At 31.8% G+C, this 72,089-nt stretch overlaps 2 protein-coding genes and 2 long non-coding RNA genes across 11 annotated transcripts; 3 read left to right on the top strand and 1 right to left on the bottom strand.

The window, feature by feature from the left end:
- Positions 1-24,061: 24,061 nt before the first annotated feature.
- On the bottom strand, positions 24,062-25,017 carry LOC112285857 (uncharacterized). Its single transcript, XR_002970843.3, has 2 exons — positions 24,928-25,017; positions 24,062-24,558 (listed from the first exon to the last, which is right to left on the bottom strand). It is a non-coding gene; the product is annotated as an uncharacterized LOC112285857 (long non-coding RNA).
- A 2,188-nt stretch (positions 25,018-27,205) lies between these two features.
- LOC112285856 (uncharacterized) lies at positions 27,206-31,534 on the top strand. 7 transcript variants are annotated; one of them, XM_090252336.1, is made up of 7 exons: positions 27,207-27,768; positions 28,350-28,480; positions 28,656-28,725; positions 29,003-29,452; positions 30,203-30,446; positions 30,695-30,758; positions 30,933-31,534. In XM_090252336.1, the coding sequence occupies exons 4-7, from the start codon at positions 29,031-29,033 to the stop codon at positions 30,965-30,967; spliced, it is 765 nt and encodes a 254-aa protein (XP_090108462.1). In that variant the 5' UTR covers positions 27,207-27,768; positions 28,350-28,480; positions 28,656-28,725; positions 29,003-29,030; the 3' UTR covers positions 30,968-31,534. The 7 variants fall into 7 exon arrangements, with proteins under 7 accessions (XP_024382920.1, XP_090108462.1, XP_073392067.1 ...); XM_024527152.3 differs by lacking the exon at positions 28,656-28,725 and having other exon boundaries at positions 27,206-27,768; positions 28,350-28,423; XM_073535966.2 differs by lacking the exon at positions 28,656-28,725 and having other exon boundaries at positions 27,240-27,768; positions 30,941-31,534.
- A 1,831-nt stretch (positions 31,535-33,365) lies between these two features.
- Positions 33,366-37,601, top strand: LOC141045681 (uncharacterized). Of its 2 annotated transcripts, XR_012217996.2 has the most exons (5): positions 33,366-34,601; positions 35,176-35,800; positions 36,351-36,660; positions 36,846-36,940; positions 37,240-37,597. It is a non-coding gene; the product is annotated as an uncharacterized LOC141045681 (long non-coding RNA). The 2 variants fall into 2 exon arrangements; XR_012217994.2 differs by lacking the exon at positions 33,366-34,601 and having other exon boundaries at positions 35,664-35,800; positions 36,849-36,940; positions 37,240-37,601.
- Positions 37,602-59,329: 21,728 nt separating this feature from the next.
- On the top strand, positions 59,330-62,976 carry LOC112285307 (C-terminal binding protein AN). The gene is made up of 4 exons (XM_024526004.3): positions 59,330-60,997; positions 61,418-61,580; positions 61,774-61,904; positions 62,021-62,976. Exons 1-4 carry the CDS (start codon positions 60,353-60,355, stop codon positions 62,369-62,371), a joined length of 1,290 nt encoding a protein of 429 aa, XP_024381772.1. The 5' UTR covers positions 59,330-60,352; the 3' UTR covers positions 62,372-62,976.
- The last annotated feature ends 9,113 nt before the right edge of the window (positions 62,977-72,089 follow it).

Here is a 72,089-nt window from a genome sequence, read left to right as displayed (position 1 = left end):
AAGGCTTGTCAACAACAACAAGTTGGTTTGCAAGTGCTTTTACCTTATTCATATGAGCCATGAGATCTTCACCTTCTTCTATCTTCATGGTGAAGAATTTTTGCCTTGACCATAGCACATTGGAGAGATTCCTACTTTCATAGACATTGCAAAGAGTCTTCCATGCATCTGCTGCCCCTTTGCAAGAAATGACATGAGCAAAGTTGCTTTCATCTAAATTGGTGGCAATTAGGCCAAAATCCTTCTTCTCTCGTCTTTTGAAGTCTTTTTGCTCCTTGATGCTTGCCTCTACCCCAGGTGCAAGTTCCTCCTCATCTACTATCTCCCAAAGATCCAATGATGCCAAAAGTAGCTCCATTTTGGCCTTCCAGTGGTGAAAGTTGTCACCTCTAAACTTTTCAACAACTCTTAAGCTATCACCCTCAAAAGACGCCATCTCAAGCTACAAGTAGGTCCAAAAAACTCTTGATTTGGAGTTGTAATGCAAAAGATATGACTACTTAAAGATTGCTGAACTACAAACCCAAAATTCGCTGTTATGCAACTTTTTGCATATTTTGAGTCCAAATTACGGCTAAATGGTGGAAAATGGTTTGTAATGTGATTTTATGACTTTCAAACGTCTCTCTAACGTCACTTCACTCAAAATGACTCACTTTCTCATAAAACTCTCAAATACTAGTGCTCCTTCAGCAAAGACACTATCAAGGTCTTGCACTAAGCTCATACACTCACAAATCCAGGAGCAATGACTTCAACAATTCACTAGCAATACTCTACCATAAAATCTCAACCACCAAAAATAAGCAACAAAGAAATAATGCAAGAACAACTTACTTGGTAAGAGAATGTGGGCCCATAAATTGTTGAAACATAGAAAGCATACTCCACACAAGTAAGTTAGGACCAGCAAGGTTGCACTTTAACAAATAGAGTGTGGTATGAGATAATTCTTCCCACGCCAACCCTTTCCTTATAGACTAGTACCAAGGTACCAAGTGCTACAATCCATATGGGATATCTCCTAGGACCAGCCCTCCCCTTGTACTCTAGTGCACTATAGACCAGCACCTTACCTTATGGGATATCCCTAACAACACTTGTACTCTATTGACCATTAGCAACTACTTAAAGAGTTCTTTTCTCAACAAATACAACCCTCAAATAGATTGGATTTTTCAAACTCTTACTTTCTCTAAAAGTATAACTAACAGTATACTTAATCAAGTAGAGAGTCATAAGTCCAGTTCAATTAAACCTGTATTTATAGGTGCAAAAGCTTTCTTGCATGCTCCTATGAAAGAATCACCATATATTATTTATGCCACACCTATTTCTACTGGTGGAAAGACTTCAAGTGGCACTCCAAGCCAATATCAAGAATTTTAAGCTGTATTCCAAAAAAAGAATGCGGATACACTTCCGAAACATTGTCCCTATGATTGCTCAATTGACCTTTAAGAAGGAAAACAACCGCCATTCGGACCAATCTACAGTTTATCACAAAATGAGTTGACTGAACTCAAGGAATATATTGAAGAAAATCTAGCCAAGAATTTCATACGCCATTCTAAATCTCCGACAAGAGCTCCAATTCTATTTATGAAGAAAAACAAAGGATCATTGTGAATGTGTATTGATTATCAAGGACTCAATAAGATTACCATCAAGAACTGGTATCCACTACCTTTAATATCTGGACTTTTTAATTAGTTGAATCAAGCTAATATCTTTACAAAAATAGATCTTTAGGGAGCATACAATCTAGTATGCATCAAAGAAGGAGATGAATGGAAGACTGCGTTTTAAACTAGGTATGGACATTTTGAATACAATGTCATGCCTTTTGGACTTACAAATGCACCAGCAGCTTTTCAACATCTAATAAATGATGTTTTTCGAGAGTTTTTGGACGATTTTGTGGTTTGTTATCTAGAAACCATCTTGATCTATTCTAAGAATCTAGAAGAACATGAACTTCATGTTCGTCATGTGTTACAAAAATTAAGAGATGGAGGACTCTATGCCAAGATAAAAAAAGTGTGTATTCTACACTACTCAAGTCGATTTCTTAGGTTACATCATTTCAAATGATGGACTTATAATGGATCCTAAGAAAGTTCAAACTATTATATATTGGAAGATCTCAAAAATGATAAGAGATGTCCAATGCTTTTTGGGATTTGCCACCTACTATCGGATCTTCATCAAGGACTTCTCTCGAGTTGCAGCTCCATTTACACATTTGACTTGTAAACACAAACTCTAATGGAATCAAGAAGTGGAAGTTGCTTTTGAATCTTTGAAGACAACGTTTGTTTCTGCACCAATCTTGTATCGTGTTGATTTTTCCAAAGCATTCTTTATGGAAACAGCTGCATCATACTTTGCTCTGGGTGCGATTTTATCACAAATGGTAATAGATGATAAACTTCATCCAGTAGCCTATCATTCAAGAAAATTCTCAACAACAGAAATCAATTATGAGATCCACGACAAAGAACTTCTTACAATTGTGGATTCTTTTCAAGAATGGCATCATTATCTAGAAGGCGCTTCCAGTCCAATCATCGTATATACAGATCACAAGAACCTCAAGTATTTCATGTCAACATGAATATTAAATTGTCGTCAAGCTCGTTGGAGCATGTCTTTATTAAGATCCGAGTTCATCATCACTTATCGGCTGAAAAAACAACAAGGTTTATTTGATGCCTTGTCTAGACGTTCTTATCTTGCACCAAAAGGTGGAGATGCAACTTTTGAGCAACAAAGAAAGGTTCTCTTTAAGCTGGAGTAATTTCATCTTTGAGCAATAAAATCAACATTGACTGTTGATTTAACTTTTCTTAAGCAAGTCCAATTAAGTATGTCTTCAAACCCTCTTGTTCAGGATATTAAGAATAATTCTTCTAAATCTCATGATCCTTCTAAATTTGAATTCAAGAACAACTTACTTTATTTCGAAGGACACCTATATGTTCCAAAAGGAAAAGCACATTTACATATTCTTTAAGCTCGTCATGACTTTCTAGTAGCATGACATTTTGGATATAATAAGACTTTAGAGCTGATATCTAGGGATTTTTGGTGGCCTCAAATGTGGAAGGTAGTCAAAGATTTTGTACAATCATGTGATGTTTGCTCAAGATCAAAAACTCTTCGTCATCGATCTTTTGGACTTCTTTAGCCATTACCCATTCTAGAACAATTGTTATCTTCTGTTTCTATAGACTTCATCATAGAACTTTCAATCTCAGGTTCTTATGACTCTATATTTGTGATAGTAGAGCATTTAACCAAGATGGCATATTTTGTACCATGTACAAAATCTATCACAAGTGAAGAAATAGCTAAGCTCTTTCTTGACAATATCTATCGCTATCATGGATTATCCAAGGATATTACATCAGATAGAAGAACTCAATTTGTATCAAGATTTTGGCGGACTCTTTTCAAGATTCTAAAAGTGGATACAAAACTATCTTCGACATTCCATCCTCAAACTAATGGACAAACGTAGCGTGTTAATCAAGTTTTGGAGCAATATTTAAGATGTACCATTAACTACCAACAAGATGATTGGACAACTCTTTTGCCATTGGCAGAGTTTGCTTAAAATAACACGGTACATTCTTCTATAAAACAAATACCTTTTTTTGCTAATTATGGTTATCATCCACGATTTGATACTTTTGACTTTTCAAAAGTTGATAATCTTATTGCGAAAGATTTGGCGATTCATTTATCAAAGCTACATGCAACAATGAAGGCGTAGTTAAAAGAAGCTCAAGAACAACAAAAGGTCAATGTAGATGTCTATCAAAAGGAACAACCACCATTCTTCTTGGGTGATAAGATATGGCTACTTCGTCATAAAATCAAGACCACTCATCTTTGTGACAAATTGGACTATCGAAGGCTGGGACCATTTTCTATTTCTACACAAATCAATCCAGTTGCATATCATTTACATCTACCAGAGTCAATGAAAATCCATCTAGTATTCTACATGTCTCTTCTTGAACCATATAAGATAGTGGATATACCAAAAAGATGACAAGCTCCACCTCCTCCTATAAAAGTAGACAATAATGAAGAATTTGAAATAGAAGAAGTCTTAAATTCAAGGCGGCGCCAAAATAAATTGAAATATCTTGTCCATTGGCGCGGATATGATATTAGTGAATGCACATGGGAGCCAATAAAGAATCTTGCAAATAGAACAAAGGTGGTGGAGGCTTTTCATCGACGACATCCATCAAAATCAAGATGAAAACCTTCTTTATAAAAGAAACAACATTTAGGCAAGATAACATTCTACTTTCAATCCTTGTTCATAGCTTCTTTGTAGTTGTGACGCTCAGGAGATGGAGAACCAAAAACTAGTGGATTAGACTCAAGAGCCTTCATTTGTTAACCTACTGGACGAGATATTACGATTGTCACAACCTTCAAGATGATGCAATCGAGATGAGGATCTTCAAGAACGACATGTTCTTCTTCGAATAGATGGCGAGATATAACGTGTTTGGTATCATGATTTGAGAAAGGACTCCCGATGTTTGGTGATTTTGCTAGAGGTAGGAACAACTCCTGATGATGTTCCAAATGTTCTATTCGAAGGAAGTTATGAAGGCCTCAACAATGATCAAATAATTGGGTGGTCTTCCCGCCCTGGTATGGGACACTACCAATGGTTGAGAGGTCCTATCAATCATCTTCGAAGAGAACAAAGATCAGAGTATGTGGCGAATATAATTTGTCGTATCATAGATTTCTTCAATGTATGATGACTGCTCCTCATGGAACTCATCCCTAGAAAGGGGGGTAATGTCATGGACATATTCATGTCAGCTAGTAATTACATATACAAATAGATGGAAGTAAGTAAAAATAGGTAAAAGTAAGTTAATTCTATAGTATTTAATATGGAAGCTTTCTAGAAGCTTCATAGATGTTGCTTTGACTTCAAAGGTGTCTTTAATTGATTTTTTGGATTAGAAACGTAGTCAACAAGTTGGCCATGTGCCACACATGTTAGCTTGAAGATCAAGCTAACTTTGTGGGCTACACGAAGAAAAAATTGCCTTGTAAGTCAAAGCATATGTCCTACAAAGTCAACACATATTGGAGGTCCTATAGAACATCGCCACGTAGCCTTTAGTTAGATAGTATATATAGGGACAAGAGTGAAGCCTTCTTCACTCTTGTCAACTCCTTTCTTGCTTTCAGTCTAGTTTCAAGGGTCTCTAGTTTTCTTGTCTTTTAGCAATAGCCATTCCAGTTTCTCTTTCAATATACGTTCTTATTTATTTATATTTTGTTACCTTTCTTTGAGTGAAGGCTCACTTGTCTGAATTTTTTTTTCATCGAGTTCTTTTCCTTGACACATATAAAGACAAACTTGAATAGAGCAAAGAAGTTGAAGCATCTTTGGAAGCCTTCAAGTCAACATTTATTTTTGTATCAATTTTATATTGTCTTGATTTTTTCAATACATTCTTAATAGAAAAAAATCCATCATACTTTGCTATGCTTTTATTATTATTATTATGAATAAAAATAAATGATAAACTCTACTTGATAGCTTTCCATTCTATGAAATTTTTAGCATCAAAAATCAACTATGACATTTACAGCAAAGAACTTCTTATAATTGTAGATACATTTCAAGAATAGTGTCATTATTTGAAAGGCGCTTTTAGTCCAATCACAATATACAAGGATTACAAGAAACTCAAGTATTTCATATTGGTACATCTTTTAAATTGTCACCAAATCCATTAAATCATGTCTTTATCAACATTCAATTTTAAGATCACTTATTGATTCAAAAAACATCAAGGTTTTTTAGACATCTTTTTTAGATATTCTCATCTTATATCTAAAAATGGTGATATAGCTTTTAATCAATAAAGAATATTTCTCTTATAGTCCAAGCATTTTCATCTTTGAGCAATGAAATCAACATTAACTATTGATTTAATTTTTTTCAAGCAAGTTTAATTGAGTATATCCTCTAATCTTCTTATTCATGATATAAAAAATAATTCCTCTAAGTCTCATGAAACTTCTAAATTTGAGTTCAAAAATAATCTATTATATTTCAAAAAAAAAATTATATATTCTAAAAGGCAAAGCATAATTATGTATTTTTCAAGCTTGTCATGATTTTCCAACAATAGGATATTTTGGATACAATAAAACTTTGAAGTTAATATTGAAAAAAATTTGGTGGTTTCAAATATAAAAGATAATCAAAGACTTTGTATAATCATGTGACATTTGTTGAAGATTAAAAAATCCCTATCATCAAATTTATTAACTTTTTTAGTAATTACTTATTTTGAAATAACTACAATCTCCTATTTCTATGGATTTTATCATAAACATCTATTACAAAACAATGTAAAGAATCTAAGAAGAGAATAGGTCCTTTATTAGGTATTTTATAAGATTCTAGTCTTATGGACTTTATTGTAGATAGACAAATTTGTTCTCTAAAATATCATCTTCATTAGCAATTATATTCTTCATTTTTCTTACTAAAAGATTTAAAATATGTTGTATCAATTTGCATAGGTTATGACCTTAATGAATAATTTTCTAAAAACTTAGAAATTTTAATCATAATTTGACTAGTTATTTTTCAACTAAATCTTTGATATTGGCATCTTTCAAAAAAATAATTTTTGATTGTAATAGCTAAAACAATAAATTTTTCTATTGAATTTATTTTTGAAATTATCAATAGTAAGTCTTTAATATTATCTTTTTATCCATATCAAAAAATTTTAATAAAGTTTTTATCATTCTAATCTATGTCATAAAGAAAGTCTTAGAATTTTATAACATGTAAGATTGATAATTGTAATTCTTATTATAAAGTTAAGAGTTTTGTATTTACTATCTTTTTTTATCACTTTTTCTAAATGTAGCCATAAATCCATTTAAATAAGAATTTAGATCATATAGGAATTATAAATCTTTTTCCATTAAAGTTAAAAATAAAAAATATATGCCTATAAATTCAACTTCAATAAATTCATTAAAATATAAAAGAAGACGTAATCTTAAATAAAATTTGACTTATTATAAAAATTTTCAAAATTTTGATCTTGCTCTATCAAACTTCTTTGACATATTAATCTTTGCCTCTTTTATGCTTATAGTAGCAACATTTCTTGGATTTAGATGTGAGATTGATCTACTCACTTCTTTTAATTACACAACCTCTTCATGTTGATATTGGCCTTCATTTTTGAATTCTTCTATACGTACAAAAATAATAAATTTATGGTTGATATTGATAATACATGAAATTTCTATCTTAAGAGTATTGACAAGTTCTTAAAGATTTGCAATTGTTACAAATCTATTCTCACTTCTATCAAATATAGCATGTATAATTTTTCTTTCAATTCTATAATAGACAATTTTATTAAATCTACAAGTCAAATTAGAAGAAAATATTCTACAACTTCTAATATAAAATTAAAAAATTACACAAAAAATGACAGATTACTCTCTTTAAGGAAAGAATCAATATTAAAAATAAAATAAAATAAACTAAATGTTAGCTTAAAGATAAGTATTTTGTACACTTTAAAGTAAAAAAAAGAAAGTAGAATAATCTATTTATTTTTTTAAAAAACAAGAATAGTGAATTACTACTATTTTTAAATTATTAAAAATATAAATTTCAAAGAATCAAAGGGTCAATATAATCTTGTGCCACTAGAAAAGAATACATGATTACTCAAAGATGATATAATATTAAGACTAGAATGGCTATTTCTAAAGACAAGATTGGAGAATCTTGAAACAAGAAAACAAAAAATAAATAAAAAAGTGTTGAAAAAAGTAAAGATGACTTTATTCTTGTCTCCATATATATTTTTTAATTAAGAGCTATGTAGCAACATTCTATAGAACCTCAAATATGTATCCAACTTGAAAAATACATGTCTAATTTGCAAGACAAATTTCTTATGTGCACACCACATGGCCAACTTATACCACAAGTCTCCAATATGTTGGCAAAGTTTTCAACCTATCAATAATCTATAAGCTTTTATAAAGTAAAATCAATATCTATAAAGTTTATAAAAAGCTCTTTTATAAGATATTATCAAATTTATCTACTTTTACTTAATTATTCTTGTATAGATAATTATAAGTATTAATTATATTTTTAATACTTATCTACTTCTTAAAATTTATCTTCACTTGATTTTCATCTACAAAATAAATTTTATAATTATTTTAATAATATTTTAGAATATACTTTGAAATTTTAAAAGAATCAAGACTAGCACCACTATTTTGATTTTAGACAATTCTAAGAGCAAAGTTTTAGTTTAAAGATTGAAAAGTAAATAATTTAATTTTAAATTTGTATAATTATTAAATTAAATTATTCTAAATAAATTCTTTAATTATTATTTTTTAAATAAATATATTTAAAATAATATTTTTGATAAATATAGTAATTTCTTCTATCTTTTTATAAGCTTTTCTTTCTAATTATTAAATATAATTTGATTTTACTTGCTTCCTATAAACATCATAATAATTATATTATTGGTATAATTTTTTGATTTTTTTTTATAATTTTTTAATCTATAATAAATATTTTAATTTCTTTTTAAGAGTAATAATCATATAAAAATTCTTGTAAAGCTTAACAATAATAAATCACCTAGAATATACTTAGCATGATGGAAATAGCTTTAATAATAATAAATATTAAAAATAGCAAAAATTTCTTATTCTTCATTTAAATTAATAGTCATATTCATCTTTGTATATTATCTTGATTGTACGTCTTGTATCAATGTCACAAGGGCAATACAAAAGAGACTCTTAATGCAATCTATATAGGTTATCATCTTTGATATAATGTTCCTTCCTTGTATTTATTTTTTAGACCAATCTTTCTTATTAAAGAATAAAGAAGTAAATAAAATTCACAATCATTCCTTGATTAATTTTATCTACTTTGCAACATGTATATAATTGTTTTATCACTTTGTAATATAGTTAAGTTTGCACCAACAATGGATAAATGATAGCAACAAACTAAATTCTAAACTCAACTTAAACAATGCTATTGAATAGTCTATTTTTTCTATTTATTTAAAAAAATATAATTCTTAAATTTAATAATGCTCAATATGTATATAAAAATTAATATTTTATGATTTCTTATAAATATCATACATATAATTTCTTAATATTTGTACTTTTATACAAGTATCTATAACCTATATTTTTATGTTTTAAATTATTTGTTACAAAACATTATATGTTTATATCTTAAATTTTAAATTTTAAAAATAAATTAAGTCTAATTCAACTATCTATGTTAATTATGAAAATCCTGAAATTCTAACTCTTAAGTATTATAAAGCTTAATTTATAAATAATCAACAAATCAATTATTTCTTATTTCTTATTTTATAGATTTAAAATTAATTTTGTTTTATATATTATTTATATTATTTATATTAAAAATATTCTGCTAATCAAAAAAATCATCCTACTAAACTATTAGAAATGATAAGTGATAAAATTATATTATGTCATTTATAGATAATAGGTATAAAAACAAATTCTTATATTAATTTATAAAATTAAATATTTGATAACAAAACATTATATATATACATAGTGGTTTAAATAAAAATCGATATTATTGATTCTCTAATATGAACTTTAAAACATTAAATTATAATTAAAAAAACAAAAAAACAACAACTATAACAAAAATAAAAATAAATTCACAATTTAATTATATACAACAAAATTCTAATGTAAAATTCATATAATGGTTTCATATTGATTAATATAATTAACATTAATTTGTAGAGATTAAACTAAATTATATTGTTATTTATAATATGAAGCAAAAAAATATTACATCATTATTTATAAATAAAAATAGTTTTTTAACAATAAAATAAATAAGAATTTCCAATACCTCAAAAGTAAATTAAAATTCAACTATGTAGTTTTTTTTTTAAAAAAATAAGAAATTATAATAATAGAAAAAATAAAATTAAAAGATATACAAAGATTTACAAACTAAGCAAAGTAATAATAATAAATAAATAAATAGTATACCATTTAATCGTCCTTAGTATAGAGGTCTAAAAAACTACCAAGAAAGAACAACCAACATCAAATTGTCAATCTCATGCTAATAAATCCAAATCTTTGTGACAAAAATTCCATGCATTTCAGATTATATAAAAGAAACTGAACTCATATTGAAATTTTATAAAAATTGACTTACAGACAAATTCATAAAATATTGATGTCATGCAAACAACAAATGAAAAAATTAGACAAGCATTCCATTACAAAAATAACTCACCATAATTGAGGTTGAAAAGAGATGTATAATCAGATGAACGGAACCACTACAATTTCACTTGCAGATTCAAATAGTAAACAAATAAGCAAAATGCTTTTGACATCTATATATTAAGATCGCTCAAGGAAACAAGTGGTAGCTCTCTTTCATTGCATGGATGGGCCTTTGTTTTCATCAAAAAGGTTCATGTTTTGTGGAGTTCACAACCTGTTTTATAGTTCATTGGAGAGTTCTACAAGGCGTTTTTTGTGGCATTTCACACTGATTTTCTTTTCCTTGGATTTATGTACTTCATACTATAATATAATCATATAAACACTGGAAAGGCAAATACATCAAGGAAGGCTCAACATGTGTTTAAGTTTTGTATTTTGAGTAAGAGCAATGTGTTCTGTGTATTTCAAATATTGGTTTCAAACTTTGGTGTTTTGTCGAATTTATGAATTACTAATTATCATCATTGTGCTTTGCATTTGGAATTTCAAAAAAAAATCATCATGGATTAACAACACAGGTTCATCATGGATCGTGCCCCCGGGAGGTTTCTTTGTTATCCCATCAGAGGCTTACGACAAGGAAGAAGCAGCAACATAGGCTTACAATCTTCTTGCTCAAAAATATTGCTATAATTAACTTTAAGATCACTCATGTTTCTTCAAGGAGGCTGGAGTTCTAATTTTATGATATTTTATGATATTTGCTGAAATATTGTGATAAAATATTGCTCAGATATTGCTGGAATGCTGTGGTGAGTAGCAAAAAACCTAGACCTGGTTTTAGTAAGCAAACCAATGAATACTTTACGATATCAACAATGTTGATGTTGCATTGATTCAATTGTTTTTATGATATAGTGCTTTGTTTTTAAGTTTCTATTTAACTTTTTGAGTTTGTCTGTTTGTTTGTTTATTTATTCTTCTTTTTTTTTTCTTTTTTTTTTTCTTTTTTTTTTTTTAGATTTGATATTTGGATTTGTTGTTGGACTGGTGAAATGTGGGTTGGACTGAAGTTGTGTGCATAAAACTAGATTTTTAAATTTTATTATTTTCAAAAATCATTTATTATTAATAATTTTAAGATAATATTTATTCTAAGATAATATTTTATTTATTTATCATTTCATTATTTATTAAATTTTTATTATTTTTAAATTTCCATTATTTATTATTTTTATTTCTATTTTTCTATTTTTATTTATTTTTTATTTTAAAGAAGTTTTTAGAAACTAGGAATTAGAGCAAGTGTTACCTGCACATTACATGGGATCTGACATACATCTAAAACTGTCGCTGTGCCCAAAGCCACTTTTACACCACCTTTGATTTGTTGATTGCAAGGTCAAACACTCAAATTTGGGCTTTGTCTTTATTACAATTGAGGTCGAGTTTTATTGTGGGTTGGATATTTTGGGCCATCTTACTCCACAGCAACCAAAATTTGAGCAATTATTATTTTTTAGTACTCTAAAGTGTAGGCATGAAGACTAAAAAGGGAAAATGACAACTTTTTATAAACTACCATAAATAGAAGAATTTCGTATTTGACTTTTTTGATCCTGCATTACACGCATTTCACATCCTTTAGCTATTAGATTTCTCTCTTCTATTATAAAAAGCTAGGATATCATTATTAAACATAGGTTTACAGAGGGATTTCAAAATCATTTTATCATTTCAATGGTTCTTATCTTTAGAAATAATTTTTTTATAGTATTTATCTTTAAAATTATATTTATAATTTTTATAGTTTTTATATTATATTTATTATATTACATTTCATATTATATCTTCATTGTAAACAAAATTCTTGAACAACAAAGTTTTATTGGAGTTATAGGAGTATTTTCAACTACAGCAAGAATTGTTGTATGAAATTTAAATTGTAGGAATTTCATTTCTTGCTCTTAAATGAAATTTCTTATATTCAATTTTATGTATATATATATATATATATATATATCTATTTATATATATAAATAAAATAAATAAATAATGATATACTTTTTAATAAAGAAGTAAATATTTATTATTTTATTTATTTATTTTGATTTGTACAATGAAATATTTTGAAAAAATTAAACTTTTTGTTATAGCAAGTTGTTGTAAAAATATGTATAATTGTAATTTGTAAGGATGAATAGAATATTTTTATTAAAGTATTGTGGCATTATAATTTGATTAATTAAGTTGTATGTGCTCATTTTTATTTTACATGTACTATGAAATTTTGCTAAAATAATTGAGTAAGAAAGTTTTATTGAAATTTTATGGAGGTACAATTTTGATACTTACAAGCTTACTTCAATTGTCTGGTAGAACCTATACCATTGTGAATGGTCTAGCTTTAACAATGAATCAAAGAGCAATTGTTCAATGATGATATAAGGAATGTGAGAGAATATAAAGAGAATCTGAGATAATTACAATTGTTGAAACCATATATAATCTAAGAGAATTGAATATTTTGTATCCTCATTGTAATGCATTGCATTGATTTGATGAATATTTAGTCTAGTTGCCAAAGAAATTGCCATTATTTGAACAATGTTGTCGTGAAGGAAAAGTTTCTCTACCATCTCTACTTTCTCCGCTTTTTACTTTTGAGATGCTAATTTGAGGACCAAGATGCAAGATGAAAGGAATTTCAAGAAAATATTTATCAATACAATGTTGCACATGCGTCTTTAGATACAAATATTAATTGATCTCTGCTTTAGAAAAATGCTCCATATAATTTTAAAATAAATAGAGAGTTGCACCATTTAGCAGGAGTGTTGTTACCAAAAGAAAGTATTAACCTAAGTTATGGACAACTTTATATCTATAATGCATCATTTGTACAAGATATAAGAATGAGTTATAATTGTCAATTATTGAGCCAAACTATGAAAAAAAATTAGAGAAGTTTCGACGAAGAATAATCCATTTATTAGATTATATAAATAAATACATGAAATACTATCTCAAGTATAAATTAAAGGAGTAGTAGAAATAAATCTTGCTATTTTTTTACACTTTATGATTGAAAACGATAAAGATTGATATAATCTTTCCACCACTTTTGAAGAAATTGCTATTATATTTCCTAGAGATGGATCAGAGCATAATGCACTTTGTAATATTATTATTTGCCTATATAATAATGGCTATTAAAAAAGATTCATGAGGCTCATCTTGCTTATTTGCTCTTTTATTACATTTTCTTTTTTTCACATGAAATCTTTAGATGGCATCTTGACCTAAGGATGTAAAATATAATGATGGATATTGTTGAAGAAAGAGAAGGTGCTCGACAAGAAGATTAGAGAAGCAACAATCTTACATAAATGGATTATTTTGTTTATCAACTTTTTTTAAGATCTACCGATTATTCTATAAATTTTTTTCAAAGAAAGCTATTACAAGAATTTATGGTTGACGGATAGACAGTAACTAAAGAATCAGGTTTGCAATATCTAAGTTACAATCAAAGAAATCTATCTGCTGATTTACACCAAGGATTAGTGAATGTTGTTATAACACATCAAAGTATTGGGCATGAAGAAGGACAATATGAATAGAATAATTTAGGATGTAGGATCTTACTTCTTTAATCAGATATTGAAAGTACAAAATATATGATAGAAATATTTTAAGATTTTTGTCACAAACATATACATTTACCTCAATAGTTACTTATATAATTAAGTAGAAGTAGATAAATATAGAATAATTTCATAAAGTCTTCTAGAGAAGCTTTCTAGAAGCTTCATAGGCATAGTTTTGACTTTAGATGTGTTTGTAGGTTAGAAACTTGGCCAAAAAGATAACCATGTATTGATAGCTTGTGGAACAAGTTATTTCTATATAGTAGCTTATGGAACAAGCCAATTACGTGGTACATATATAGATAACTTGCCTTGCAAGATAAAACATGTGGCTAACAAAGTCAACACATGTTGGAGGTTCTATAGGACATCGCCACGTAGCTCTTAGTTAGATAATATATTTGGAAGCAAGAGTGAAGCCTTCTTCACTCTTGTCAATGCCTTTCTAGTCTTAGTCTTGTTTCAAGACTTTCTAATCTTCTTATTTTTGGCAATAGCCATTCTAGTTAATATTACATCACCTTTTGGGTGACTTTTTAGTTCTCTTCAATGATAGAAGAGTGTATTGAGGATTTTCTTTCTATGAGATTCATATCCTTGATAGTTTGACAAGAGTGCTAACATATTGTTTTTATCTTGTTTGAGAAGTGAGTAGATTATTCCACTTTTATTGTTGTATTTTGAAGGTTGCAAACTACCCACCTTTAAACAAAAAATCTTATTTTCTAACACTAATCTTTTCCTTAAAGAGAGTGGATTACCTCTCTTTATAGGATTTATTTTTAGAGGTTGCAGATTACCCTCTTCTAATTTAACTTTTGAATTCGTTTGATTTGTCTATGGAAGGAAAGATTATAGATGCTACTCACAATAGAAGTGAGAATAGATTTGCAACTATGGCAGATCTTTATGAGCTTGTCAACATTCTAAGAGATGAAATCTTATGTATTTCCAATAAAAGTCATGGAAGTACTATACCTATGCCTATAGAAGAAGTTCGGAGTTTGTGGCAAGAAGTTGTGCAGTTGAAAGAAGCAAGTAGATGAACATTACAACCAAATTCAGGGAGTTTTGCTTCTACAAGTATGACAAGGACAAGGACTAGTATGCTTGAGAAGTTTGATTGAACAAGATCAAAATTTCAAGGATTTTAGCAACAAATTAAGCTCTATCTAAGGTTGCACCTTTTCTAATATCTTGATGGATTTACCTAAGTCAAATTCATAGGTGCACTACTATCAGAAAGTGCTCTCTCTTGATTTGCACCTTTAATGGAAAAAGATTCACGACTCCTTTATAATTTGAATTCATTCTTAAAAGTGTTTACGACCACATTTGGAGAAAGTGATCGAAAATGAGTAGCAAAGACCAAGCTTTTATCTTTATGACAAGGATCACAATCAACCACTATATATGTTGCCGAATTCCAAAACCTTAATTGCAACGTGGACTAGAACGACAAAGTACTTATCAATCAATTTTGATATAGGTTGAAGGATGGCATCAAAGATTTGTTATTAACAATGTCAAAAGTAGAATCTTTGAAAAAATTTACTACTCAAGTCATTGCATGCAACAATCATTTATTTAATAGGCATCAAGAATAAAGATTTGGTTGGAGAGGAATAAGTCAAGTACTGGCAACAACTCCCAAGTTTTTTGAAATGTATTTGTCAAAATTGGAATCAATGCAAATTGATATGATACATTTTAAATCTTTTACAAAGTAGGAAATGATTCAACGTTGTCAAGAAGAGTTGTGTTAATTTTGTGAGAAGTTAAGCACACTACTCAACATTATTCAAAGAAGCAACACAATTACAAAATGAGGAGCACAATTACCAAAGAAGATAATGTGTCGGAAAACGAGTTTCTCTAGCTACAATAGGGGCCGTGCGGCTGGAATCATGTGCAACACCTAATAAAGGCCCTATCTTTTTTTCAAATCCTTCACCTTATTTTATAATAGAAGTATATTTAGGACCTAATAATCACAAAGTCTTTGCCTTGTTAGAGTCAAGAGTCTTAGCATGTTTTATAGACAAAGATTTTGTCAAAAATCAAAAAATATTTTTAGTGAAGAAAGTTAAATCTGTACATGTAGAAGTCATAAATAGTCATTTGTTGTCTTCTAAAAATATTACCCATGAAACTATTCCTTTAGATGTAGCAATTACAGATCATAACAATGTAATAGTATTTAATATAATAAAATCTCCCTCTAATCCAATTATTTTAGGATTATCATGGCTGAAAAAATATAACCCTCAAATAGATTGGATTTCTTGTAACCTTAACTTTTCTAATAGTATAATCTAAGATCGCATTACTAAAATAGAAGTACATAAGTCCAATACATCTAAACCTTTATTAGTATGTACAAAAGCTTTCATGCATGCTACAAAAGAAGGATCATCTTTTGCTATATATGCGACATCCATTTCTAATGGTAAAACAACATTAAGTGGTATTCCTAAGCAATATCAAGAATTCCAAGACGTTTTTTTAAAAAAAAAAATGTAGATATTCTTCCCAAGCATCGACTTTATGATTGTTCAATTGATCTACAAGAAGGACCTCAACCACCATTCGGACCAATCTATAGCTTATTGCAGAATGAGTTGGCTGCATTAAAGGAGTACATTCATGAGAATTTGGCAAAGAACTTCATATGCAATTCTAAATCTCCAGTCGGAACTCCTATCTTATTTGTGAAGAAGAAAGATGGATCTCTAAGAATGTGTGTGGATTATCGAGGACTCAACAAGATCATCATTAAAAATAGGTATCCTTTGCCTTTGATTTTAGGATTTCTTGATCAACTCAATGAAACAAAGATCTATACCAAAATAAATCTATGATGAGCATACAATTTAGTTTTTATCAAAGAGAGAGATGAATGGAAGACTGCTTTTTGAATTAGGCATGGATATTTTGAATATAATGTCATGCCTTTTGGACTCACAAGTGCACCAGCCACTTTTCAACATCTTATGAATGATGTTTTTCGTGAGTTTTTAGATGATTTTGTTGTTTGCTATTTAGATGACATTCTAATCTACTCTAAGAATATAGAAGAATATGAGCTTCATGTTTGTCGCATGTTACAGAAATTTAGAGATGTAGGATTATATGCCAAATTGAAAAAGTGAGTATTCCATACTACTCAAGTTGACTTTTTAGGGTATATCATTTCTAACGAAGGCCTTATGATGGATCCCAAGAAGGTTCAAACTATCATAGATTGAAAGATTCCAAGAATAGTAGAAAATGTGCAATGCATTTTGAGCTTTGCTAATTACTATCCAATCTTCATCAAGAGTTTTTCTCAAGTTGTAGCTCCACTTATATGTTTGACTTGTAAAAACAAAACTTGAGTGGAATAAAGAAGTAAAAGCATCATTTGATGCTTTAAAGAAGGAATTTATTTTTGCACCAATCTTATATTGGGTTGACTTCTTCAAGGCATTTTTAATGGAAATAAATGCGTCAGATTTTGCTATAGGTGCCGTGTTGTCATAAATGGGAACAGATGACAAATTTCATCCAATAGCTTTCAATTGGAGGAAATTTTCAGCAGTTGAGATTAATTATGAGATCCATGACAAAGAGCTTCTTACAATTGTGGATTCATTTCAAGAATGGCATCATTATTTAGAAGGCACCTCAAGTCCGGTTACCGTATATATAGACCATAAGAAACTCAAGTATTGCATATCAGTACGTATCTTGAATTATTGTCAAGCTCGTTGGAGCATGTCGTTATTTAGATTCAATTTCAAGATCATTTATTGACTCAAAAAAAAAAAAAAAAAAATGTCTATTGGACGCTCTTTCTAGACGTTCTTATCTTACACCAAAAGAAAGAGATGCATCTTTTGATCAACAAAGATCAATTCTCTTGAAGCCCGAGCATTTTCATCTTTGAGCTATAAAATCAACATTGACTGTTGATTTAATATTTATGAAGCAAATTCAATCATGCATGCCATCTGATTTTTTTGTTCAAGATATCAAGGATACTTCCTCTAAGTTCCATAATACTTCCAAGTTTGAATTCAAGAATAATCTATTATATTTCGAAGGATGCCTATATATTCCAGAATGTGAAGCTTGATTATATATTCTTCAAGTTCATTATGACTTTCTAGCAGTAGGACATTTTGGATACAATAGAACTTTGGAATTAATATCCAGAGATTTTTGGTGACCAAAAATGTAGAAGGTAGTCAAAGATTTTGTACAATCTTATGATATTTTCTCAAGATCAAAAACTCCTCATCATTGACCTTATAGACTTCTTCAGTTGTTACCCATTCTAGAATAATCCTTGTCTTCTGTTTATATGGATTTTTTTATGGATCTTCTAATCTCATGTTCTTATGATTTTATATTTGTGATACTAGATCGTTTTACCAAGATGGCATATTTTATACCATGTATAAAATCTATCTCAGGTGAAGAAATAGCTAAGCTTTTCATTGACAATATCTATCACTATCATGGATTGTCAAAGAATATTATATGAGATAGGGATACTCAGTTTGTATCAAGATTTTGGAGAACCCTATTTAAAATTCTAAAGGTGGATATAAAGCTTTCTTCAGCTTTTCATCTTCAAACTGATAGACAAATAGAACAAATAAATCAAGTTTTAAAGCAATATTTGAGATGTACCATCAACTATCATCAAGATGATTGGACAACTCTTTTACCATTGGCAAAATTTGCATACAATAATTTGGTACATTCTTCTACTCAACAAACACCTTTCTTTATCAATTATAGTTATCATCCACGTCTTGATACTTTTGACTTTTCAAAAGTTGATAATCTTATAGTAGAAGATTTAGCAAATTGCTTGTCAGAGCTACATACAACAATGAAGATACAATTAAAAGAAGCTCAAGAACAACAAAAGACCAATACAAATGCTTATTGCAAGGAGCAACCATAATATAATATTAGTGACAAGATATGGTTACTTCATTGTAATATGAAGACTACATGTCCTTGTGAAAAATTAGATTATCGTAGGCTGGGACCTTTTCCTCTTTGTGAACAAATTAATCCTATTGCCTATCGATTATATTTATTAGAGTCTATGAAGATCCACCTTATATTTCACATGTCTCTTTTGGAGCCGTATAAGATAGTGAATATCTTGGCAAGAAGACAAATGCCACCTCTTCCTATAGAAGTGGATAACAACCAAGAGTTTGAGGTAGAAGAAGTCTTAGACTCAAAGTGGCACTGAAATAGGTTGGAATATCTTATTCATTGGCGTGGATATGATATTAGTGAACGGACATAGGAGCCATCAAAGAATCTTGTAAATACAGCAAAAAAAGTTGAAGTCTTTCATCAACGACATCCATCAAAATCAAGATGAAGAATAGCAAACCTTTGCTATAAAAGAAACAAGATCAAAGGAAAATAACATTCTACCTTCTATCTTTCATTGTAACTTCTGTATATTTGTGATGAGATGGAACACCAACAACTAGTAAATTTAATTCAAGAGCTTTCATTTACGGACTTACCAAACAAGATATTGTGATTGTCACAACCTTCAAGATGACAGAATCGAGATGAAGATCCTCAAGAACGACATGTCCTTCTTCAAACAGATGGCGAGATACAACGTATTTGGTATCACGACTTTGGAAGAGAATTCCAATATTTAATGATTTTATTAGAGGTAAGAATAACTCCTAATGGTATTCCAAATATTTTATTTGAAAGAAGTTACAAAGGCCTCAACAATGACCAAATAACAGGGTGGTCTTCTTGCCTTGGTATGGGACACTATAGATGGTTGAGAGGACCTATCAACCATCTTCAAAGAGAGCAAAGATCGGAGTATGTAGCAAATACAATTCACCGCATCTTTGACTTCCTCAACATATGAAGACTGCTCCTTGTGAAACTCGTACCTAAAAAGGGAGGTAATGTTATGGACATATATATTTATCTCAATAGTTACTTATATGATCAAGTAGAAGTAGGTAAATATAGAATAATTTTATAAAGTCTTCTAGAGAAGCTTTTTAGAAGCTTTATAGGCACAATTTTGACTCTAGATGTGTTTGTAGGTTAGAAACTTGGCCAAAAAGCTAACCATGTATTGATAGCTTGTGGAACAAGTTATTTCCATGTAGTAGCTTGTGGAACAAGTCAACTACGTGGCACATATATAGATAACTTACCTTGCAAGATAAGACATGTGGCTAGCAAAGTCAACACATGTTGGAGGTCCTATAGGACATCGCCACATAGCTCTTAGTTAGATAGTATATTTGGAAGCAAGAGTGAAGCCTTTTTCACTCTTGTCAATGCCTTTCTAGTTTTAGTCTTGTTTCAAGACTTTCTAATCTTCTTATTTTTAACAATAGTCATTCTAGTTAATATTACATCACCTTTTGGATGACTTTTTAGTTCTCTTCAGTGATAGAAGAATGTATTGAGGATTCTCTTTCTATGAGATTCATATCCTTGATAATTCTATAGCAATTACAAGGTTTTATCAATATCTTGATATTTTTATGATAGTGACAGCAAATCTAAGATGGTCCAAAATCCAAAATGAATTGCTTCAAGGACAATGAGCAAGTAATTGGCCAGATTTGATTATACTTGTGTTTGAGCTCAAGAGATGTGTAATTATAAAAGATGTAAAGAAAGAAGTTGTCTTTGATCACGTTTTTGTACATATTTATACTATTGAATTTCAAAAGAGATGTCTACTTTATATGCACATCTTGATTTTTTTTGAATAGAGAAACCAAGATTAGATGTGTTAGAGATATGGATTGTATAGTTTGTATAGAGTTTTTAGATAAAGACAACAATTGAGAGTTATTTGAAGTTATTCTACAGTGTATCATCACATGGTCTATATGGAATGTAAAATCCTCAAGCACCTTATATGAAAGACGGTCATTGTATAAAGAAGTATCCAAAGGTATTTATAGAAGAAACAACACTGTATGCCAATAGAAATCTTCAATATTAATGAAAAAATAATAGAAGAATGTTTGAAGTTCAAAGAATGGCTATTCATGATAAAGATGTTCTATTTTGTCTAAAACTATCTTGAAAGTACAATTGTCATATTAATGTTCAAATATATATATATATATATATATATATATATATATTTATTTGTGCCATCAAGTATATTGACAAATACATCTATAAAGGCCATAATTGTACTACAATGTAATTTGAAAACCAACAAGATGAGATCAAATAATATTTGGATGCAAGTTACATTAGAGCTTCAAACATCACTTGGAGACTTTTTTGCATGCAGATCCATGAAGAAATGCCAAATATTATTTTTTTGGTCATTTGTCTTCTAGAAATGCATCAAGTGGTATATGATCCAAATGATGAGATAGCTAGAATTTAAGAATGTGTTGAAAGACAAAGACAATATTAATTTTATTTTTTGAAATGTGTGTAATAATTGCAGTGGCAAGACAATATACATATCAATAATTTCTAAATTATTTTATTTGACATAAGGCTAGAACGATGTGAACATTAAAAAAATATAATTTTTTTATTAAAAGATTATATTTTATAAATCCTACAATGAAAGAAAGATATTATTTGAGGCTTTTATTAATCTACATTAAGGATCCACAATCATTTGAGCATTTAAAGATTATTCATGGAATTTCTCATCCAATATTTAAAAGTGCATGTGCAGCTTTAAGATTGGATATCAATTGAGGATATTATTTGTTAATTTGCTATTATACAAAAATTTGCTAAATCCATTAAATCTATATTAAAGATTTTAGAAAACCATCTTGAATGATCTCAATGCCCATTTTCAAAGAGAATATGGAATTAGCAATCGAATAGAAGAGCAGATTAAAGATTTTGGGCTTTTCTTACTAGATAGGATTTTATAAGATTTTGATAGAACGCTTATACAATTTCTTCCAATGCCATTACCAAGAAACAATTGAAATGCAATAATTAATAAAAAATCAATTTATTATTGAAAAAAGAGCATAGAATATTCAACAATTAGAAGCAAATTTAGAGCAGTATGTTATATAAATAAATCTTGAACAAAAAAAGGCATATGATGATATTATGGCTTTTATAATAGAACAACATGGATTCATGTTTTTTCTAAATGGACCTGCATGAATTGGTAAGATATTTATCTACAATACTTTCATAATTAAAGTTTATTTGATACAAAAGATTTTTATATGTGTTATATAATGAAGAATAGCTACATTATTACTTGAGGGAGGAAGAACCATTCATTCTATGTTCAAGATTCTACTAGATCGTAACAAAGATTTGTTTTATTCAATTATCAAGAATTTTGACCATATTGATTTTTTTTGCCAAACTTTGCTTATTATTTGGGATGAACTTCCAATGCGACATCATTATTGTCTTGATGGAGTTGATTGTTCCTTTAGAAAAATTTGAGATATTGATTGCCTATTTCAGAGAGCAACAATAATTTTTGGTATAAACTTTTGCTAAATTTTGCTAATAATTGTAAAAAGAACTCAAGAAGAAATTATAGTAGCATCTTTTTGATGTTCAATACTTTGGCCTCAAATAAAAATCCATATATTAAAAGAAAATATGAAGTTGAATTCAAGAGTACTTCAAGCAAATATTGAGTTTGCCAATTAGCTTCTTCAAGTATAGAATGCAAACACACATTGTATATATAGATGTTAGTACATTTGAATTTTTTATAGTTGCATTATTATTGACTAATATTTCTATTTGCCACTTGCAAAATTAGAAATAGTACAAATTTATTCCCCAATAATATAGTTAAGCTTCCTAATCACATGATTGTTGATCAAAAATTAATGTCTTTAGTAGATATTTTTTATCTAAGGCTCGTAATAGACAATATAGCAAATGATGCCTTCTTTAGAGATAGAATCATTTTATCCATACCCAATGATGATGTAGAAGATATTAATGAGAAGATTATGACTATATTTTCCAAAAAAGAACAAGAATATTTAAGTGCTGATGAAATTGTTGTTGAAGATGATATTGACAATAATAATATTTATCTAGTTGAATTCATTAAGTCACTTAATTCATCTGGAATATCGAAATCAAGGCTTTGTCTTAAGATTGAAACTTTGGTGATGCTACTAAGAAATATTGCTCCTCGCCAAGGACTTTGCAATGGAATCCAATTGGTAATTACATGACTATGGATCGAGTTCTTGAAGCAAGAATTCTTGAAGAAAAACTTATTGGAAACTTAGTGTTTATTTTGCGGATTATATTAACTTATACAACAAAAGAACTTCTATTTATTCTAAAGAAAAAGTAATTTTCAATCCTTCTTGCATTGCAATAACAATAAATAAATCCCAAAGATAATCAATGAAACATGTTGGTTTGCATCTACAATAAACTATTTTTTTCTATGGTCAATTTTATATATCACTCTTTCAATACATTTCCTCCCATTATATCAAGATTCTTCTTCTTAGAAATGACAATTTAAACTCCACATTGAATATTTTTTTTCTAGAAGTTTTAATTAAATAAATATGAGTAATTTATTTTTTGTATTTCATATTTTAATTTATTTTTTTATTGACTTTAATACATCTTTGAATTTCTAAATATATATTTTTAATGTAATTTAATGTTTTTTTTTTACATTTTTACAAGTAATTCTTTGAACTAAATTATCTACTTTTTTTGTATATTTCTTTACTTATCCTACTTCATACATGAAAGCTCCATTATGTATTTTATTTCTTTCTATTTGTATTGTATTGTATTTGAATTTGAAAAATATTCTTTTGCTCACAAAAATAAAAATAGCTTCATTTGATTCAAACTTTCAGTGACAACTAGACGAGTTCATCTAGTATCAAAGTAAGTTATCACATGATACCTTTAGCACCACAATTCAGATTCTACTATTTGCCTTCTCATTGAAAACCTTACGCATATGAGTAATTCTAACTACGTTGAAACCAATATGACTATCCGATCTGAAATAAAACATACCGATGTGGTTTTAAGTGAATACCAATGCATATAAATAACATGAATTCCATGAAAACATGAAGTGAAAAATCAAAATGTATTAAGAATCTGGACACTGTAAGTGGCTGCAGGGCTCAAGCACCTTGATTGTGTTCCAACCTCTCTTTCCATTTGATGATTGCACACCGAAACTTCAAACTAGATGATTATCAAGTCAATGAGTTAGAGTGTACAAGACACTTTCCCACAAGCTTTGACCCAAAGCAACGACACGCTTTGAGACACCTCTGTCATCACGAAGAACGAGAAGCACCCGCTGAGCCACACAAGCGCTGGTCCTTACTTGCTAGAGATCACAATATGAGTACATTTAGGGTTTAGCATTTGATGTCAAATCGGATCCTAATAAAGGTATTTGATTGTTGACTGCACAGGAATCAACAACGGATGTTATTTCCAGCGATCGATCACCACATGACCTGCAGGAAGAAAATTCTGCAGAGAAGCAGCTGTTCTGTCTGGACTAGATGATTTGCCTTCCCCGGCACTTCCACAAGTTGTCTCATGCCACAACATCCTGCAAAAAACACTTTCTCAAACAAACTTGAGACTCAGAATTTAAGCCTACCTACAGCGTCATCACCAAGAGCAACTGATGTTTAAAAATAAATAAAAATAAAAATCACGAGGGCAATAGAAGCCAATCCGCAAACACATAGCTACCACTTCGAAAGAGAATTCTCCAGGGCGCTAAGGAAAAATATTATCCGCTACTCAGCATCCACTTCCAGTACGAGGAATATTAATCCATCACAGGCTCACGAAACGCTCAATCTGCTAAGCTACCAGTCTCCCACCCGAAACTTCAGACAGCACTCTTGATTAAGCACGGTTCAAACCCTAAAGGGACTCAAACTCTAATCCGAGAAACCATAGAGAATCTCACGTGTCCAGCAGGCCTTGCAATTCGGCAACAAATAAGACAACATCAAATCCAGGGAACACATACGTCGAGAAATTGCAGTCAGAATTACGGCACCAAGGGAGATGGCGAGAGAGAGCAACAACACGAGGAGACTCGTTCACACACGTAGCAGCATCAGCAGTGTGGACCCTGCCCACCTCGACGACGTGGCTGGCTTGTGCCACGCCCTTCGTCCACCTGGACTCCGATCCCCCCTCCGCTCTCGCCACGTTCTAACGTTCTCGTGAGTTCTATCGTTGATGTAATTTCGAAGAAGTTCCATCGATGCAAAAGTATCCGAAGATTCTCAACGGCTCTCAAAGTTCTCCCAACTCCCATGAACTATTTATGTACATTCACTTGTTGGGATCCCCGCTTATGGATATTTTCACACGAACCCTGTTCCAGGCAGAATCTGTCGCCTGGGAACAGGGCCCCGTTGTGGAATTCCTTGCTGTGCAATAATAATACCCTGAGTATTGTACTCCATGGGTGTTCCCAAAAGGATTCACAAACCTCGGTTCCCTCAATGGCTGTAATCCCAATCAACCTCATCACCCTTTAGCTTTCCTCATCGTTGTGATTTTCCTCCTCTTAAAAAATTATTATCTGAAATTAAACTTGTCGCACTCTAAAAACGCATAGTGATGTGGAATATCATTTCATTTTTTATTTTTTTATTTTTAGTATTGGATAGAATCTAGATATTTATTCTTTTGACATTCTGGGTTGATTCATATACTGAGTGGTTTTGTATTACTAGGACAAAGTATCTTAAGTAGAGCCTTCCTTCAACTTGAGTTGGTTTGGCATGCATTGGATGAAGATCTCATAGAGCCCTAGCTTCTAGTAGATTCTGTGTAGAAGTAGCTTCTGGAAACCCTAGGGTCTTGATACTGCCGAGTGTAACATGGAGCAATGGCGTGACTGTTCCTCATGTCAACCCTGATTCTTGAAGTGGAATCGTGAGATTGTAAAGAAATACTGTGTCACTGAATTTTTTTATTTTTAATGGTTTTAAAAAACTATGTGCATAGCAATCTAAATGGATGATGACACGTTACACAAAATATGCTTTGTCAGTTTATAAATAATTGTACGAAAGTAAAATTTTATAGCTTACGAAAATGAGTAATCTATGGTTTTGGGTTGTGGCTTACAATCGATTTAATTTGTTTCTACTTATTTGAAATTAGCTCCACTAACTTTGAAGTGAATGACATTCATCTTAATAAGCATCTAAAAAAATACACAACTAACACTGTAAAAATCTACTCAACGCATTAGACATTTGAGAACTGGTAGTTAAAAGAGCAAAAACAGAACAATACACAAATTTAGAATACAAGTCCAGGAAAGTAAACTACATGACGCAAGATTGGGCTCCTTTGTGTATGACAAATATAAACTCAGGAGAAGGAAAGATAAATAAATAAATAAATAGACATTGAAAGAATAGGATCGATTATTTTTTGGTGTCAAAGATTGAAAATGCTTTCACGTCATAGTGAAACAAAAACCACGTGGCTGAATGCAGGATGGGCTTAGGATGCTGCACTCCAGAAACAAAGCGTATGGAAATATTCCACGCGAGACTCAGAACGGGTGAGGAAAGAATAGTTGCAAAGGGTAAGTAAAATTGTCCAAGCTTCTTCATCTTCTTCCCACTTTGGACACAAAAACGCCGCTTAGACTGCACCGCATCGGTGGAATCGTAAGAAACACACCGGAAGAATGAAGCAGATGGCGTCGCCAAAGTGAAAGTGCAGGCCAGAAGCGTAATGAAGGAGGAAGGTGGGAGGTAGCAATAAAGCGGAGGACAGCGAGCGAGCGAAGGAGGGAGTGAGCGAAGTGGGAGGGGGGACAACAGAGGAGGCATCATCAGTTGCTGCTGGGGGGGTAGAACTGGGTCCAGGCTCCACTACAATCCCGGGAGCAGGCACGAGACGCATAGACTCGAGAGATCGAGGCGAGCGGGATAAGTGGAGACCGGGTTCCACGGCCAACCAGAACTGGAATAATAACATGAGAGGCGGAGAGAGGGGAGAGAGAATCAAAGCTGGAAGGGAAAGGAAAGGTAAAGGAAAAGTAGAGGAACGCGACGCGGGGCACGAAACATGGCACAAGTTTGAAGTGTGGCTAACTTGCAACTGACAACAACCAGCCAAGTTATGATCTGCCCCCCACCCCCTCTCCCCTCCCCCCTGCGAGAGAGTTAATATTAAACTCGTGCAGTAGTCTTAGTACAAGAATTTCTTCCCCTCGCTCTCGCAGTCACTCGCGGGGCTACTGTTCCTCCTCCTCCTCTTGCTCCTGGTTCCTGCTTGTCTCGAGCCCATTCTGGTTCTCGACTGAGTCTCTCTCTCTCTCTCTCTCTCTCTCTCTTACTAGTCTCTCGCACCATTACCACTCACTACCATCTTACGTCTCGCATCTCCGTAGTCAGTGTGTGTTTTTATTTTATTTTCCTGCAGACAGCGGGAGTTCTCTCTCTCTCTCCCTCTCTCTCTCTCTCTTTGCTGCTATTATTATTATTATTATTATTTTTCTCTTTGAAAGGTTGTTGCTGGTGGTGGTGCATGTGAGAGAGTTGGAGTTGGGCATTGAAGGGTAGGGGAGAGGGGGAGCGGGGTGTAGTCAAAGGCATGCTCTCATGCTCCGGCTTCCAAGGAAGGCCGGGGGAGACGGCAAGGAGGAACTTCTTGAAGGGTCGTTGTCAATATTACCATCCGGGACATTCCGAACCACGTCATCAGCACCATCTTCGTCATCGGGGGTGGGGATTGGAGCATGGCCGCTGCTGCTGCCACAGCTGTTGATGCGGTACGTTATGTTTATTCTATTGTTATTGTGCCGCCTTGGTGATCCTGTGAACTTAATATTGCGTCTGTGGAAAATGGGCAATCCTGGCAACGGTACGACTGGATTAGGAGTGTGCTGGCGATTTTGGGGAAGCGTGCGTTCGAGGTTGGCATAATTCTTTTTGGGGGCATGATATTGGTTGGAGAGCCTGTGATTGGCGGGTGGAGCTGTGAGATGTGGGGTATGTGAAATTGAGGGTGAGGAAAAGAATTCATGGAGAGTGGGGACGAGAATGCGGGGTGAGGTGCGGTGTCCGTTTATGTGCCGGATATGGTGAGTGATGTTTTTGTGGAGTAGGAAAGCTTCGTTGGACATGGTAAGGCCCCCGAATGGCCGAGGACTAGCATCTTCGGATGCCGTTTCGCGGTGCAGGTGCTAATAGCTGGAGCATGGAATGCTGGAAATAGGGTCAGTGTATCAATGTTTTTAGGTTAGATATGGTGTTCATGGAAAGCGATGGCGGTACGGAGATGATTATGAAAGTGGGAGCCTGTGTGTGCGTGTGTGTGTGTGGGGGGGGGGTGGGGTTTTGGGGAATGCAGCCAACTGGAACGGGGAGTCGGAGGGCAGTGGTGAGAAGCGAGCGCTTTATGGAGTGGCAACGAGAACTAAGCAGGTCCGTGTCTGCAGTTCGTAAGCCTGGACATACAAGTGCATTGCTTACAACTGAAAGGTAGAGTTTTGTTTTGTTTTGTTTACCTCTTCGGCTCTTCTCCTCCATCATTTAATACCGTCGTTGGTGCTTTTTGGTGTAGTACAGAGGGACGTGGGGTTTGGGGTAGGATGTAGAATGGTCCCCTGCATGTATGTATGTCATGTTCAAAGCGTTTACGTCCGTCGTCGTCCAGGTCGCGTGCTACACACGGCGGGACGATGGCATGCGAGGGTATAGGAGTTGCGGATACCATCCTTTGTAAGGTGGAAGGTTCTCTTTGAGCTCAAACGGGGGTTCATGGACATTGGTATCTTGCTGATTGCTATCATTTCGCGTGGATCGTGTTCACCTTCAACCGGGTCCTCCGTACCGTTGGTTTAACACAGGATCAAGGTTGTTGCTGAACAAGAATTGGTGCGGAACCTTTGATGGCAATGGTTCCAGGTCTAGTGCTAGGGGTTGTTGTGGTGTCGTACATAGTGCATTATTAATGGTTTGTGGGGGTTCATTGCGCTCACCGGAATTTGTGTATATCTGAAGGCAATCCAGCGACGAAGAGATTGTAAAGATGCAGAGGCTCGATGTGTCGGAGGAGATGAGAGAGAGGGAGGGAGAGAAGGAGCAAGCGGGAGCAGAGTCTCATGGAGGGGCAGATGTCACTTCCGCAACTCAACGACAGAGAGGCAAGAAAACGCAACATCAGCGACAGCGATCGGATGTGAAATTGCCTCGGAAGGATGAGGGAGGGGATAAGAAGAGCAGTGTGACGACCCTAAATGAGGTAGCAGCGGGAACAGAGGGCGATGGAGGTAGAATGAGACGATGCAAGCAACAGGTGAACCAGGCACCCGCATCCAGGCGGCCAGTATCCCAGGTGCCTAGTCAGCAGGAGTTTCCTCAGCCCATTTCTCGAAGTAGACAACGACGTGTGCCTAGGTCGTTCACTCCGCCGAAGGAAGATATGGAGAGAGGGCTACGATCCTTGACCAGGTATTGTTGAGGTGCCTTTACTTGGAATCTCTAGGCTATCTATCAGACCGCCTCTCATTCACTGAGGGTATTCGTAGTCGCTGGTAATCTTCATATTCTACGAGGTGCATGGTCTCTGAAGTTATGGTTAGCATTGAAGGGCACGGACTTGGAAATAATGCTTTTAAAATTTTTACGTGCATGCACCACAGCTGGGCACTACTTCGGAGGACTAGTTACAAGGATTTAATTTGTAGGGTACTTTCCGCTGCGTGTATGGTAGAATACTTTTCTACATTTACCAGATGGATCGTATGTGTGGAATCCCTTTGTATTTATGTTTTAGTTTATAGCAAGCGATCGTCTCTGGTATTAGGTTTCAAGTGTTATATTGTGCGGTTGAACTTCCGAAGTTCGTTTTCATGCTGAGTGGGATGATTAGAGGAGATGCTGTAGTCTACTAAATTCCTGAAAGGCAGTTAATGTCATGCGAGGGAGAAGCGACCATGTCGCGTAGCTGATGCAACGAGGCGTTGAAGTCGGGGCAAAGTAGTAGTAGCGGTGTCTCAGTTCGCTTTCCAAGTCCCTATGAGCGTGCAAATTTGGAAGTGCTGCTGTCTGTTCTAACCTGTTCGGTGTTTATAAGATCGAGGCTGGTGTGCCTTTTAGGGTCACTTGGACCGTTGAGTCAGTAGCATGCGGTAGATCTTCAGAATCTTGAGCAATCTTTTCCATGGCTGTGTTCAGAAGTGAGAGCTGTGGTGAGTGCAGGAATCGTGGAAATGAGGCTGTGCCTGCTACGATTATAGCAGCGCCAACCAACAGCAGCAAAGGAGCTACGAAGCGATCGAAGCGAGTGGCCCAGCGTTTGGCCAACGAAGAACCTGCTCCACCTCCTTTGAAATTGCCAAAGCTCCACCTTGTTCTGACACGGAAAGAAATCCAGGAGGACTGGTTGAAGATTACAGGTCACAAGTATACTGGTAAACCCAGAAAGTCTACGCTTATTCAACGGGTATGTCTTTGACCTCCAAACATATCAGCATTGCATAATCAGTGCCAGTTCTTGTTGTGTGTACCTATGCTTGTCTGACATTGCTATTGAGAGTACCAATTTGTTGGTTGCCTGTTTGGTGCGTCGTCATTCTCTCCAAGGAATGGGAAGAGGCTTGTTTCGAATTTTTCAGACATGAGTGTGGACTTTGTCGTAAATGCTATGAAGAGCATCTTAGTTCGAAGGAGTTAACTGTTATTCCTGTGCAGGGTCTGGGTTTATGTACGTCTTTGACATGTCCGTCATCCATTCGATACCTCAACGAACCCCTATGTATGTACTCATTCCCTCGACTGCCAGTAATGATTGACCATGTTCTGAGCTGTGATGCATCCCCGCTCCGACTATTCTCATTCTATGTGTTTCTCGTATTCTTAGGTTTGAAGCTATGTTCTTTGTTGTGGTAGTATGGCATTTTGCTATACTGATTACAATTTGTGTTTAGAGTGATCCAGCATCGCAGGTTCCCTGACAGCATTTGAAGGCAGCAGCGACAGGCTGCAACTGGCTTCACAGTTCCGACAACTGGCTGGTAGTTTAGCAGATTCGTCATGGGTTCATTCTTTTGCCTACCCCATCAAACCATTGTTTGAGCCTCCAGTACTTGAAAAGGAAGCATTTTGTACCATAGTATTGACTAATAGCGCATGGTGAGTATCAAAGCAGGGTAGACACTTCCTGCCATAGTGGAGTGGATCTGCCTACCATGTTGATGGTGTATCCGCTGGCGTGGCTCTGGTAGGCATGTGTAACGAAATGACGACAAGTTTCACTTGGTCTTTTCAGCAATCCTGGTCATGTGCGAGATAAAGTGTCCTGGTGGAGCTCACAATGTTGTGACGAGGTGGCTGTGTATCTATATTGTACTTCAGGATAGTTTCGGCAAGTTTGATGTCGTGGTACTCAGATACTGATATTGGCAGCGTGATACAGGAGGTCTCAGTGTCGTGGCTGTTGAATAATGTCGTCGGGATCGTAGTCAGCAAGCATCTTCTAACTCAATGAACTCGATATCTGACATTGATATCAAGATATTTGCAGTTTCTTTCTTTCTGTTGTTTATATCTTCTGAAGCCATTGGGGCCATGCACCAGAAGTATTGGGTTGGATGGATGCCTGCTTGAATGTGAAGCTTATCATGCTGTCCTCGATGCCTATGCTTCGTTGTTCACCTCAGAAATCACTTTTCATTATTTTGTACTAAGGTTGTGTCGTGTCTTGTAAATTGTACCCGCATCTTGTGCGGCACCACTCCCTAGCAGCGTGTGGCCCAGCCGGTGCCTGGTACTGGATGAAAAAAGAATTCAAATGGCTCCTCGGTCCAGGACATTTTAACAAGCCCTAACCCATTAGTCCTGTCTAACTGCTCATAAATGATTGTGTATTAATTTCTAAAACCCCGAACCCTGCTCCCCTTATACCAATACCTTAGGCGCTCCCAACAGTTGGTTGATTGTCTGAGCTGCTCACAAATTCGGAGGCAACCACCCGACATCTATATCTGTACATACTCATGGGTGACGGACGGATGAAGCGAAAAAGGTCAGAGTGCGAGCTGGATACCTGTTCTGCGAAATCGGGACAGGCTCCACAGTTGTTTATGTGGCAGTAGTAGAATGGTTCAGTTCTTTTATTTGGTTGGATCAAGCGAGACAATTCGTTGCACCTTTTCCAACCGTCTACAATTTCACTGAATTGGTAGAATGTGGTCGACCTCCGAGAAATGCTCAATGATGAATCTGATGAACTCATCATTCATCCCCTGTGAGTCGGTGAAGTCCCCCATCACCACACATGGGAGGGGTGTTGTGGAAATTCTGGTCACTGAAGCAATTAATAGCGCCTACTTAAAACATCTGGTTTTGTCGACGGCTTTCTTAACTGATAAGAATCTTCAAAATAGGAGCTGCTCCACTAGGGTACTCCCACGTATCCGGATACAATGGAGAAAACACCCGATTGAAGTGCAGGATTTCATGCCCATTCGCTGACAGGTGTTTACTGAGAGAGCCGATGATTGGATAATATGATCTGGATACACATTTATGCAAAAAACTGATTATGGGTTGCAATCGGGACATCTCCAAAGTGTTTCAGGTGTGTACGAAAGGCATGAGTAGCAACGATTCACGCCCAGTATCTACCCATTCTTATGAACACGAAACAGCAAATCACCCACCACCTCAAGCCTCAGAGTCTCCGAAGCAGCGACCTCCGTAGGGCAACCACACTTTCTTCGGCAACCCAGACCCTACCTCATCACTAATTGTTCAGAAGCGTCTTTTTGCAGCCTTTGACAAATGTTGTTCTGAAACGAATTTGTGGTCGAGGAATTCATTCTCTGAAGACACATGTGGCCCATGCGGCATAATTCCAGTTGCCGGCAAGTCGACGAAAGTCGTCAGTGGGTCCTGCGGACGAAGACCTGGGCTCGGCAGCTGGCTCCGTATCCGTGGTGATGTTTTCCGTCGACGAGCCTTGAACGAGAGCAACTGGAACAGCAGAGAGTTTGCGTGATAATCTCGTTGTTCCTATTGTCCTCGTGCTCTTTAACGCTACTTAGGAATTAGTTCAGATTGTTTAGAATTGGTGTTTGATGAGAAATTCTGTGCAGATTAAGTGACAGGAAAGTACCACTGTAAGAGAAAGATCTTATTAGTAAGCACAGAGGGGTGGGGACTGTCGAGAGATTGTAATATAGTTTTTGATGTTGTGACTGATAAATTTAACTATATCCGGCGCGCACGTTGGCAGAATCTATGCTGCTATTTTTGACGGCGAACTGTCGAGGCCACTAACGATTAGACAACTTTGCAGAGCATGTGCTTGGAGACACATTAATAACAGCCCATGAGCTTGGAACGAACGATCTATTAGGTTGTCTGCCAATCCGACTCCGCTGGCATTATGACGGAGTGCGTACTGTTTAACACAATGGACAGTAGCGTGTTGAAAGTCATTCCAATTTGTTGACTGATATAAAATTGCTTGGCTGACAAGTAGTTTTCCTACTTCTTCTTCACCCGACGATTTTGTATTAAATTGTAAGCATGAGCTTTCTACGGATAAGGCTTAACTATGGCTAAATGGCTAGGCCGGTCAGGGTCGCAGAGTATGCGCATTCTTCTCAGACGTTGGGTGAGAATCTATAGTTAGAGCAAAGCATACTTGCTTTTTAGGTCCATCGTAGGAAAAGAGGATTGCGTTGTTTTGTAAATAGAAATGTTGCATCCTGTCGGCGGATCCATCAGGTCGGAGAGGAATAGTTTTAAAGGTAGGTCCACACGACATTTTCATGAGAAAGAGGCACAGGTTAGGTGGCGACGTCAGTCCAGTAAGAGAGTGTTAATAGCATGGAGAGCACCTTAGTTACTGCTGCTACTACTCTCTTGCTCAGGTTCATAAAACTCTAGTAATGCCTAGTTGAGGCAAATTATTGTTAAAGACCCCAATCTTGGGCTTGCTGAGCATGTAATGAAATTTGGTACTGTGTGAGACACAAGATGTGGAATGGACTGGCGAAATTGCTCCTCTGAGCTACCAACAGAGTGTAGAGCAGGGAACGACGGGGCTTGTGGGTTTCACCTGGAAGAGGGTATTACTACTGAATGAGCAATCATTTTTTAGAACATCAGGAGGTATGAGTGATGATTAGGTTGTCAGATTGAAGGAGTATTGACACTGTTGTAAGTTTAAACTAGCTATAGATAAGAAGCTAGAGGACAATGGCAAAGGGCGGAAATAGTTCGAGCGCAACAATCCAATATCTGCTTCGCTCTCTGATTTTCCACTGCTACGGGCAAGAACGACGTAGTATGACGATGTGCTAGACGAACTTCAGGAATCCAAGTTTACTACGTGTGTCTTATCACAGATGAACTTAACTCGACCTTTAACATCTAAGAAGAGTGAGCATTAGCATTGTGGTGGAAAGGACGATTTAAGATTGGAAAGATCACATGAAGTGATTGAACCGGAAGTGAAAAAGGAAATGCTGATGGGCACGCCTCCTGGCCAACTTCGCACTGGACTATTTTTTGTGAATGAATTTCAGGATGCAGAATCTCTCTCCTCGCTATTATATCACTTGATCACGGCCGCAGGCTTCTTCAGTAGGTAATGCCGAATTTTTGTGTTTCTAACATTATGCAATGGTTAATGATGCTAATCAGTCGAACTCTCAAAATCATGGTTGGTGCACTCTATCTAAAGGTTGAGATGCCGCATGTTTTAAGTATATTGTGCAACACTAAATATTTGTTGCAAGCCATTGGTATATCTGCTAATTTTTGGTCAGTCTTGCGGAATGCGTCCCTCTTTAAGCTAATTTTACTTTCATAGTGATTTTTTTATTTTATTTCTAGCAAATGTTATGATGTTTTGTTTCTTGCACTGTGAAATTTTACCTCTGATGCTTTTAGTGGTAAGAGGATTATCTATCTAGCTAGCAATTGGATTAATTATATGAAAGGAAATAGAGACATCAATTAACTGGTCCTAAATTCTTTCATCGCTTGCTGCCCACTTTTCTCGTAATTATTTTTATATTTATTTTCCTGTTGAACACTGATAGGTTTTCTCTGTAATTCAAAACCGGGGTAAAGTCACAAAATTTGGTTTATTTCATCATTGAGAGTTGGAGGCATTTAATGTCATAACATGTTGTAATTTGAACCGCTCATGTGTCCAGTATTTATCATATATGTATCTTTCGTTGGGTTGAGACGGTGATCGAAGGACACATCCATGTTTGAATCAGAAAAGCTTCAGGCGAAAGGATTTATTGGTGCAAACGTTGAGATGGTGGTTTTTGACACTGGTGCTCATGCTTACAATCCACACTTCCGAAATATAAAGGCAAGTCTAGTTAATATGATGTTATCTATATATATATATATATATATATATATATTTTAAAATCGAGACTAGGCTTAACTTTGCACTGAGGGTTGGAAATTCATGATATTGTTTAAATTTACTGCATCTATACATTGAATGGCATGACAAATTCCTTTTCTTTATCATTAGGAAGTTTCACAGTACAGATTGAAGTAAACCATCTTAATAACTTGGTTTCTGAGTTATTAATATTTTGTGTAAGCGATCTAATTGAAAACATTATGATTTTTTGTTATTTCCTTTTCTAGGTAATTATGGTCAGAGCATTAATGTGCGTTTTGGTTGATGTGTGCTTCCAAGAAAAAAAAAACAAATTGAACTATCGAAGACATATTCAATGACAAGCTTGGTTATAGCACCTTAGTTGCAGGAGTAAGTTTCCACTTGAGATCCTCAGCGTCTTGGGCTTGCTCCAGGTGCTGAAGCCTTCTACTTCCTCGTCTTTACTGATGCTCCCATAATGGTATTAATTGCGATATTCCTCTAGTTCTCTTAATTATGTTAATTAAGTCACAAGGTATTGAAGTGAAGCTAGTTATACTCGCCCGCTGCTCTCGGTTCTCTTCTCATCACACTATTCCCGTGAGTCGCATTCTTCATTCTTTCACTGCCAGTTCGGGCACATTAAAATTTACAAATTCTGCTCAGTTAAAACAAAGTTGAATGTGCAAAGTTGAATGTGCTTTGCCCAAAAATGTGCTGGTCCGTCTTGGATGAACACCGATTTCAGAATATCGTCTTACTCTGTTCATCCAAAGTTAGGAAGAGGAGGGAGACTTCCATGCTAGCCATGTATAGGTACAATATATATATATATATATATATATTAATACTCATGGAAACCCGTGCTATTGGCCATGGAAAAGGTGTAAAAGTTTGCAGAATAATTGTACATCTAGTGATTTTGTGTTGTCTCACATGTGAAATCATTGAAGTTTAGGAATCTAACATGTTGGTTGTGGGCAGATCTGGTGGTAAAAAGCTGCATTTTTAGGTTATGGACGAGAGTTGGTGGAATCAAAGATATGCACAGAATGCAAGTCTTTTCCTAGAACGAGTGAGGCCTGCCCAGTAATGGATGGAGCAATTTGCTTGCTTGCCAAAGAAATTACCCAAAAGGAAAGATGGAATCTGCTCAATGCTTCCAGCATAAAACAGGCCCGAGTTGAGAGAGCGTCGCGTTCATCACGGAAGAATGTTTTTAAGCGAGGAGCTGGAATTCTAAATCTCTAAAATTTCTGTCTAAACTCCTCTTAAGATGTCCTAATTTATTTAGGTGACATTTTGAACTTAATTTCGATTTTCAGTTTGACATTGGTTCCGTCTGTACCCTCTGAGAATCGAACTTCATGCTAGCGCAGTTAGAATTGCAGTCTGATTTACCTTGTTATTTGGTTGTGAGGGACTCGGTAAGCGTGTATCTATGCTGAAACTCAATATTGTATGGTGCTTATTGCTTAGTAGAGAAAGAACACGTTATTCCTGGGGCACAGACCTCCTATGTTTTCCTTATGGAGACTTTCCTTATGACTCTCTTCTCCAAGATATCTCCGGAGGTAGCTCTCGAATATCCACATCACACAGCTCTTGCTTAAGGCTTGCATCTCAAGTAGCTAGTCTTGTTTATTGAGCTTTCAGGATTGATGGCGATAATTGGTTGCCAGCTTTGTGGTTCTACGGGTCAGAGTTTTACCATTCCGTTCAAAAACTATACACGAGTGTAATGCAATTGTCGTGAAATCTTCGTAGTATTTCTCCAGATATATCTTCTTTTTTTTTAATGTGTGTACTGTATGCTTTTAGTTCGTTCATCGAGGAAATTGAACCTCAAAAATGATAATTCTTGAAATGACAGAAGCAGGTGGGATTACCAATCCTTGGAGCAATGCATGCGAGAAGATGACGCATGGCCGGATTACGGTGACTTCAATTGTTTGGACTAGCCATATGGTGAGCAGCTGCTACTGGCTACGAAAAGAAGCTCTTAGATTTAACAAGTCATAAAAATTTAAGATCTCGTCGTTCTCCCTGCCGTTAATGAGTTGGGTTCACTTCTAGGCAGACATGTGGATTTTAGTCCTGACTCTCCTGTTCTGTTAAAATCCACTATGATTCTTCTGTAGCAGTGCATGGCTCGGAGGGCTACATTCTGACAATTCTACTGGACTAGTATTAGATTGTACTGCTTGCCTCTGAAGGCAAGGCAGGACACTTCCATTGCTTGTGTTGTGGGAATGTTGCATGGATGCATGTGCTTGTGATGGTTCAGTTTTGTCCAAGTTAAATCCTATTGAGCAACTCTTGTGATGTCCTCCTTGTTGGGCTAAAATAAGAAAGAAAAAAAATCCTATTTTGTCTCCTTTCTTGGTAGAACCTATCCATTCTTAACCTGTAAAGTATGATCTTGATGTAGAGAGGACTATTACAGGAAGTAGGGCTAGTCAATAGACTGTTTCTTAAAAAAATCCTTCCTACATGAGTCTTGTGTTATTGAAGAATAGTTCTAGATTAGATCCTTTTCTACCATTTTTTGTAAATATTTTCTTACTTTGAGATGTTATATGAAATTTAACCTTAATTGCCATAATAATTTTTTTAACCTAATTCTGTAAATAAAAAAATGCATCCCATTTCTTTTGATAAATGTAGAGGAATCACTTCTGTCTTATTACATGTTATGTTGGCAAGTCTTTCAATAGTCTTTGTAATATATATATATATATATATATATCTTGGTTCAGTACCGTTAGTTTTCAAATAGATACCTTCAATTTAAACAAGATTCTCACCAAGTATATGTAATAATCATCACTCTCAACCTTTGGTCTACTATTATTTCTTCCTTGCTTTAATTTGCTCTCACATCCTTCCTCTATATAGAAACAATAAACGGTTACTTTCCTTTACAAACACATTATTAAAAAGTATAGGTGATCCAACTATGTACTTTCAACTCAATCAACTATATATCCTTTATATTCTACCAGAAAGAAATTAATGACATTTGATTTTATTTCTGATTCCACATGTAGAAAATAAAATAATCTTCATGCTTTATTACTGTCAAAAATTTCAAAAAACATAATTGAGGTATAATTTCAATTAAGCTCTAAAAAACTCTATTTTAAGAAAAGCTATGAGAAAATTTATAAACAACAGAAAATTTATAAAAAGAGATTATATATAGCCAAAGATATTTTATGATGTCTTAAATGTTTGTCTTAAAAAATCAGATATGCCAAATATGTATTCTAAGCTAAGCACATCAAAAACCATTTCTAACATTCTAATTTGCAATATTACAAAAGTATATTGACAAAAATATTTTTTTAACCTAAAATTAAATTAAAATTTATAAATTAAAAGTTGATTAAGCTTTCAATTCTTTTTCAATTCCAACATCAAAATGTTGGATCAAGAAAGAATACATATTTATTATTATTATTATTATTATTATTTTATGCCAAAGCCTACAAAAATTAAGGTCTAAAAAGTAGGTGTACCACAAAAAAATGCTGTACTACAATCTTTATCATTTTAAATTTATGAACAAATATAACTCAATAGAAGGCTTTTCCAAAATTGTTACAATAGTTGAAATCTATATAGATAAATGAAGGTAAGAAGTTGGTTGAATTATTTTATAGAATAATAGAGGATTCAAATAATAATAATATAATCAAATTTGAATTTTTATAATTTTTTTTATAATTCAAAATTTTAAATTATAATTCAAATAATTATAAAAATTAATATTATTTTTTAAAAAGATATTACTTTAATAAAAAATCATACTCAATTTGGTCTCTTCTCTAAAAAAGAATTTTTTTCTTAACATATTTATATTTAATCTAATGCCTTTGTTTTTGAAGGTGGCAAATAGAATAAACTTCATGCAAAGAATTTAATATATTATAATTTGATAGAATGTAATAATATTTTTATAATTTTTTTTTTATAATTATTTGTACAAAAATAGAATTAATGTTTCTTACAAATAACTAAAAACATGCTAGAATTGAAAATCAATGCAAAAATTAGATAGAATATTAACGTACCATATTGTGATCTAATAGTACATATCCAAAAAATACCTAAAAAATAAGAAAATTTAAGCTTTAATGTATTTTTAATTTATATATTTTTATATATTTTAAGATTTTTTTATATACTTGAGAAGATGTGATGCAAAAGAATACCTAGATTTAATGTTAAAAAATATATTTTACAATAGTTATTATTAATAGAAGGTCAGATATGGAATAGAGAATTTTATCTCTTAATATTTGTCTCCGAACTTAGAGGTACTAAGTGAAGTGCAAAATCCTTTCTTTAAGAAATATTTCTGTTTTAAAATTAAAAATATAAATTATATATGTTCTTTTATATTATTAAAAAGATGCTCTATAATAAGAATAATTTATATTTGAATTTAGGTGGTAATAGAGGTAGCTATGATTATCTCATATGTTGTTTGCTCAATCCTACATCATATTATTTTGAAACATTGTATTTGCAATTGGATTTTTCATAGAATACTTGTCACTAAATTAAAAAAATATATTAATTTTATTTTATTTTTATTTTTATTTGAATATATATTATTTTTAAAATTTTATTTTCTCTAAAATATATTTAAAAATTAATTTTTTATTAGCTTTAGAATATAATAAGCTAATATAATCTATAATTATTTTTTAATTAATTAGAAAAATTATATGAGGATCAACAAATAACATAAATTTAATGAATTATTAATAAATGATGAAGAATTTAGGATGAAAAATAAATTTCATCACTCCTCTCTTGAGGACTACTTATTAAAATAAGAATAAGATACAATTATTAAAGATAAGTTACTAATGGTTAAAGAATAGTAAAAAAATGAAGATAATAATGTGGCAGTTAGGTTAAGAGGAATCTATGATTAAGTTAGATGGATGAAGATGATTATAGATAAAATTCAACTACAATAGATATAAATTCTTTCTATAAGTAAAAGATATTAGAAGAAAGATGTATTTCATTCTATACTTCTCTTATGTGCAATAATTTTGATTTCTACTTACTTGTATCCTAATTGTTGTATTTCTTCAATAGATGATTCTCACAGACGTACTCATGTAAGCTAGTAATTACATATACAAATAGGTGGAAGTAAGTAAAAGTAGATAAAAGTAAGTTAATTCTATAGTATTTAATATGAAAGCTTCCTAGAAGCTTCATAGATGTTGTTTTGACTTCATAGGTGTCTTTAATTGACTTTTTGGATTAGAAACGTGGTCAACAAGTTGGCCATGTGCCACACATATTGTTAGCTTGAAGATCAAGCTAACTATATGGCCCACACATAGAAAAACTTGCCTTGTAAGTCAAGGCATGTATCCTACAAAGTCAACACATATTGGAGGTTTTATAGAACGTCGCCACGAAGCCTCTAGTTAAATAGTATATATAGAGACAAGAGTGAAGCCTTCTTCACTCTTGTCAACTCCTTTCTTGCTTTCAGTCTAGTTTCAAGGATCTCTAGTTTTCTTGTCTTTTGACAATAGCCATTCCAATTTCTCTTTCAATATACATACTTGTTTATTTATATTTTGTTACCTTTCTTTGAGTGAAGGCTCACTTCTTTGAATTGCTTTTTCATCGAGTTCTTATCCTTGACAGATTGATAAGAGTATACCTACAATATCAGAGCTTTGTCTAATCTTGATTAAGAGTGGATTACCCCTTTTTCTTGATAAGATAAAAGCATATTAGAAGTTTCGGATTACCCTCTTCTAAACTAATATTGTCCTTAGTATTTTCTTTATTCTCAAGTCTTCTCTTCTCTTCATCTTGAGCGATGTTAGACATCTTCTCTTTTTTAAGTGTTATCATGGCAGAACTTGTTGAAATGAAGAGTACAATGGCACAAATACAAGAGCAATTGAGGGAGTTAATGCTTGCGATGTATCAACTCAATTTACTACCACAAGGAGCAACAAGATTGGCAAGAAGTGAAGATATAGAAATGGTTGGAGCTGCTTCAACATCTGCACCAAACCATATCCTTTCTTTTATGGAGGAACGTCCTTCCAGTATTAGAGAACCAAGAATTGCCCTATTCGAGAATTTTGATGGCACCAGATCTAAGTTTCGAGGATTTATCAATCAAGTGCAACTTGTGATTGAACTTCAATCCCAAAGCTATCCAACTCCAGGATCGCAAGTTAGATTCATTGGTACGCTTCTTTCAAATTCAACACTATCGTGGTTTTCATCTTTTCTTGAACGACGAGATTCAATATTAGATAATCTAGAGGCTTTTCTGGCAGATTTTCAATCCATGTATGGAGAACATGATGCAATTCGTGTTGCAACCAATAAGATCCGTATTTTATGACAAGACAAGCGATCAGTAACATTGTATGCTTCATAATTTTGACAACTTTCAACTGATATCAACTGGGATGATGCTGCATTTATTTGCCAATTTCTCTATGGTTTACAATAAGAGGTAAAAAAAATTAATGCTCAACTTACCTGATCCTCAAACATTAAATTAAGCAATTGACTTTGCTGTGAAGTGCGACAATTGTCTTTTTGAATTTTGATTTGAGAACCATACAAGTGGACCTCCACTTGTATTGGACCTCCACTTGAACATTACTATAATTCAATGGCAATACCAATACCTCTTCAATACATACATTCAAAAGTAGAAGATATGCAAATTGATGCAACACGTTTCAAACCTCTTACTGAGCAAGAAAAGACTGGTCGTCATCAAGAAGGATTATGTTTATATTGTGCAGAATCAAAACATACTGCTCAATATTGTCCAAAGAAATGACGCAATTACAAAATAAGGAGTATGGCTGTGAAAGAAGACAACATGTCGAAAAACGAGTTTGTCCAGCTACAATAGGGACCATGCGGCTAGAACCTTGCACAACATCTAGTAAAGGTCCTATTCTCTCCTCAGAGCCCTCTCCTTGTTTTACATTAAATATTATTTTAAAACCTAAATATTACAAAGCCTCTGCCTTGTTAGATTCAGGAGCCTTGGCGTGCTTTTTAGATGAAGAATTTACTAAAAGACATAGCATATCTTTAGTAAAGAAAACTAAACCTGTTCAAGTAGAAGTCATAGATGGTCGTCCATTGTCTTCTAGAGATATTACTCATGAAACCCTTCCTATAGAAGTAATAATCAATGGTCACAATAGCTTTGTAGTATTTAATAACATTAGATCTCTCTCTAATCTAGTCATTTTAGGTTTATCGTAGTTAAAAAAATACAACCCTCAAATAGATTGGATTTTTCAAATTCTTACTTTCTCTAAAAGTATAACTAACAGTATACTTAATCAAGTAGAGAGTCATAAGTCCAGTTCAATTAAACCTATATTTATAGGTGCAAAAGCTTTCTTGCATGCTGCTATGAAAGAATCACCATATATTATTTATGCCACACCTGTTTCTACTAGTAGAAAGAATTCAAGTGGCATTCCAAGCCAATATCAAGAATTTCAAGATGTATTCAAAAAAAAGAATACGGATATATTTCCGGAACATTGTCCCTATGATTGTTCAATTGACCTTCAAGAAGGAGAACAACCGCCATTCGGACCAATCTACAGTTTATCACAAAATGAGTTGACTGAATTCAAGGAGTATATTGAAGAAAATCTAGCCAAGAATTTCATATGCCATTCTAAATCTCTAGCAGGAGCTCCAATTCTATTTGTGAAAAAAAAAGATGGATCATTGCAGATGTGTGTTGATTATCGAGGACTCAAGATGATTACCATCAAGAACAGGTATCCACTATCTTTAATATCTAGACTTCTTGATCAGCTGAATCAAGCTAAGATCTGTACAAAAATAGATCTTTGGGGAGCATACAATCTAGTATGCATCAAAGAAGGAGATGAATAGAAGACTGCATTTCGAACTAGGTATGGATATTTTGAATATAATGTCATGCCTTTTGGACTTACAAATGCACCAACAGCTTTTCAACATCTAATGAATGATGTTTTTCAAGAGTTTTTGGAAGATTTTGTGGTTTGTTATCTAGACAACATCTTGATCTATTCTAAGAATCCAGAAGAACATGAACTTCATGTTTGTCGTGTGTTACAAAAATTAAGAAATGCACGACTCTATGCCAAGATAGAAAAGTATATATTCCATACTACTCAAGTCGATTTCTTAGGTTACATCATTTCAAATGATGGACTTATGATAGATCCTAAGAAAGTTCAAACTATTATAGATTGGAAGATCCCAAAAATGATAAGAGATGTCCAATGCTTTTTGGGATTTGCCAACTACTATCAAATCTTCATCAAGGACTTCTCTCGAGTTACAGCTCCACTTACACGTTTGACTTGTAAAGACAAACTCCAATGGAATCAAGAAGCGGAAGTTGCTTTTGAATCTTTGAAGACAACGTTTGTTTCTGCACCAATCTTGTATTGTGTTGATTTTTCCAAAGCATTCTTTATGGAAACAGATGCATCATACTTTGCTCTAGGTACGGTTTTATCACAAATGGAAACAGATGACAAACTTCATCTAGTAGCCTTTCATTCAAAAAAATTCCTAGCTGTAAAAATCAATTATGAGATCCATGACAAAGAACTTCTTGCAATTGTGGATTCTTTTCAAGAATGGCATCATTATCTAGAAGGCGCTTCTAATCTAGTCACCGTATATATGGATCATAAGAACCTCGAGTATTTTATATCAGCATATGTATTAAATCGTCATCAAGCTTGTTGGAGTATGTCTTTATTAAGATTCGAGTTCATTATCACTTATCGACTAGAAAAATAATAAGGTTTGTTCGATGCCTTGTCTAGACGTTCTTATCTTACACCAAATGGAGGAGATGCAGCTTTTGAGCAATAAAGAATGGTTCTCTTTAAGCTAGAGCAATTTCATCTTCGAGCAATAAAATCAACATTGATTGTTGATTTAACTTTTCTTAAGCAAGTCCAGTTAAGTATGTCTTCAGACCCTCTTGTTCATGATATTAAGAATAATTCTTCTAAATCTCATGATCACTCTAAATTTGAATTCAAGAATAACCTACTCTATTTCGAAGGATGCCTATATGTTCCAGAAGAAGAAGCATGTTTACTTATTCTTCAAGCTTGTCACGACTTCCCAACAGTAGGATATTTTGGATATAATAAGACTTTGGAGCTGATATCTAGGGATTTTTGGTGGCCTCAAATGTGGAAGGCAATCAAAGATTTTGTACAATCATGTGATGTTTGCTCAAGATCAAAAACTCCTCGTCATTGACCTTTTGGACTTCTTCAGCTATTATCCATTCCAGAACAACCATGGTCTTTTGTTTCTATGGACTTCATTATGGATCTTTCAATCTGAGGTTCTTATGACTCTATATTTGTGATAGTAGATCGTTTTATCAAGATGGCATATTTTGTACTATGTACAAAATCTATCACAGGTGAAGAAACAGCTAAGCTCTTTCTTGACAATATCTATCGCTATCATGGATTATCCAAGGATATTATATCAGATAGGAGAACTCAATTTGTATTAAGATTTTGGCGGACTCTTTTCAAGATTCTAAAAGTGGATATAAAACTAACTTCGGCATTCCATCCTCAAACAGATGGACAAACGGAGCGTGTTTAAGAAGTTTTAGAGCAATATTTAAAATGTACCATTAACTACCAACAAGATGATTGGACAACTCTTTTGCCATTGGCAGAGTTTGCTTACAATAACACGGTACATTCTTCTACAAAACAAACACCTTTCTTTATTAATTATGGTTATCATCCACGACCTGATACTTTTGACTTTTCAAAAGTTGATAATCCTGCTGCAAAAAAATTGGCAATTCATTTATCAGAGCTACATGCAACGATAAAGGCACAGTTAAAAGAGGCTCAAGAATTACATAAGGTCAATGCAGATGTCTATCGAAAGGAACAACTACCATTCCACTTGGGTGATAAGGTATGGCTACTTCATCGCAATATCAAGACCACTCGTCCTTGTGACAAGTTGGACTATCGAAAGTTGGAACCAATTTTTATTTCTACACAAATCAATCTAGTTGCATATCATTTACATCTATCGAAGTCAATAAAAATCCATCTAGTATTCCACGTGTCTCTTCTTGAATCATATAAGACAATGGACATACCAAAAAGACAATACGCTCCACCTCTTTCTATAGAATTGGATAATAATGAAGAGTTTGAAGTAGAAGAAGTCTTAGATTCAAGATAGCGTCAAAATAAATTAAAATATCTTGTCCATTGGCACGGATATGGTATTAGTGAACACACATGGGAGCCAATAAAGAATCTTGCAAATGCAGCAAAGGCGGTGGAGGCTTTTCATTGACGACATCTATCAAAATCAAAATAAAAATCTTCTTTATAAAAGAAACAACATCTAAGTAAGATAACATTCTACTTTCAATCCTTATTCGTCGCTTCTTTGTTGTTGTGACGCTCAAGAGATGGAGAACCAACAACGAGTGGATTCGACTGAAGAGCCTTCATTTGTTGACTTGTCAGACGAGATATTATGATTGTCACAACCTTCAAGATGATGTAATCGAGATGAAGATCTTCAAGAATGACATGTTCTTTCTCAAATAGATGGTGAGATACAACGCATTTGGTATCACGATTTGAGAAGGGACTCCCGATGTTTGGTGATTTTGCTAGAGGTAGAAACAACTCCTCATGATGTTCCAAATATTCTATTCGAAGAAAGTTATGAAGGCCTCAACAATGATCAAATAACTAGGTGGTCTTCCCGCCGTTGTATGGGACACTATCGATGGTTGAGAGGCCCTATCAATCATCTTCGAAGAGAACAAAGATCAGAGTATGTGGCAAATACAATTCATCGAATCATAGATTTCTTCAATATATGATGATTGCTCCTCATGGAACTCATTCCTAGAAGAAGGGATAATATCACGGACATACTCATGTGAGTTAGTAATTACATATACAAATAAGTGGAAGTAAGTAAAAGTATGTAAAGGTAAGTTAATTCTATAGTATTTAATATGAAAGCTTCCTAGAAGCTTCATAGATGCTGTTTTGTCTTCATAGGTGTCTTTAATTGACTTTTTGGATTAGAAATGTGGTCAACAAGTTGGCCATGTGCCACACATATTGTTAGCTTGAAGATCAAGCTAACTATATGGCCCACACATAGAAAAACTTGCCTTGTAAGTCAAGGCATGTATCCTACAAAGTCAACACATATTGGAGGTTCTATAGAACATCGCCACGAAGCCTTTAGTTAAATAGTATATATAGAGACAAGAGTGAAGCCTTCTTCACTCTTGTCAACTCCTTTCTTGCTTTCAGTCTAGTTTCAAGGATCTCTAGTTTTCTTGTCTTTTCGCAATAGCTATTCCAATTTCTCTTTCAATATACATACTTATTTATTTATATTTTGTTACCTTTCTTTGAGTGAAGGCTCACTTATCTGAATTGCTTTTTCATCGAGTTCTTGTCCTTGATAGTTATAGAGCCACACACACTTTATTATGCTATTCAAATAACTTGATGTCATTTTCTAGTGGCTGTACTTATATGGAATAAATCTTATAGTGTTCATTGATGTTAAGATTTGTAAGATCTCAACTTGTATTTTCATATAAAGCAATGCTAATTTAGACCTTATAGAAAGACCTTGATAGTATCTTTTTATATTATTGAAGTTGTTTTACTTAATTTAAGTATATTATGAAAGAATTGGTTTAAATTAATGGAAGAACTTGATAGTAAGATTCTTTGGAATGTACATATTTATTAAAAGCTTCAAAACTTGATTTAAAAGTATTTTGAGTAAGAAAGCATTCCATTGTTTATATGAAGGCATTTTGAGATTTTGCTAGTGTCAAATTAATTTGGTGATTTTGAGCACACAAAGACTCTTTTTCTTAATATTTTTTGGTAGAATTATTTTTAGACATGGCTTCTAGTAAAGGTGAAGATTTGAGAGTAATTAAGAAGTTTAAAAAAGTCAATTTCTACCATTGGAAGATCAAAATAGAGCTTTTGAGAAAATAGCCACAAATTTGGATGAAATTAACTTTTTTTACATTATTTCTTACAAAAGACAAGAAAATGTATGGAAGATTCTTTACAACATATATAAGAGTAAGAACTTATCCAATATCATCTTTATAAGAAAGAAATTCTTCACTTGTAAGATGGAAGAAAGTAAAGACCTCATAGCTCATATTAACAAGGTAAAGTTTCTTGCAAACTAACTAAGAATTATTAATAAGTCTTTAGAAGAGAATGATATTGTCATGACCTGTCTTATGAGTCTTCATGAGTCATACAACTACCTCATTGTGGTAATGAAATCTATCAAGTTGAAAGTACTTAAAATAGACTATGTCATAGCAAGACTTATCCATGAAGTAATCAAGAGAAAAAAAAAAAAAAAAAAAAAAAAAAAAAAAAAAAAAAAAAAAAAAAAAAAAAACTCAAAGTGAAGATTCTTCTTTCTTTTCAAGAAAAGGCAAAGAGAACTATTTTATTCATAGTAGTAATTTTATAACATGCTTCATTTCTAGAAAATTAAGTCACTTTGTACAAAATTACTACAAGACAAAAAAAAGAGATAAAAAAGTGCCAACAATTTACATGAACAATTTGAGGGGCATAATTTTATATTCACATCAAATAAAGGAATTTCTATAGTTGCCATATCCAAGTAGATTGTTGATTCATATGCCACCAAGTACATGACTCTATACAAGTGTTCATTTGATTCTTATGAAGAAATTCCAGTAACAAATATTTTTATGGAAGACAATGGCATGATAGAAGCCATTAGAATAGGCTCTATTATAGTAGAGATTGTTGTGAAGACAAATCAAGACGATCAAATTGAAGGACGTCTTGCATATATTTAAGAATAACCTCCTTTCAATAAATAAATTAGTTTCATATAGTTGTAAGGTATAATTTGATAAGAATGGATGCTTTGTAAAGACATTGGATAGAGATGAAGTTGCCAAGGGCTTTAGAAATAGCAACTTCTACTTCATTAAGTAGAAGAAAGTAGATGGAATTGAAGTGATTGCATTTGATGTGTTTCTAAATGATCAAGATAAATTTGACATTTGGTATTTATGCCTTGATCATTTGAATACCAAGAACATAAAAAAACTCCAATCCATAGTAAGTAGCTTGGATCTTAGTTAATTTAGCAAAAATGCCATGATACTTGCTTGTCAAGATTATATCCAAGGTAAATAATAAAGAGCCTCATTTCTAAATAGAATTGTAATATGTGCAATCAAGTTGTTAGAAATTGTACATTTGAATGTTTGTAGATCAATAAAGACACCATCAATTGAAGGAGCAAAGTACTTTATTATATTTATTCATGATTTTTTTAAGGAAGATGTAGATTTTTATCCTCAAATCTAAAAATGAGTATTTTTCAAGATTTAAGGAATTTAAAGCATTTATAAAAAAGCAATGTGAGTGCAAGATTAAGGTGTTGCATACAAAAAATAGAGGTTAATATTTATCAAAGCCTTTTCATGACTTCTTAAAAATTCAAGGTATTGCAATACAAATTTCTACTCCTTACATTCTACAACAAAATGAAATTGCTGAAAGAAAAAATCAAACCATTGTAGAGATGGCAATGAACATGCTACATGCTAAATACCTTGGACATGAGTTTTGGATAGAAGCCATAGTAAATGCAATATAAACAAGGAATATGTGCTCTATAAGTGTATTCATATCAATGATTCCAGAAAAAGCATGGAATGAAAAAAAACCTTGTATTTTATTTATAAATTTTTTTAAATGCATTGCTTATATAATGAGACCAGATTATATGAGATCCAAATTTGATGCAAAAGATACAAAATATATATTTTTTGGATATCATGAAGATACTAAGGCATATAAGCTAATGTATTTGAATACCAAGAAGATTATTAAAAGTCATGATGTAGAATTTTTAGAGCATGAGTACTTTTGAGCACTTCAAGATGTATCTAAGTAAAAGTAATAGTCTATTTGTCAACACATCATCAAATTCAGTAAAACAAATAAAACAAGATGATGACAATGAAAATGATAGAAGTATGAATGGAAGTGAATGGGTAATGAAGATGAAGAAGAAGGCTTCAACAATTCCTAGGACTAGCAATGAGGATGTTAAAGATTATAATGATAATGATGATGAAAAATACCAATCTTTGAATAAAAAAAGATAATCTTTAAAAGAAAAAAGCTTAAAAGAAAGTATGGAGTATAATAAGATGAATTTTCTTTAAATAAAAAGAAATATCCTTTGAAAGAAAGAAGACCACGTGGTGAATGGTAGAAGAGCCACATCTTTTATCAAATAAGTGAAGAACATGCCAATATTGTACTTGTTACTGATCTATTGAATTTGTATGATGTAATGAAGTCCATAGATACTATAAAGTCAAAGAAGGCCATAGAAGAAGAATAAAAATCATTCATGGACAATAAAACATGAAAATTGACTCAATTTCTATAAAATTAATCTTTAATTGATTGTAAGTAGGTATTTAAAACCTAAAAAGATGTAATGGATAAAATTATGAGATATAAAGTAATATTAGTTATCAAAAGCTACTCACAAGTTGTTGATATTGATTTCAATGAAATATTTGCTCCTCTGGCTAAATTCACTATGATTAGAAATATTATAGCAATTGGGGCACCAATAGATTTTGAGATGCATCAAATAAATGTGGAGACACCTTTCTTGAATGGAAAGTTGGAAGAAAACATGTACATGGATCAACATCAAAGATTTATTAAAAAAGACAAATAACACCTTATTTGTAAGTTGAAGAAATTCTTATATGAACTAAAACAATCACCAAGGGCATGGTACTAACGAATTGATATAGTCTTTGTGAATGAGGGATTTGTAAGGAATGTTGCTAATTTTTTTTGTATGTGATGCAATCAAATGAATTCATATTGATTCACATCTTCTATATTAATGATTTAATTATATTCAGCAACTCTATAAAGAAGATAGATTAGTTGAAGGCAAAGTTAAAGAAGGAATATGAAATAAATAATTTGATAGAGCTCTACTATTATTTAAGAATAGAATTTATAAGAGATTGTGATAACAAGTCTATTACAATGAACCAAAGCAAGTACATTGAAAAGATATTGAAACAATTCAATATAGAAGAGTACTAGTCTATTGGAACACCTTTGGAAGCCAATTTGAATTTGATGAAGGTCACAAATGAAGAATTTGCTGAAATTAAAGATGAAATAAAAGATGTTCTATACAAAGCAGTAGTAGACTTACTTATATATGCAATAATTGGCATAAGGATGGATTTAGCATATGCGGTGAGTATTATGAGCCAACTTATGTTAAAGATTGGACCAATCTATTAGACAACCATCAAGAGGATTATGAGATACTTGAAAGATACTTTGAACTTCAAATTATATTTTGGAGGAGATAATATTGCACTCCATGGTTATTGTGATACAAATTGGACTGGAGATACAAATGATAGAAGATCAATAATAAGATATATATATATATATATATATATATATATATATATATATATATATATATTCTTTGTTGGAGTTAGAATAATCTCATGGAATTGTAAGAAACAATCAATAATTATAAGATCCACAATGGAAGCAAAATACATGTCAACAAGTCAAGGTGCAATAGAGGCAATTTGGCTAAGATAAATTTTAGAAGATACTAGACTTGTGCAATTGGAAGTAATTCTAATGAAGTGTGATAATCAAAGATATCTTACTTTTAAAAAGAATCTAAAGCATCACTCAAGAATCAAACACATTAACATTCAACATTACTTTATAAGAGAAAAGATTGAAATAGGAGTAATTGATATGAAGTATTAAGAAATGGAAGACATGCTTGTTGATTTATTAACAAAAGAACCAATAAAAGATAGGCATCAAAAGTTAAAAAAGATACTAAATTTAAAAATCTTTGCCCAATAACAAAGTAGGAGTGTTAAAATAAGAATAAGATATAATTATCTTAGATAAGTTATTAATGATCAAAGAATTATAAAAAATAAAGATAACCTATTAATATGGTAATTAGATTAAAAAATAACTAAATTTAATTTAGATGGATGAAGATGATTATAGATAAAGTTCAACTACAATAGATGTAAATTCTTCCTATAAGTAAAATGTATTGGAAAAGAAGCATCTCATTCCACACTTCTCTTGTGTACAAAATTTTTGATTTCTACTTATTTGTGTCTTATTTATTGTATTTCTTCAATATTACTTAAGATAGAAATTCTAAAAAAATTTATTTATATTTTTATTATTTTATTATTTTTTATTTTCTTTGTTTTAAAGAATACCATTGTAGAGTCATATAGGCAAGATCTTTGGTAGTACATATATTTTTATTTGTTGTTATTTGCTTGTTGTATACTATTGCTCTTATCTATTTTTGACTATCTTGTTTTTGATTTTGTAAAATGTATAATGCAAGTTGATGGTTTGTTGTTGATGCTACAGTACATATTTCTTGCCTTAAGAAAGTTGTGTGAGGCTATGGTGAGTGCAATTGAGGCAACGCTTGTTCAAAGATATGTGAAGCTTCTAGTTTGTTTTTAATAAGGTATATAAGTTTTAAAATCCTTATTGTGAATAAAAACCCTAATTTTGGATCTTTTGAAACTTTAAAAATTTGAGACCTGATTTATTTTTTTGAAATCCTAGTTGTATAAGAAGATTGATTGTTGGATCCTATATGTGAAATCTTGAGTTAAAAAAAATCCATAGTTTTAGAAAGTTTAGAATTATAAAATCCTATTTTAAAAAAATATAATTTAAAAATTTTAAATTAAAAAATCCTATTGTAAAAATCATAATATAAAAATTTTAATTTTAAAAACTCTAATTTTAAAAAAATCCTAATTTTAAAAATACTAATATTTATTTTATAATTTTTTTGAATGTTAATAAGAATGTTGCATTTAAAAGTTGATGTTGTCAAAGAAAGAAATACTCAACTTATATGCAAAAATGATTGTAAGTCATATACTGATTTTGCTAATCAATGCATGGCTTTTATAATTAGAATCAAAAAATATTATGCAATTAAAAAGGATTAATCTTTAGTGTTTATGTTAATTGGAATAGTTATAAAAAGGTAATGAAAATATATTTTGGAGTAGAATTTAAGGTCTTTAAGAATTATAGGGATATAGTAGAATTTATAAAAGATACAACTTGAGTTGATTCAAAGAGTTTGAGTAGATCCAAAGTTATTTGATGCTGCTCAAATTTGTTTTGAAGTATTGTTTTTATAAATATATTTATAAGTTAATTGCTCGTATGTATATAATCCGCGGTAATATTTTCCGATATAAATATTTCTTTGATGAAGGGATAATCCACCTCAATGTGTTTTATTCTTGCACAAAATATAGGATTCTTAGGCAAATTGATTGCTGATTGATTGTTACAAAATAAAGTAAGATTTTCTTTGAATTCTAATATAAGATTTTATTTATTTATTAAATAAAAGAAATGAGGATGGTAATTATATCACTTTAATTTTGAAAAGTAAATATTTCAACCTAATAGTTTCAACAATCTTTGTTAATAAGTTCATATATTCAGATTTTGTAGAAGACTTGGCTATTATTGGTTGTCTTTTACTTTGTCATGAAATTGTTGCTCTAATTAGAGTAAAATAATAACCTTTGGTAGATTTGTGTATTTTAAGGCATTATACTCAATTAAAATCTATATAGCCTATATTTTTATTATTGAAATGATTTATAGAAGAATCTAAAGTTGAAGATTGCTTTGATGTATTTGAAAATATGCTTGACTATTTTTACATGTATTGTTTGTAGTTTAGACATATATCTTAAGACATTGCTGTCTATAAAGAAATCAAAAAATATTTGATTGTATGATTGTAAAAAAGATAAGCTTTTCAACCATGCCAAAATATTCATGAAGATCTATAAGAGATGTTTCTATATCTATAAAAAAAAAATTAAGAAAGTAGAAGTACATATGTATCTTATAAATTTTAAATTCCAAAGTCTTGAATTGTCTTGTTAACATATTGTGATTTAAATAGAAATAATCTTCTTGAAAGAATTATAAATTTGATATCTAAATATTTATTGATGAGATTTAGATCACTCATATCTAATTCAATATTTAGTTATTGTTTTAATTAGTGTATTTTGCTATTGTCTCTTTCGGTTAAGAAGAAATTATTAACATATTCTATAAGAATTATTTTCATGTCTCCAATGCTAATATGATAAAGGTTGTGAATATTGATACTTTTGATCATGTTGAGATTCTTTAAGACTTTGAGATTGTCATATAGCATGATTTATGATTTGAGAATACATTGGATACCTAGTTGTAGAGAATTTAGTTTTAACTTATTAGCTAAGCTTCAATAAGTGATTTATACTTAATATAGAAGATAAATAAATACAACAATATCAAATGATATTCTACTAATAAAATTCTTTTATATTTAAGAAGATTTTTACATAAGGCTTTCTAAAGCATTTAGAAATTTCCTAACATCCTTTGCTATATTAAATCATAACTAATAATTTCTTAATAAGTTAGATTTTCAATAATTTTAAAGAAAATCCATAATTTCCTTTCTAAAATTTATTTTCATATCAAAATTTTATCATAGATTTATATATCTATCTTTAATATATATACAAATTCTTGGTTCTTAAAAACCCCTTGGTTTATACAAAAGATCAAAAATTGTAGCCAAAAACCTCTCATACTTTATTTATTTGCAAAGATTTTTTTTTTTTATTTTTTTTATTTTAAACTTTAGGATTTGATATCACTTAATTCAACCATTCAATCTTCTCCAAATTTACTGAATACGTAGCTTATATCCTCAAGATTTACTATCAAAAATAATTAGTCATAGATTTGTTCTTGATTCTCTAATATCTTGAAAATACTAGTAGATGCTTTAAATCCCAATTTACAAGTATCCAAGTGCTATTTTTTTATATTTGAAAAATCCAAAATTCAAATGCCACAAAATATAGTTTTTAAAATCAACTTTTCAACTGCACAATCCAATCCTCAAAAGTCCTTTATATGCATATGCTATGCCTTAAAGAATGATAGTAGGTACAAAATCAATATCTTGACTTTGAGCATCTATATTTCCTTCACACCAAATTATATTCAAAATCATAAACTTAATGATCTTAACCTTTGATGTTTGAATATCCTCAAAAGAATAATCTTAATTACTAATAAGGCCTCAAATAGCCTCTTTGAAGCCAATTCGGATGAATTTTGGCCAATAAGAATAGAAATTTTCATCATCTATCTCCATTCATCTATATAGATGTCTTAATTACCTCTTTTTATACAAAAATCCTTTTTTGATTTTTTTTTTTAATAAGTTTTACATATTATGTGCCTTAAATACCAAATAAAAGAAACAAAAGAAGATTTCAAGAGTCACCAATGTCTAATAAAGATGGGACTAAATAGAAAAACTATTATCAACATAAAAATTGTACATCAAATATATATATGTGCATTATTTTCACATGGTAGCTGAAATACAATATGACAATGTAAGCTATATAGTGACTTTTTGAGTTTATATAAAAAATTATCATGACCAAGTTTGATGAAGCTAAGGTGATTCGGCATGTAGACCTCATCTATGAGGTTGCCATTTAGAAAGTCTATCTTCACATATAAATGATAGATGGAATGATTTTTTAGGGCAGCTTTGACTATTAAAGATCAAATAATGGGCCATTTTACAATAAGGGCTTAGACTTTATCAAAGTTGACTCTATATTCTTATTCAAATCATTATACCACAAGATATACTTTCTTGCTTAGTGGTTGATTATTGATACCATGTTTTGTTTTGAAAATCCATTTTAAACTTATTGTGTGTTTTTTTTAAAGGTAGTAATACAAGAATCCAAATATTATTTTGAATAATTAAAAAGAATTCATCTTGGATAGTATAAAGCCAATCTTTATTGGCAAGTGCTTCTATGTGAGTTATTTTGTTGTTATTGTCATCTATTGAGTATTGAACAAGATATATATCTATATCTTTTTGTGTAATAAAAAGAATATTATCTTTCAATTTGATAGTTTATCTTTAGATGTATATTTAGTATCAAGGGAAGAAAATTAATATCTCTTTGATTAATGAATGTATAAATTGAATCAAGGTTGTGGTCAAAGAGTGTTAAAAAATAATTGATGAGGATGGAATATTAGTAATAATATTGAGAGAACTATCTAAATCTGAAGTATTATTGTGTTTGTTGTAGGATGGAATGCTTGTTTCTTGGTCAAAAAAAGAACAAAAGATATCATTATCCAAAAATATAAAATATATAATAGATAGAACTTCCATAATATTTTTATCAAATTTAACATCTCTTATGATAATAATCTTATTTGTATTATAGTTGAAGCATCTATAGGCTTTATTATTATCAATTAGTATAAAATTTTGAGTCTTGGATTGTAATTTTTTTACACTTAGTAGGTAATAATAGGATATACATTTAAATACACGTATATAAAAGAGATTAGGTTTTTAACTTCAAAAAAAATGTAGTAAAATTGATTAATTAGGACTTAATAGAAAACTCAATTTGAGATGTACTTTGTTGTATGAGCTACCACTTTTTATAAATAGGATGGTAAGTTAGCATTAAACAAAAGAGTACACATTATTTTGCATAAGTATCTACTCTTTCTTTTAGTGATTCCATTTTGCTAAGATGTCAAAGTTGTAATTAATTGGTATTATGTGCCAAATTGAAAATAAAAAGAGGTAAATTTTCTTAACATACATTCTTTTCTACAGTCACTTTTTAGATATAATAGTTTGTAGTTATTTTTTTATTTTATTTTATTTTTTTGTTTGTTTTTCAATGATAGTTTTGAATCTTTTAAAAGTTTCAAATATTTCATCTTTATGAGCAAAGAAGTAAATTCAAGATCGCCTTAAGAAGTCATTAATAAAGATTAAAATATCAAAATCCAAAGAGAAATTTTATAGGTAATGGACAATATAAATTTGACTGTATTGACTAAATTGATTTGTTTGTAGTAGTCAAATTAGATTGAAGGATTAAATGACAATGATATTTTCTAAAAACACAAGTTTTTCAAGATAATTTCATAAGAAATAAGGTATAAAATTTAGTGACTATTTCTTTATGTGATAAGTTGTAGAGTAATTAAAAATTGAAATAAACAATTCTTTTGTGCCACAATCTAGCAAATTCTAGTTTGGAGTGATTGATGGAATTGATAGAAATGTCTTGAGAGATTTTTATTGATTTGGTGTTGCTTAGCATATATAATATGTTTCTTAAATATCTTGAGAGATTTTTATTGATTTGGTGTTGCTCAATATATATAATATATTTTTTAAATGTCTTGTGCCTATAAGTATTAATTTATATGGATATGATTTGCTAAATACCTAGCAATCTTTTGAATCAAAGATTGTGCAATAGCCTAAGTTTTTTGATTTGCTAATTGATAATAAATTCTTAATTATGTCATATATATAAAAATATATATTTCAAATATTTATTATTTTTAAAGTATATAGTTCCTTAAATAATAATAATTAGAGATTTTTCACTAATAGTAGTTACATTAGAGAGATGAGTAGATTGGACATTGGTCAATAAATCTAGATTGTCTATTATGTGAATGCTAGAACTAAATTGTTTGTTAATTGAGTACTAGTATTAGAATCTATTCGCAAGGCTTTTGTTGCAGAAACTTCAAGTACTTTAAGAAGCATGGCTTCTTTGGAGGATGTGTAAAAAAGAGGTATCTTGATTGTATTAGAATGACTTGTACTCTATTGAGAAGAATTTGATCCATTTTCATCTTCTAACTTATAAATCTTCATGCAAAGTTGCTTGAATTCATAGTTATTTGCCTAATAGAATAGGCTTTTGCATTCATTATATGTACCTTTTTCAAATTTTTCTTGTGAACTTCTATTATATTATTGAAGATGTTATGATGTAAAGTGTGATTATTGATAGCTTTTATTGGAGTTAAAAGAACATCTGTGTATTGAATTAAAGCATCTTTTTGAATAATTTCAATTATTTCAAAGGCCAAATCTAGACATGCAAGTTGTTTGGTGAAGTTATTGATAGTCATAAGTTATTGTTTAATATCATCTTTGTCTAGTATTCTAATGTTATGTAGTTGAGATTTGAGAAAAAAGTCTGTGCTTTATAGAGTTAGATTGATATAAGTCTTTCAACTTAGTCCAAATTTTATTAGGATCTAATGTATGTATGATATGAAGGAGAATAGAATCTTCTATTGTTGAGATGATAATCTTTATTGCCTTGTGTTGGTGTTCTGAAAGAGTAGAGCTTGAAGCTAATGAAGAAGGAGAATCTTGTGTAATTGTGTTGAGTGTTGACTTCTCTAAGTGAAGGGAAGTGATTGAAGAAGGCCTAGCAACTAAAGTGTTTGAGGGATCAACAATACTCCACAATTCCTTGCTTTGAAGAAGAGTCTTGAGTTTGTACGACTAAATGGTATAGTTGGTAACATCTAATTGTTTTGAGTGCTCTAAAATGTCTTTTCTCGACATAGAAGAATCCATCATAAGAAATGAAAAGAAGAAAGTTGGTGGACATGAGTAAGTAGATTATTAATCAAGAGAGAGAAAATATAAAGTAGTGAAGAGCAAGGAGAAAATCCTCATTAGTGAAGAACAAGAAGAAAATAAGTCTGCTCTGATACCATGTTGCAATCTAATGATTGCATCATGTTTGAAGAAGATAATGTTTATCGATTAAGATGCTGTACACAAAGAATTCAGCATACTTATATGTAGTATGAAGTCTATATATAGGTACGTAATCCAGCGAACCAATAGTGTGAATTCAGTGAATTATCGACCAAGGATAGAAAGAGTAGGATGAGAAATAAATTTCATCAACTAACTCTTCAATTGATGGCGCTCCCTCATCATCTCTGCCGCTGCCATTCATCACCATCTCATGCTCCACCAAGAACACTTCACACTCTAGCTTGCAGCAAACACCGGCAAGCATTGTTGTTGTTGTTGTGCTGTTTCAGTTTCCGACATGTTGCCAAACAAATAACAATATTCAACATGGGTTGTGAGTTTGGGAAGGAGCTGATCTTGCCAATTGCAAGGTTGGGCATTCGTTGTCCGATTAGCGTCCAAATGACAATGGTTTTGGTCGGCAGCTTCATATTTTACTTCGTATTCTTCGTTGCTACTTTGGCTTTTGTAAAATAATATTATTCTAGGGTCTTTGGACCTGAACTTTATCTTCAAGATTTGAATTTTACGTCAGTAATTCTTTAATGAAGTGAGCTGTAGTAGTGGTAGTAATAATAGTAACAATACCATTTTCGGAATTGGCAAAATCTGGGTAGGCCGAGGGATGCTGAGACGTAGAGAATAGATCCAACCCATGTATTAGATGTTTCGGGACATGAAGGTTGTGTTTATTGCAAGGCTTCTCCCAATTGCATCCACCTCGAGAGAGGATTTGTTCAGAAACGCTGTGAGAAATGTACCCTTCCAATGCCGCCTCCAGCCAAACCATCAAAAACCATTGACAAGACACAGAAGTGGTGACAAAATATAGTTACCCACCTGCAGGAGAAATGCCAGACTCCACTTTGCAGGAATGATAAGAAATGAGAGACCAGTCAGCCAAGGAACTATCAAATGCATGGGGTTGGATCCTGTTACAGCCGCCAGGCACAGAATGTCGGCAGCACCCTCTCCGACATGAATGCGCCGCACGGCTGCCTAACTCACCAAATGAACCAAAAAGCTGAGGGAAATATATTAGTGATGTTCCGAGCGGTGTGATTGACGCCAGGGGAACACCTTGAAAGTCTGTGCTTCGGTGCTGCAGCAGCACCTGAGTCACGAGAGTTTCCGTTTGCGAGTGACACTGGGGGTGGGCCTTATGGGATAACCGTCTTTTTTGCCTTTGAACTGCCCTCTCGCCTGACAGCATCCTGTTCCTATCTTCGACCTACGCATCGATTTTGCAGCCAACCAAAGAGTTGCACTGGGAGTCCGTGCCGCAGGGAGCCGGAAGCTGCGTCCTGTCGTCTTGCTTGGGTTACCGCTCCCACCCCGTTTGGTGCACCATGCCATCCACCATGGCCAAACCAGCTTTTTTTGTAGGAGTTGAATTAGTGCTCGTAGTTTTGTGGCGATGGCATGGTAGGAGATGGACTTCATTGCTGCTGTGCGGTGCAATCCCTGCGTTCTAAGATACTGTGGATGATTGTCTCCTGTCGGGTATGAATCAGTTTTAGTGGCATTTTGGTTCCAGCATTGCTTAGGGCATTGGGTTGGGTGTGAGTTTTCTCTTGCTCACTAGTGATGCAATCAAATGCGAAGGGTTGAGCCAGTGTTCGTTGAATAAGCCGCAACGGTGTGGATAGTTTTAGGGTCTGTTGTCCTCTGGTTTGCTTAGTTGAGTGGAGGAATTCAGTATTTAGTTTCAGGGCATCCGGGACATTGTGTGTTGTTTGTTTGGTTTCAGTAGCAAGAAATTGAGTGAGTAGTGTGAGCATCGATAAGACTTGTAGTAATGCTCATTACGCAGTATTTTGTGTTTTTTCTTTATATATTTATTTGGGGTGCGCTCTTAAATTTCGCATGCTCAGTTGTTTAGGCAGTTTTGGCAATTTTGTTCATTGGTAGGCTGTAGGTAATCCCTCTGAAGAATCATTGTCTTATTGAGTTCTTCCAAGCGGCGGAGGGCCTGATATCATGATCGACATTTGGAAAAGTAAATGCAATTGCAGTGAACACTGAACCCTCGGATTGGGGGGAGGCTGCAAAACAATCTGACTAATATCCAAGAAATGGGGAAGGTACAACGCGCTGCGGCAGAGAGAAAGAGGGACAGGGTGAAGCCGGTCACTGCACAAGTGGTGAACTGTGAAGCAAATTCTTCAGTTGGGCATGAATCACCCAGGTTGCCGCTCGTGGTTGCTCTCAACTGTCTACCAGATTGCTCTATGGAATCGGAGGCACTCAAAGGAGTGGTAAAGATCGAGCATGTGAACCTGGCGCAGATAGCAGAGGGTAAGATCGAGGCAGCAGCAGCTGTTCTGCTTCATTCCTTAGCCTATCTTCCTCGAGCAGCGCAGAGGCGATTGCAGCCATGGCAATTGATTCTGACTTTGAGCTGCGTAGACAAGATGGTGGATTCTGCCTTGGCAAATGAACTAGGGTTGCAATTACTGCATGTGGACAGTGGTAGAGCAGAGGAGATTGCCGATACAGTGATGGCCTTGCTGCTGGGACTCCTGAGGCACACACACGTATTGGCCTCTCACGGGTATGCGTCTGTAGGATGGCTGGGTACCATGCACTCCTCGTGTAGAGGAATGCGTCGCTCCAAGGGAATGGTCATCGGCATTGTGGGTGCCACCGGTTCTGGACGTGCAGTTGCAAGCCGAAGTCTTGCATTTAGAATGAAGGTCCTGTATTTTGATCCTGATGAGGTAGTGGACAATCCTTATCCCACCTTTTAGTTTATAAGTTATACTTTATTTCTCGACATAAAATTGCAAGACTGAGTGGATCTGCACTAGGTCCGTGGGTGTAGATCGAAACGTCCTGTCTTCATGACTTTGATCGCTTTATGCTCGTACAACTTGAAAGTTCTATGGGAGAAATCTGTAATATGTAACAAACCCCGGATTTGTGGCGCAAAATACTCTTGCATACCAACATTTTGCTCGAACTTAGTTGTGGCAAGAGGGAACTGAGACGATTGGGGTTTTGGAAGATGTAGATATTAGGCAGATGATGTATATCGCACCGTCTGCAATTTGTGTAATCAATTATATATATATATATATATATATATATATATATATATATATAGATAGCGATTATGAAGAACTGAGCGATGATTGCAGGGGAAAGAGATCCAGCGCAAGAGGGCATTCCCTGCAGGGACCTACAAAGTAAACAGTTTGAAGGAGCTGCTCTCCTCTAGTGACATTGTCTCACTTCATTGTGCACTTACCAATGACACTGTACAGCTGCTCAATGCTGACAGTCTACAGCATATCAAACGAGGTTCTTAAGCTTTGTGCCTATGAAGCCTTTTCCAACCCAATATGTAGAGTTCCTTAGTTGCCATTCAAAGTGGAATGTTCAACGAAGAAGCCTTTTTTTAAAGATTGGTACTTAGCTGATGATTTGAATTTTCTATTCAAGTGGTGCCCTCAAGGTCCTGATTTGGGATTTCATTTGATGGAGTGCTGGATAGGTGCGGTAGTGGTGAACACAAGCAGCAGTCACCTGCTGGATGACTGTGCGATGAAGGAAGCGCTCATCAATGGCACTGTTGCTAGCTGTGCCCTCGACGGCATCGAAGGCCCACAGTGGCTCGAAGCTTGGGTACGTCGCTATCTTCAACTTTGCAAATCGCTTCCCACTTCCCACTGCATGGTGTTTCATTTCTAATGAAATCAATGCGTCGTTAACTAAATGTTATATTTCTTCATCATATACAGGTGAGGGAGATGCCAAACGTCTTGATTCTTCCTCGCAGTGCTGACTACAGCGAGGAAGTGTGGGCCGAGATACGGTCCAAGGCCATCTCTGTGCTGTACTCGTTCTTTGTAGATGGAGTTATTCCTCCAAACATAGCAGCAAACGATGATGATGACGACGATGATGACGATGGTGATGATAAGCAGATCCAAGGTTTGACCTGGCACGAGGAAGAAAATAAACATAACAAGTCTGAGAAAAATAAGCAATCCAAACGAAGTGCAACAGATTCAAACCAAGGAACTACCAACCAAAAAGGATCGGCTCAAGAGTTTCGGAGCAAACAGCAGCAACTATACTATCAGGCCTGAAAAAAATATTTCTTCCTTCACACTGAACTTTGTAAGTCAGCTATCCTCCGTCTCAATCCATGGTTCAGTTGCAGAAACTGCCGATTTATCAATTCTTGTGGGTTCTCCATCAACAGCCTCGGGAGCCAGCAAGAGAGGACGGCATGACAATTCTCTTTGCTAAAGCCACAATTTCATGTATACTTAGCTAATGTCCGACAGTAGTGAGTCATGTGTAGGTATGGCTCAGGCTTGCAAAATGGTTTCACTGAGCAAAATTTTGATACCAGCAACTTCAAAGTGTTATTTACATCACGTAATATAGGTGAAGGATCATTCTTTCATGTTTGATTGCTTCTTGTGAGTCTTCAGTGAGCCGGTTTTGTGAGGCTGCTCTATATTTGCAGCTTGATAGCAGGGTAGCTTTTGATATGGAAGAGGTCTATACTTGGAGGAACTGTAGCCGTACATACTTGCCTGTACTATTGGTGCCACTCGTGATGATGCCACAGGAATTGTGCACATGTCGTGCAAATCCAAGGTTATAATGTACCTATTTTACATGTTTCAAATTGTCATGTTGAACACTATCATGAATATTAATTTTGAGTTTTTTATTTTGAATATATGAATTAGTATATATGTAAATTTTTTAAACGTATTTTTAAATTCCAAATTTTTTGTAATTTTTTTGTATGTTGAATATATATAAACAGATTTTATAGTGAAATTTTCAAACTTCTAAGTAGAAATATTAAAATTAATTTTAGTCTTATTGAGTGTGTGGCCCAAAAGAATTCCTATTCATATACTTTACAAACAAGAGTCAGAAAACGGTATTTCAGTTTTGGAATTTATTGACAAAACAATATATATCTTAAAAATTCTCTTTGAATAAAATAAGAACATTTACATTTATTCTATGAAATTCTCTTAATATTATTGATTAATAAAAACCCTATTTAGTGGATAAATGTAAAAAAAACTTATATTGAATATAATTAAGTATTTATATTTTAAACATAAGTATATATACTTTATTTTAATAATTATTTCTATTTTTATAATAGATATTTATTTATAGGTTTTAAAGTAAATATTAAATTTTATTATAATATCTTTTTTAAAATTGATAATATTAGTAATAACCATCAAATTTTATTTAAGTTAATTATACATACTATAAAAATACAAAATATCATAATGGCATTTAAAATAACTTTATAAGAAGTAAAAAGATTTATTAATATATTATCTTGTAAATAAAGATCATTATACACAAAAAATTGAGTGCTATAAATTAATTATGAAGTATGCAATCTAAACCAAATACAAATGTACAATCAATATAGTCTTAAGAAAAGATGGAAAATCCAAATACCGCTAAGTCAAGCTTTCTTTTATACCATAAAAGAAGAATCCAAGAGCACAAGTGTGTGCAAAGAAAATCCTAAAAGCTTTACTAAAAGGCTAATTACTATAACTAAGCAAAATCTTACAACAAAGGCTTTCTTTCTCTCAAAATTACTCGTAAGACTTAACTTCTTAAGAATGTCAAGTCAAGAAGATTTCTCTATCTAAATTTTTAAATCCTAATAGAGCACAATAAAGTCAATTCACAAAAAAAGCTAAGTGGATGAAAATCCCCTAAACTAAATAAAATAACATACATCTAAAAACATTTGGTACTCAATGTTTCACTCTGAGAAACTTATTGTATAAATAAAGATAGTTATATCCAACAAATTGAGTGTCATAAATCAATCATGAAGCATGCAATGTACATCAAATACAAATGCATACTTAATATACTTTTAAGTCTCTCTTTTTCTCCCTTTCTCCTCCTTCTCTCCTTCTTTCTTTCTAGTTAGGATGACAATAAGGACATAGTCAAAGATGAATGCTATAATGATGTTGCTACAAAATTGTACTCAAAGAAGTTAATAATATAGCAACTAGACCACCAAAACTTGTAAAAAACATGAAAAAGAAGTTTTCAACCCTTGTCAATAAATGAAGTGTAGATGGAAGACTTCCTACAACAAGGACAAATTCAAACTTTTGAAAGAAGAGTTCAAAGAAGTGGTATCAAGTATATCATATGCCATCCATGTTGATATTGATTACATAGTAGTATAATAGCAACTTCTTTTTCTTCACTACATACAAATAATGAAGGACATCTAGTAGATCTATTAGTTCAAGATATATAATTCATCAATAAGAAGATGACAAGGAGCACACTTTGTTAAATGATCTTAGTACTCTTATCCATTCTATTTTTAAGCAACAAAATATTGTTGAACAACATATTCTTTGCACAAAGAATTGTGCTCCTTGATTTAATATCAAGTGTTGTAATTACTCCACGTTTATATAATCTAAAGATACATATCTACTAAAGTAGTAGTTTATTCCAATCTATTAAAATATTAAGTTCTAATCATAATAGTTTCTATAAGGTAATCTATACTTTTGTAAAGCATGCTAAGTAGTCTCAACAACTTGTTCAACAAAGCCATCTATCTTATTGTGACTTCTAAAGGTAGTGCAATGATCTATGAAAGCTTTAGTACAAAAGACTTTAAAAGATGAAAATAACTTCTTCTTCTTATGTCTATTAAGAATTTAATAAGTGCTCCAAAATATGCCTATATATTATCAAAAAAAGTCATAGTTGCCAACTCTGAAGAGTTTTATGGCAAAGCCACAAATTCAATCTATTTTCTAAAATATTCTACCATCACTAATACATATTTAGCTCTACATGGGATGTTAATAAGAAATCCAAAAAATTCTAAATACCAATGGTAGACTAAAGCAATGATAGATAAAGGCTTCAAATGAGGTGATAAAGTCTTAAAACTTAACACAAAATCATTGCACACTTCACATTGAAAAATATATGAGGTAATCTATTAATACATGCTAATCTACCAATATTAGTTATATAAAATAAAATATATTCTATGCATCCATAAATATCTAAACTGTTCATGTACTTACTACATCAAAGAAGCTTTTTGATTTGGCCTTGAAACTATATGCCCAATTCTATCAAACCATATATAAAATAACAAATTATTTTTTCAATAAAATCATACTATTTGGTGACTAATCATATTTTTTTTTTCTATAATAGAAATAGCTAAAAGAAATGTTCTTTATTGAAACTTATGTAAGATTATAAGGCCCTTCTATACATTGCTAATTGCTTGGATTTGATAAGATTCTTCATTTGAGCTTTGGTTGGGCACTATAATTGTAGAACTTAACATCAAAGTCAAGTATGTAGTTGCATGCCATTCAAAAACTATCATTCTATTGTAATTCGAATACCATCAAGCTCTTGTCAAGTCTTTTTTTAAAAGACTTGGATTATAAGAAAGTTTATTTACATCCAAATTGATAATGCTTGATTAAGACACAACCTCAAAGTTACACTTTTGAAATAATAAAGCCCATCTAGCAATCTTGTTAATAAGTTTGTCTAATTCTATAAGTTACTTCAAGAAATGATAGTTAGTGACTAATACAAACCATTGCCTATACAAATAAGGTAGAAAATAAACAATGATCAAAATTCTTACTAAAACTTCTCTTTCATAAGATGAATAGTTTGACTTTGCATTTTTGTTGCTTCTAGAAGCAAATGCAATGACATATTCTTGTCTTACATTATTCTATATCAATACTACTCTTAATCTTATTGTATTCATATTTGTAAATATTTCAATTCCAATAGTTCGATATTTAGATGCTATTAGAGCCTAAAGTTGTAAACATTGATTGATACCAAGGTTTTTTAGAAGGTATCTATTTTTTTTGATTGCATGCTAAGACTTCTTGGAATAATAATATAGCCCAAAAATATAATAATTTTTTACAAAAGAATTTATATTTTTTTATAAAATAAGCACAATCTCTATTGTTATAATAATTCAAATATTGCTTGTAAATATCTCACATGATCATACAGATTTCTATTAAAAATAATAACATCATCAATGTAACATCTAATAAATGATAAGTAGACCAAAACTTAGTCTATCATCCTCTAAAACTAAGTTGGTACATTTTTGAGGCCAAATAAAAGAAAATTTTAATAACAAAATTGATCTTTTCTATCTTGATCAATTCTTCAAAATAATATCTTTATTTGAACTTGAAAAAGTAATTATAATTAACAATATTAAATCTTAAATCCAAAATACTAAATACTCAAAATAATCTTAATGCATAAAATAATTCTTATGGCATTGATATGGAATATTAATCAAATTTAGACTTATAATTAATTTGATGGTAGTTTCTATACATTTAATTCTTTATCATTATCAAAAATATTCTTCTTCAAAGACATAATCATAATACAAGCATATTTGGCATTAAAAAGCTCAATCAAGTTTGTAGTCAATAATTCTTAAAAATAAATTTAGATGCTAGTTTTTTTTAAGTTACTAAGTTTTTAAGGTCATCAAAAGATTGCATGATTATCTTTCAATTGGATGTGAATAAGTTTGCCCCTACAGCCTTCAAAGTCTTTAAGATTAAAGATAAAATAGTTGTAATATAAGCGAATAAAAGCTCCTATCTTTTGTACTTTGGCACTACTAAGATACGGCCTTAATTCCAATGGCCATTCATCAAACTCTGTAGTCTCTTTTTTTACCAATAGAGGCCTATTGCATATTGACATGATCTTTAATTGCTAATTTATAGAAGAAAAAATTTCTATGCTTTCAACATCTTTATTTGTAGTCAAATAAAGGACTTCATTACCATAATCTAGATGTGCATTGGTAATATTAATAGAATATGGAGTATCTCATAAATAAAAAAAACTTATGTGAAAAAAAATTTATACCATTTTTTTTCTAAGTCTTTGGCTAAAACAAAAAAGATACATTGAGCTTGTAGCTCTTCAATTGTATGCCACTTTAAGTAAGAAAGTGACTAAAATTTATCAATTTTAGTTAGTTTAGAGTCAATTTTTCTTTGACTATATCTCTTTAATCTCAAAATCAACAAATAACTATACTAGTATTGCTAAATAAAAAGACATATGCTACAAATTTATACCAAAGTATTGAAGTCTATAACTTGGTGTAGAAAGAAACATTGTTGATATTTTTTGATATCATAAGCAACCATAGTGCTAGTCAAAAAACCTAAAGTACAGTCCTTTTTATTTATATGAAATTCTTTATTATTTTTAGAATTATCATCTTAAATTATACAAGGTCAAAATATCAAAAACATAAATGAGTCACCTATTTCTACAATTTTTCAATAATTTTTTATTTATACTTTGTGTAGAATATCTATTTAAAACTAAACCATTATTTTTTAAAAAACTATTATTTTTGCATGCATTAATTTATACTTAAAAAATTACTATATCTTTGAATGATCTAATTAAAAAGTATATATTATTTTTTAGATAAAAAAATTATAATTGCATTCTTTGGATTAAATAGTATAATCTTCAATTTTTTTTTAGATTTATACTAATTTGACTATCATACTTTGAGATAGATGGGCCTTTAAATATTATTCCATAAAAAACTTCAAACTATAGTTTTAACTTTGGAAACAAATGTTTTTGTATCTATCTATGTAGCAAAAAGAAAGAGATGAAAATAGGATATTATTGCTAATAATAATTCTTTTAACTAAGTTAAAACTTATTGAGTATTAGTAAAATCTTTCATGACATTACTTCTCATATAAAAATCTTTTCTTTTATATTTTTTATGGCTGAAGTCCATGTAAAGGACAAAAGAAGAAATTAACAAACAAATCAATGAATAAACAAATAAATCAACAAATCAACAAAAACTCCAACAAACAAACTTACGGACAAACATATGAGTAAAATAACAACATCTATTGTTGTAAACAAAAAGGGAAGAGGTTAAGGCTCAATTTATTATAGAATTTGTAATAAAGGTATTTATAACAATTTTTTATAGAAGAGATGCAAGCAAGGTGTAACTAGTGCAAGGTCATTTCTTACTACACATATTTTCAAGAAAGACACTTCATATTGAAAAATAGAAAGATGAAGGTCAAAATAAATAAATCTTTTTATTAATCTTAAGAAATTTTGAATCAACATACATACATCAATAAATAATTAGATATGTTAATAATATAAAAAATACAACATAAGGTGAATCCATCATATTGATTTAGGCAAGAACAAACTTATTAGTCTTACTTATAACTAAGGAAATCCAATGATCACCTAAAATATCATCAACCTTGTATCAAAAAGGTTTTTTGATTCTAAAAAGTGTTATTCTAATCATATGAAAAAAATTCCAAGTTGGTCCAAATCTAACAAGATTGATAGGCATAAGAGTCCAAAGCTGCAATATATACAAAGGTTAGAAGATCAAATAATTGATAAATATATTCATCATTTTTTAAAATAATTCTTCAAGTATTATCAAATAGAAGAATATTCTTAAAATTATATCTAAGTAGTGTAGTTAGATGCGTAAACCACCATTGTATAAGTGACATCAAATCTATAAATAAACTAGATTTAGAATTATCCAAATCTTAATCTCTTCTAATATATTAATGATTTTTATAAGATCATTTAGGAAATTAATAAATCAATATAGTCTAATCTCTTCAAATCTTTATCACAAATATAGGTGATATCTTGAAAGATTATCATGAATATATATATTTATTTTCATATTTATCTAAATAATACTAATAAGTAGAAATAGATAAAAATATATTAATTTAATAATATCTTATAGAGAAGTTTTTTAAAAGCTTTATAGATGTAATTTCATCTTAATACATATCTATAGGTAATTAACAGATTGAATACTTAGCCAACAAGTTAGCCACACATTGCATATGTTGATAGCTTATATTAGAAATTAATCATATAGTATATATATAAGAAACTTATCCTTTAAGTTAAGACATATGTCTTGCAAATTGAACATATGTTGGAGGTCTTATAGAATGCTCTCAAATAGCTTCTAGTTAGATAGTATATATAGACAAAAGACTGAAGCCTCTTTTATTGTTGTTAATTCCTTCTTTGTTTTCAATCTAGTTTCAAAGGTTTTTAATTTTATAGTCTTTTGGCAATAACCATTCTAGTTTCTTCTTGAATATACATACTTTTTTATTTTAATTTTTTCATATTTCTTCAAAAAAAATCTTACTTGTTTATTTTCCTTCAAGTTCTTATCTTTGATAAATTAGTAAGAATATACTTATAATATCCAAGATTATTCTTTTTTTAATTGAGAGTGGATTATTTTTTTTTTCTCAATAAGACATATGCATATTAGATATTACAGATTACCTTCTTCTAAATTGATTTTTTTAAAAAATATTTTCTTTGTTTTCAATTTTTTTTTCTACTTATCTTAAGCAATATTAGACATCTTTTTTTTTCAAGTATTATCATGGTAGAGCTTCTTAAAATAAAAAATGAAATGACAAAAATAAAATAATAATTGACAAAGTTATTACTTACAATACAATAATTCAATTTACTACCACATAAAGTAATAAGATTGGCAAAAAGTGAAGATCTAATTTAATAAAATTTTGATTGATATATGAAAAACATGATGCAATTTTTGTATTGCATTCCATAAGATCTGTATTTTGTGATAAAAAAATTGATCAATAACATTATATGGTTTATAATTTTGACAACTTATGATTGATATTAAGTAGAATGATGCTACATTCATTAACCAATTTTTCTATAGATTAGAATATGAAGTAATGAAATTGATATTAAACTTACTTAACTTTAAGTATTAAGTCAAAAATTAAATTGATAGAATTGAAAGAATTGAAAGAAGATACATAAATAACTAAAATATGTATAAAAAAGAAATAATAAAATAGAAATAAGAAAGAAATTGAAATGGATATTTTCAAAAGACTAAAATATTAGAAACTCTTGAAATTAATTTAGAAATAAGAAAGGAGTAGACAAAAGCAAAGAAGGCTTTACTATTACTTCTATTTATACTATCTAATTAAAAGCTAAATGACAATGTTCTATAAGACCTCCAATATATTGTCGTATTTTGTGAATTCTTGCTTGAGAATGCATTAGATAATTAATTGTGGAATGTGAATAAAAAATACAACAACAAGTTTCTATCATATTTAATAAAGTCTTAAATAAATTCTATATAATCCTTACCAATCTTAATCAAACTTTAAACAATTCAAGAAAATTTAAAAGAAATAGTAAAAAATCATAAAAAAATCATAAATTAATTTCAAAGAAAAATAATAAAAAAATATAAAAAAATCCAAAATAAAAATCTTAAAGAAATAAAAATAACCTTAAAAAGTATTAAAATAATTTTTTTTAAAGAAATGATAAAAAAGTATTTTAAATATTAAAAATAGAATTTAAAAATAAATCTTAAGTAAAATTTAGATAAATCCTATCTAAATCTTAAATCCTAGATCAAATCCTAATTAAATTCTAATGAAACCTTAATCAAATCCTAACCAAATTCTAAACTAAATTTTAACTAAATCCTTGATCAAATCCTAATTAAATCCTAAAACCTAATCAAATCTTAAATAAAATTCTAATCAAATAATAATCAAATTTTAATCAAATTTTAAAAAATCCTAGATAAATTTTAATAAATTATTTTAGTTATTTTAAAACCTTAATAAAAATTAATTGAACCATTGATCTTAACTAAAATTTTATTTAAATTTCAACTTACAAGAAATTAACAAGTATAAAAATTTTGAAAAAAAATCAATTCACCAATTCAAAAGAAAAAGATCTTAAACTGCTTAGATGTTGGCTACCTTTCTTTTTTAACCTAGGTATTAAAAATGCAATGGTAATTTTTCCTTATTGAGCCATTTAATTTCTTCAAATTTTTTTTAGAATATAGAATTCTAAGTTCAAATAGCTGTCATCAATTTTTGCTTCAATAAAAGTGATAAATGTTATAAGATTGTAAAAATCCTCACTAACCCAAAATAACAATTATCTAAGACCATAATCCATAAAAAATCCTATAACCATCAATCTAAATCTTTGATTAATATCAAATTATAAAAATATATTTAAAAAATATAAAAATATATTGATAAAATTAAATTCATAAATATACTATGATATTCATAAAATCCTCAAAATTATAATTTTTTTTTAATTTTAAAAAATCTAAATTCACTAAATACATCTCTTACTTTGAAAAGCCTTCAAAAACTCAATATACCTTTAAAGCATATAAAATCAACTTTCAAAAATCTTTTCTCTAGTTTGCTTCCAAATCTTACTCTTTGATCAACCAAAGAACTCCAAAGTTACTATAGGTCCTCAATTTTGTGCCTCAGGGCCTGATTTTGGCCTTGGTTTACAACTAATCCTTTTGGGTATCAATTCTTGATATTTTGAAATAGCTTTTATTAAAATATATTTTTAATTTCTTTTTAAATATGCCTATATTCATTATTTATTTTATTTATTTTTATTTGGCTCATTTTTGTTCCTATAAAATAAATAGAAATATCTTCTGTAAGAAGGTAGTATTAGTACTTATTAATTTTTACTATCGCTTTGTCTATTATCTATATTTCTAAGATAATTTATAAAAATATTTTTATTTAAGCTCTTCTATAATAATAATAATATATATATATATATATATATATATATATATTTCATCCAATGGTCATATTATTATATGACGTGTTCAATTTG

This window comes from Physcomitrium patens, chromosome 8, assembly GCF_059467195.1.
Source record: "Physcomitrium patens ecotype Gransden chromosome 8, ASM5946719v1, whole genome shotgun sequence".
NCBI lineage: Eukaryota > Viridiplantae > Streptophyta > Bryopsida > Funariales > Funariaceae > Physcomitrium > Physcomitrium patens.
This window is presented reverse-complemented; position numbering and strand designations above follow the sequence as displayed.

What these genes read in the sequence shown, in the direction of transcription:
- LOC112285856 (XM_090252335.1), top strand. Translation starts at nt 27,736, where the DNA reads ATGGCCGCTGCTGCTGCCACAGCTGTTGATGCG. An exon ending in CTGCCACAGCTGTTGATGCG is followed by an intron (nt 27,769 to 28,349) that starts GTACGTTATGTT and finishes TGGGGAATGCAG; the next exon opens with CCAACTGGAACGGGGAGTCG. An exon ending in GGGCTACGATCCTTGACCAG is followed by an intron (nt 29,453 to 30,202) that starts GTATTGTTGAGG and finishes TGGTGAGTGCAG; the next exon opens with GAATCGTGGAAATGAGGCTG.
- LOC112285307 (XM_024526004.3), top strand. Translation starts at nt 60,353, where the DNA reads ATGGGGAAGGTACAACGCGCTGCGGCAGAGAGAAAGAGGGACAGGGTG. An exon ending in TGTATTTTGATCCTGATGAG is followed by an intron (nt 60,998 to 61,417) that starts GTAGTGGACAAT and finishes CGATGATTGCAG; the next exon opens with GGGAAAGAGATCCAGCGCAA. An exon ending in TCTACAGCATATCAAACGAG is followed by an intron (nt 61,581 to 61,773) that starts GTTCTTAAGCTT and finishes AGTGCTGGATAG; the next exon opens with GTGCGGTAGTGGTGAACACA.